Raw genomic sequence first — 66,369 nt, 5'->3', positions numbered from 1 at the left:
AGCTGCATATGTATCAAAAGATGGCCTAGTCGGCCATCACTGGAAAGAGAGGCCCATTGGACTTGCAAACTTTATATGCCCCAGTACAGGGGAACCCCAGGGCCAAAAAGGGGGAGTGAGTGGGTAGGGGAGTAGGTGGGTGGGTGGGTATGGGGGACTTTTGGGATAGCATTGGAAATGTAAACAAGGAAAATACCTAATATATTAAAAAAAAAGAAGTATAAAAAGTAAATAAATAAATTCATTTATGTTGCTTTAAAGTTACATTAAGTTAGTTATGTGAAGCATATTCTGATAACAACAAAAAAAATAAATTACTATAGGCAACTACAAACATCAACACATGTATATTAGAGGTGGTCGTAAATGGCTTATGAAATAATAAAACAAAGCATTGATATACCTAGACTTTATGCATAAAAGTACTAAGGAGACCAAAATAGTACATTGATGTTAAGCAACAAATAAAAAAGTAAATTACTTGGAACTTTCATAACCGAGTATCTGTTTCTTAAATGATAGCTAATGAGACTTAATGTAAATTAATTATGATGATTTTAGAGAACCATAGGACACACACACACACACACACACACACATATATATATATATATATATATATACATATATATATATATATATTCACATACACACATATACAAACACATACATATATATATATATTCACATACACACATATACAAACACATACATATATTATATAAAGAATAATTTTCATAGCTATTTTCTTCCACTGGTGTATGTTTTTTATTTATTTATTTATTTGGTATTTTCTTCATTTACATTTCCAATGCTATCCCAAAAGTCCCCCATACCTTCCCCCCCTCACCTACCCACCGACTCCCACTTTTTGGCCCTGGTGTTTCCCTGTACTGAGGCATATAAAGTTTGGAAGACCAATGGGCCTCTCTGTCCAATGATGGCTGAATAGGCCATCTTATCAAAGAATGAGAAAGAGATTTAAGAAGGGAGTCACAAAAGGAATTTGGAGATTTCAAGTCAAATAAAGTAAGGGACAGACTCTGCTTCCTAGCAGCAAAATGTGATCACAAGGAAAACAGAGGTTTCCATGTGTACAGTCTTCTCCTGAAGTGAGAAGTGCTCTTGCTTTGTGTTAAGCATGGCTGTTGGCATGGGTTAGCAAATAAGCTACAGTGACTTCCACAAAACAACTCAGTTGTTTTAAGAATAATAACACAAATGTATTGAAACATACTAGGGCAACAATAAGTAGCATATGTAATTAAAGTTAGAAGATAACACTTAACATCAATTTATTAAAAACTCCTAGGTATTAACCTTAACAGAAGTAATAGAAGCTATGCTTTGTATTTGCTTTTTGTTAATTTGTAGTACATATACATATAGATGTATATGTATATATGTGTGTGTGTGTGTGTATGTGTGTGTGTGTGTGTATGTATGAACATTTCCCTTCAAAACAACAATGAGTTAAGAATCATAGAAAAGTATCAGATACTATCTTAGAAAAGTGAATGTGTTTTTCTTTACTTATGTGGATATATATTAAAATGGGGGTTGGGTTTTGATATGTGTGATCTGTAGTTTTGGTCGAGATTTTTCTTTTCTCATTTATTGTTTTAGAAAATAAATATTTGATATACAATGACTTAAAGAAGCATACTATTTACTTAGAGATGTTTTTTAGTAGATTTTACTAAGAAGTAACCTGTTTTCTCATGGTAAACTCATTCAAAGATTGATTTATTTTTTCAAGGTATATAAGTAAAGGTATGCCAAGAGTGTTAAAGAAATATTTTTTTCTTGAAAAGGATCAGTTAGATGAGTGACCTTTAAGAGCTTCCTTTCAATTCTGTTTTAGACCTTAATTCTGTCCTCCCACTAGAAGATTAATGCATATTTAGGGAGTTAAATGCATGAAGTTGGTCCTTTTGGCTGAGACATAAAACTAAAATGCATTCAGGTATTAGCATAAAAAGAAAAGAAAGAGCAGAAAAATCCATTAACATTAACAGGAGAATTTTTACTAACGTTTAGGCATATGCTTCGATCCCAATGGACTCATTTTAGTCAAATGTCACCACAGTTTAATCACCCTAGCACAGTGCAGAGTGGAGGAGAGTGCCTTGGATCTGAAATTACTGAACTCTTCCACAGGTTCAGAGCTCTGGGCTTCTTTGTCAGAAAGGAGAATAATAGGATAAAACTAATCAGTCACTTAAAATGTAGCTTCTATAATTGGCTCTACACAGCAAATACACGTCTTCATTTTCTTCAATGAAATGCTATAAGTACAATCTTTGTCAATTTTACAATAATCTATATACTGAGAATACTAACAATAATTTATGTTTTCATATGACATGATTATTGCTCAAAATTTCAACATGGAATCTTATTCTAAATTGCCCAACATAATTTATGATGTTTAAAATGGCAATTAATGCCTACAAATGAACTTTGGCAAACATCTATTTGAGCAAGTCAAATTCTTAAGCATAAATAAATAATTAAATAGTAGAAAATGCAAATCTTATTCAAGGAATGAGATTAGACAATAAAAGATATATAAGGCAAGAAAGTACACTATTTCCTTGACAATATCATGGATACTGAATAAAGAAAATCATGAAATCTATCAGATTTTGCCAAACCAATTATGCAATGGACAGAAGGCTTAGTAAACACCAGGGGAGAAAGTGCTTTTTTGGTGAACTATGGTTTGGTCAGTCAGTTTTCTCTATTCACAGGATGATATAGAAGGCTGCAAAATTTAATACCATTTATATACATGGTTATAGATCTATATTAGAATTCCCATCAATATTAACAAGATGAAGAATATTGTTTTACATGGATCAGTTAAATGATAAGCCTAGGAGTTCATATCAAGAAATTATCACAAAAATACACCACCTATGTCCAACAATTCAGCCTAATAACTTCTATAATTGTTCATATTCTATTTGCTTTCTAACTCCTTAGTAAATTTGTATTCTGCTCAGTTTGTCAATTACTCTTTCTTAATATCAGACATTCTCCAAATGTGGTGTTTCTTAAATTAGCCAAAAATAAGCCTACTGGTATTTATTTCCAATTTACTATAGTATAAAACCAGAAACTAAAAATATCATTTTCTATATAACAATTGAATTAAAAGCATTCATCAAAAAATTAAAAGGGAAATATCTTCATAAAGCTTATGCAAAGATGACAATTTTTAATAAAACTGAGCCACTGTTGGGGGAGTTGAAAAATCTATGATTGATCTTTATGTGAAATGTCAGAAATATATTTTTAATGACTGGAAACATATGTTGTTTATATAAAACATTTTTGTGCAAAGTTGTAGAAACCTTTCTCTTTGTTAGTTTAGGAAGATATTTTGCTGTATTCTGCTCTCATTTATTTCGCCTTCTAATATCCTGCTGCATGGTGTGCTTGTTAGTGAGGAAGGATGTCTTTGTTAAACTCTTTCAGAGTTAGGAGGGTGAATCTGCCATTAAGACCCATATGTAAAGAGGCTTCTTGTCCATATGTGGTATGTAACATTGAGGAATCTTACAATTAGAACTCAGGGGAAGGGGACACTATAGTATTATTTTTTCAAACCATCTATACCTGTATTTTGGTTCTCTACTTTTAAACCTACTTTTATTATCATTGATAATATATGGCAAATGTATGGGCATTCTTACCCTCTAAGCCTTTGTTTTTGATCAGTTTTCTTTCATTACAAGCAGATCTCTCTGAACTATTTCATAGCCATCCTAAATTTGTTAAGAAAACAGTATTATTTCACTTCCAAGACTAAAGAGGAACTGGAATCCTCTACATATAATACTGATAGATTCTTGGGCATATTTCATATACATTAATGATATAATATTCATTCAGGTAACGTACTCACAGAATCCCTAAATGAAACATTTCTCTTTAAAAATGGTTTATATTAACTGTAGAGAAATTGAGAATTATGATGAAATTGTCCTTTAGGCAGCACTTTTCCAAGTGTAGGATTGTGAAGCTCTTTTACTTTTACATAAATTGCATGTGCAGCATTAACAGTTCAGTACTTGGAACTATTATCAGTCCTGGGATAAACGCTGTGAGGAGCAACAGGTAGGAGTAGACAGAAGAAAAACTATAATCAAGATTTATTGTGATTGAGACCTGCACGTCCATAGGCTATTGCTCTTATGAAGCTGTTGTTAGTTATTGGAGCTTTCAAAACACAGTGTTTATGAATTTCCATATTCACTTTCATCCCATGATTATTGATGTTGATTACTAATGCTTCCAGGATTAACACTTTTCTGAGTTAAATAGACAAAGATGAAGTCATCACTAATGTGTCTCTTACATGTGTGAAACCTTAGTTATTTACCTTGGATTTGTTCCTCATTTCTATGCTCTAGAACATGATACACTAAATGTCTAGGATAAATCACCAAAAGAATTATTTTTATCTACACTGCAAGATTTTTTTAATACTTTCTAGATATGGCTTACAGCAATCTTTACATATTTTGATTTTTTTTGTTGTTTTGTTTTAAGCATGTAAATTTTTTATTGGACATTTTCTTTGTTTACATTTCAAATGTTATCCCCTTTCCCGTTTCTTCCCCAGAACCCCCTATACCACCCTTTACCCCTGCTTTTATGAGGGTGCTCCCTCACCCACCCACCCATTCCTGCCTCCCTGCCCTCACATTCTCCACACTGTAGCATCAAGTCTTCACTGGACCAAGGGTCTATTCTTCCACTGATGTCCGACAAAGCCCTCCTCTGCTACATATGCAGCTGGAGCCATGTGTCTCTCCATGTATACTCTTTGGTTGGTGGTTTAGTCCCTGGAAGCTCCTTGGGTCATTTATCTAGCTCCACCATTGGGGACCTTGAGCTCAGTCCACTGGTTGGCGGCGAGCATCCACCTCTGTATTTGTCAGGCTCTGGCAGAGCCTCTCAGAAGACAGCTACATCAGGTCCTGTGAGCATGCACGTCTTGGAAACCACAATAGTGTCTGCTTTTGGTGACTGTTTGTGGGATGGTATGTGCTACACCTTCCACAACATTTATATGCAAGTCAGAGCACCTCTTTGCTGAGTTTGTTCTCTTAAGTCTACTTTCCATGTTCTTCTCATTTTATTTCTGTTCCTATGATATTGTGATAAAAACACAACTTAAGGAAGTTTATTTAGTATAAAATTTTAACTTGAAGCTCATCTTTTCACTGAATTTGTGTGTGTGTGTGTGTGTGTGTGTGTCTGTGTTGGTGTGTATTCCAGTATGGTGAAGGACTAAGTGGGCCCAAGCTCAGCTTCTCAATGCTAGTGCTTTACTCTATAGTAACCTATTTTTATTTTTACACAGATTGTAGTTTACTTGTGGAAAATGTAGGCGCTAACATCCCCCTATAAGAGAATATGTTCAGCATATGTCTTTCTGGCATTAGGTTACCTCACTTGAGATTTTTTCCCCTAAATCTATTTTTTTCACAGCAAGGTTAATGATTTTATATCTAAATGCCTGTATGATGCTCCATTGTGTAAATGTATCCTACTTTCTCTATCCATTCAATCATTCGGAGACATCTAGATGCTTTCCAATATCTGACTATGATATATTTAACAGTAAATTTCACTGCATAAAGCATGATTCCAAAAGATGGCAAGTTCTGGCAAAATTTACTATATTTTAAATACTATGCTCTTTTTTTTTTCAGGTACAAAGCATCTAAAGCTTACTTCCTATCACTCTTTCCATTTGTACCTTTACATGTTCAGCCATTTTCTGAAAAAGGAACACATTGATCAAGAAATGACTTGCTACTTCAGAGGCACTGGTGACAGACTGACCCAAAACAAAGTGCTGTCCAACTGCAGGCTCTAACATGCAGAAAATACCTGACTTGAAGTATTGTTGTGAGGATTAGAGCCAATACATAATAATATACTTAGCTCAACATTCAGCTGAGAGAAAGTGCACAAGATGTGCCTTTCTTGTACAGTTGTTTGTTTTCTCTATATGCTCCTTCACCTTGAAAATTGCTCACAGCATCATTGTCATTTGAAACTAATCTAATAATACATGTATATGTTAAGAGGATCCTCTTTAACAGCTGTCTCCATTTTAAGCACAACTAATTGGGAAAGATCATGAATAATGTTGCCAGTCAGAAAGCAGTCTGTTAACAGTGCTCCACATTGCCATGGTGCCAGATTGGTTTTATGTACTCAGTGTTGAGAAGACAGCTGTGAGGATTGCTGATTTTTTTTTTTTGAGTTAGTATTTCTTTTTAAGGAAAGTTAATTTTCCCAAGGCTTAAGTACCTTTAAAGTACAGTGTTCAAAAAGCATTTACTGTACTGAATGCAAGAGCAAATACACCCTGTGTTCTTTTATGTTCTTTTCGAAAGTTTTAAAGAAATTATTCTAGAATTCGACATATTGAAAAACATTATCTTGATTATTCGTTTAGTAAAGAATCAGACTTTACTATAGTTGTTCTTAATATAATGGAAAGGATAATACTATTATAAATAATAATAGTGTTACTTTTTAACAGTTTTTGAGATTATAACATTTCTCTCTCTCTCTCTCTCTCTCTCTCTCTCTCTCTCTCTCTCTCTCTCTGTCTGTCTAAACGTATAGCTGATGTCGGATGATAACATTGCTATCTACTTTGCTCCTGTATTATATTTTTTAATAATTGGTGTTTTTACTCAATAACATTGCATTTCTCTTAGTTCAAAATATTTAAAATAAGAAAAGAGAATTTGCACATATTTGGATATGCATTTCTTAGTGTTTCAAATTTTAATTGCTATAGAGGAATTTTAATCTAGTACCTGGATTCCCTGGCAGAAGATCACATCCAAAGACTGTCTAGGTCTATGTGATCCAATTGGAATGACACATCTTTAATTCATCTGACTGAGAAACAGACTTACCACTTAGTACATACCTTATTCCCAAAGAATGAACATAAAGTAAATTTGTAGAAGAAAGCAACCATGTTTGAAAGTAACTTCTAATTTATGGGAAGATAAAATAATATATCAAATAAAGATTTGACAGGATAGAATTTGATCTACTCTCACCTGAACAACACAGGAACAAAGCTATTTAAGGGATACATACACAAGGAGAGACTTGGGTCAATGAGGAGTCAGTATAGTGAGTGCAGTACGGTAGATCTGAGTTCATTTTTGGGATCATACAGTTCAATGAGAAACAGCAGAAGCAGCTGAAGCCAGAAAATAAGAAGCCAAAAGATTATGACAAATTGCAGGAGTTAGTTTGAGGCCAAGCAGAACAATATAGAAAGAAGCTGAGAGAAACCAGATTGAGTCATTCAGCTTGGAGAGCAGTTTGTGCCAGAACAACTGACTTGAACCAGTCAGGCAGAGATCAGAAAGAACTAGAAATGATGAGCCTATTCAGCAGTAAGCCTCAGAGGTGAGAATTACATTTGGCAAGTAAAAGATACCTTTACACATTGCTGTAATAAGAACAAGTTATTTCTATATTTACTTTCATTTCTAGTTGTTTATTACTGCAACTGGTTGTAATGTATAGAATATCTGTAATCAATTTTTAAGAGTTAATTTTTTACTTTTTTAATGTTTTTATGAAAAGTGGATATAAAGGTAATTTTTAAAGAACATATATTTTACAAATAAATACCTTATAGCATTTTAATTTCCCCATTTAATCTTAAAACACACAGCATACACAATGAATAAAGATAATGACAGATAAAATGTTACTTTTATTAATAGCACAAACGGATATGCTATCAATGTTGTTTTAGTCAGATTAGAAAATTTTTGTATTCTTGTCAATTCTTTATGTGTGTTATAGACTTACATTGTCCTTTTTTTACATTTGCAAAACATATTTAAACGTTTATTAACATATATCTTCTTGAAGTAGTAAGCATGCAATGCCATATAATTTGCATACAGCATGACATTGAACAGTGACATCTATTCATGATGCAAAATAGAAATGCTATAATTGTTGAACACCAAATTAACATTCTATTCTTCTGCTTTATCTCGCTGATCAACATTCTTCTTTCTACTTCTCTGAAGTTGACCCATTATCTTTGAGATAAGAAGGTTATTCACAGGCACTTGGATTTAGCTCCAAAGGAAAGGTAGTAGGTTGTAGAACCTTTGAGACACAGTACCTAGGAGGCAAAAATTAGATCCATCGATGAAAGTTCTCTAACATTATCCCTACCTCTGTTTATCCCATCTAACTCTCTGCTACCAGGTATATCTAGCACGGGATGAAATCTTTCACACATTCCTACTGGCACAAAAGTACTCCATCATGTTTTCTCTTCTACAATGGTCTGAACCCTTGTAAAATGTGAACCAAGAGAGAAGGTCTCTCTTTTAAATGTCTTCTACGAAGTACTTAATCTTAGGTATAAGAAAAGTAACTACTGCATTCTTATGTAACTGGGGCCCTGTGTTACCTGATGATTATTTGTTTCAGTTTCAACAGTACCTTCAAGTTTTATTCACATTACAACATACTGCAAAATATATATACTTTCTATGGTCATTTGATATTTAACCATGGATGTCTTATATACATTTTCTATCATTGCAATAATATACCCTGAGAAAAGCAACTTGAGAATAAAAGGTTTATTTTGCCTCACTGTGCAAGGATTTATCAAGTAATGACTAGGAAGTCATGGTAGCAGATGCTTATTATAGCATCTAGAAACAGGAAGCAGACAGCAGTGTGTACTCATGTACAACTCCTTTTACCTTGTAATTTTGTCTATGATCACAGCTCATGGAGTGCTCCTAACCATAAGTGACAGCTCTAGGCATCTCAGTTAATCAAACTAGATAATCTCCCATATGCATGGCACATGCAGAGCTGAGCGTTTTACATCTTCATCTGAAGGCTGCTAGCAGAATACTGACTTCTAGGTGGCTAGGAGTAGGGTGTTAAAGCCTACACCCATAGTGATACACCTACTCCAACAAGGTCACACCTCCAAATAGTGCCACTTTCTGGGCCAAGCATATACAAACCATCACAGTCAGAGTCTCATCTAAAATTCAACATGATCCCTTAACTGTAAGATTATTAATTTCTTATAATGCACAGTGGCATGGACAAATATTTATATTCCAAATAAAAATACTAGGATACCAAGGGATGATAAAATGATATAAAGCCTGAAATCCAGTGTGTAAAATGTGAAATTCATTCTCTCTATGTATATTATCTGTTTCCTATAATAAAGGCCTTTAATCACCAAAGTCTGAATATTTCACCCCATCCAGCCTTCCATGTATTGTATATGTAGTCTTTCACTTGGGTCAGTGGTGAGTTTTTTGTACACATTATCTATGTTTTACTAAGGCCATTTCCTTCAGGTTTAGACAGTCTCTCAAGGGCATATGTGTAAGTGGAGGAACATGGCAGGGTATAATTCACATCTTAATTAAAAACAAAGACAGATGTCAGCAGACTCATACATGATTATTCACAAGCAAAAAGTCAGCCAAAGTTAATTCTGCATGTACTCCTCACGTTTTCTTTTCTTTTCTTTTTTTTTTTTTTTTTTTTATCTGTACATGCCAAAGTTGTCTCAGCTTTTAGCACAGAAAGACTGTGCCTATCTTCAGGGTTCTCTTAGGATTTATGGACCTTACCTGTCATCAGTACATGAATCCTAACATTCCTGCCTTGTCTTAGGTTGACACACTTTTTTGTTGTTGTTTACATCAATAAAAGGCACTTTATCAGCCATGGAACAGAAAGTTGTGCCTGTCTTAGCTTGCCATCTGAAAACACAGCTCTTAACCATCATTGGTGTGTGAATAATCTTGTATTTGTGGCCTGTCTTAGGTTGAAAAGGTTTTCTAAAGGTTCTTACCCATCACTGACAACCAACTTCTGCTAAAGAAGATAGTGGAGCTTGAACTTAAGTAACTCTGTAAAATCTTTGACAATTACTTTCCAAAGAACAGGTAACAGACATGCCATAGAAAGGACCATAAAGCCAAGTCCTGCTATGCCCAGTAAGAGAGATGTAAATGGGGACCATGAAGGATAAATGGCATGTAACTTTTTCAGATTATCATTAGCTTTTCAGTGCTAGCAGTATCAAAAGCACAGAGGCTTTGTATTTCTTAAACTTAAAAACTTGGTATGCAGGGCTAACAAATCCAAAGAAGTAGTTTTATACCACACACCTGTAAGGTGCCATTTTACTCTGGTCCAATTATACTGCTTCTCATTATACATTTTTGGAACAATACAAATCCGTTGATCTTAAGCATAACATTCCAAATGGCTTCTGACTTTGATTTCTTGTACCTCATCTCCCATGATCTGCACTACGTTATTATAATGTGTCAATTCTTTGTCCTAGCTGTCTATCCAAATCCTCTTGTGTGTCCACGGCATGACATTGGTTACATTTTCTTCAAGACGATTAACAAAACTACCTGTTCATACTTATTGTGCCAAAGCTAATGGAAATGAAGAAGCACTGTCTATAGGTGTTGTGAAAGCAATAACACCAGCAATGATGTGCCCAACCATATGTATGCTCCTTGCCAGAGTGTGATTGAATTCTTTCAATGTTTGTAAGCCTTTTCCAGAATACTAGGGTTCAGATAAATTCACAGGAATCATAATAAAGGCTGGTTGATATATTACCATTACAGATTGACCACCACAGAGTGTAGAAACATAATTGGACAAAAGGCAGTTAAAACAAGGAACATTGAACTCATTATCAAAGCCAGTAACAAACATAACATTCCCAATTATTAAAAGATTGGGTGGAGTCAGACATGATGTTACTTTTACCTTAACCGCAGAATCTGTTCCAATTTTATCTACAGCAAATATATCAAACTAACTTCCAGTATTTAAGTGTGTCTCTGAAAATGTCCAGCACCAGCTCTCCAAATAACCACTGTCATTTCCTTTTGTCTCATATTGGATTGATTTCTTGTCCAGTCCATTTTTGAGTCAGAATAACTGGTCAATTTAAAGGAAAGAGGAGGGTCAGTATAACAACTTCTCCATTTGTTTGGTTTTTTGAAGGCAGGTTCCACATTCTCTTGTTTTCTGTCCTACAAGGTCTCAAAGCCTGAGGCAAGGCAGCTTTTCTAGTCTGGAATGTAGGCATTCCCATCTTAATGCTTTGCACTATAGTCTGAGAGATATTCTTCTTCCAAGTCTGAGGGGGCCACAGAAACACATCCAGCATTGCTACTATTTCTAATAAAACAAATAGATCTGACCTGTAGCAGTGTAATTCACCAATTTGGAATACTTTTTCTGCTATTAGTTATTTTCTTTATTTACATTTCAAATTTTATCCCCTTTCCTCATTTTCCTTCCAACCCCTCTATCCCATCCACCCTCCCCATGCTCACCAACCCACCCCCTCCTGCTTCTCTGTCCTGGCTTTCCCCTACACTGGGGCATCGAGCCTTCACAGGGCCGAGGGCTCTCCTATCATTGATGTCTCACAAGGCCATCCTCTACTACATATGGGGCTTGAGTCCCTCCTTGTGTACCCTTTGGTGAATTGAAATACTTTTTACTCTCAGAACAAGGTAGCAAAGGTGGGACAGAAATACATGCCTGTTGCAGTAAATTTCCAACCCAAATAAGCCCAGGCAATGCAAACATAACTCAATTAAGATGAATACATGCTGTGTGCCTAGATTGGGCAGATCTAGCACTACACTACATTCTTCCACATCTATGAAACCCATTATATCTTGTGGTTTCTCCAGGTCAGGTGCTTCTGCTCCACTTTCCTTCTTCCTCCTTCCCCATCATCCTCTCTTTCTCCTTTTGTCCCAAAACCTTCAGCTCCACCTTTCCCTTTTTCTCTACCCAATCACTGGCTCTAGACTCTATTTATAAATTAAGATCTGAAGAAGGTTTACAGGAAATCACCTGAGTGCTGACTCATTTTTGGTTTGCAGCCCCTCACAGAAGAACACAATTAATGTCAAATGCAATTAGCCCCAGAGCTATCCACAACACATGTTCAATACAACTTTCCCATCACCATTGTCAGAGCAAATAGCAAGATTACATTCAGCATCATTCTCTGTCCCAGCATCAGTGTGTCTCAACATTCACTCAGGCAGCCACCATGCTAGTTTAGCATCCAAAAAAACAAACATGTTCTTTTCCCCATATTAATACCAGATCTGGACTGTGCCATATGGAAGTAAGTGGATCCTTTCATTTCACCTGGTCATAGGTGTGGTAAGTTGTAGGATGTCATAGACACTCAGCAGCAGAGAGTCCCTTGGCATCTAAAGTCAAAACAACATTTTGTGGTAAAGGAAAATACAACTCCCCATTTTTAATATTTTGCAATTGATATTTTAGAGCTCCTTGAGCTCATTCCATAATTCCCCATAGATGAGAACATGAGAAATTATGTATATCATAGAGATTGCAACTTATATTTTATAGACTTAACTAATATTTAATTCATATTTTAAAAGAGACAATATTTAATATAATTTTATCTAAAGTATGTAATTAATATTTAAAGCATGCAATTAATTATTATGTACAATAAGTACATAAATGTATGTGTTATATATTACATGTATATAATTTTATTTAAAGTATATAATTAATCTTTAATGCATATGATTCATATTTACTTTATATAGTATTTATTAACATCATAGTCAATGTATATAAATTATAACTCTTATAATTTATATTTAATATGGATGATTTATATTTATATACATACATGTGCAAATATGTATGTAGCTATAACAGAAATGCTTCAATGTTTATAGTTTCTAACTTGTATAATATATGTTAGTTTATATAATTTAAATGTGGGGTCAACTGCTGGATTGGATCAAAACAAGCAGGTGTATTTATCTGGAGTCCATTTGACCTATGACAAACGGGTCCAAGTCTTAGAACTCTTGATTGCCTGAAGCTTATGTAAACTTTAGTTTACAAAAGGATGTAAATTAGTATTTACCATGATATTGAAATCCATATTTTTAGAAAATTTGTTGGCAGGTGTCAGTTAGACTACAGGAGTAAACTCATGCCTTTGAGACCTAGTAAAAGCTATAGGTTTACAGCTATAAATACACAGATTGAACAGAGATGTTTTTAGCATATTGGGAAGCACATTCAAGTTTATATTCAGAAAACAACCAAAGGAAAATTAAGATTTTTAGCCTGGCAACGAATTGTAAACTGCCAGTGTTCCATTAGCTTTCAGAACTTCACTGATCAATGTTAAAACCTGAACTTTGAAATACCAATAATGTGTGTATGTGTGTTGGGGGGGATATGAAACAATTCTTATTTTTAAAAAATCATTTCTTACATGTCTATAAATTGCATTTATATAACATAAAAGAACTTTGTAGTCCTTCCAACATTTATAACTTGTATTACCGACTCTGTGCATCTTTCCTTGCATTTAGTATCTTTAAACATTTTTCATATGAATCATTTCTCATTTCTGCATCATCATCTTCAAAGTACTTTTACATCATCTAGCCTTCATCACTTGTTTTTTCCATAAATATTTTTTCTTTAGATCTTAACCTGCTGCTTTGGAACATAATTCACCTGTGCTGGAGAAGATCTTTGCTCCCTCCACAGTTACCCAGTAAAGGAGGAGCATGGAAGGGGGACGGGAGACTACTGGCTGCTGCTTAGGCACTACTTTCTTTAGCTTTTGGCAAAGTGTCCTCTCCATGCAGTATATTTCAATGATGGTCTTTCCTCCTGTGTCTCCTGCCCACATCCCCACTTTCTCAGTACTGAGGATACAGGAGGATGCTGTTGTTTTCTGAGTTAGAACTGCTAAGGATATGAATCCCAGCTTTCATGCTTGTAATACACACACTAAAAAATTGTGCCGACTAAGAGATGTCCCCAGCCCTAGAGTTTTGTTAAAAGCACAAAGAAGAATTGGTAGTCATATTCCAAGAGAAGAATTATACTTTCTGGCTGAGTACTTCTTTCCCTCTAACTTTGTCAAATAGTGAATGAAAAGTAGTGGGAGATACTAGAATACCATGGTTGGATTTATCTCTCCTTCCCTGAGTGAGTAACTTTTCACACTCTGGCAGGCTGGAAAGCAAATGACCTACATTTTATAATTCCTGAGATTTTAAGTAGCAGGAAGCATCTTGAAATGATCTTAATTGGTTGGAAATTGGATTAACTTCACTTTTGGTATATTCTTAGAAAATAAGAAATCTTCATTCTCATGTTAGATTATGGATTGAATGAGCTGGGTTTTTTAACTTCAAACATCTACTAAGTTTAGTTACTTAAAAGTTAATTTTGACTATTTGAAGACATTAACACTATTTAGCAGGGATTATAAAAATATTTTAAAATTAAAAATAAAAAGATAGATAATAAAATCATGAGCAGGGGAAATAAACTGAAAAGACATTTTTCAAAAGAAATAGATTGCTCACTGATCATTTCAAAATGCTATATAATTTTTGTCTTTGAAAAAGCAAATAAAAACTATGTTAAGATTCCAACTTGCTTCATTCAGAGTGATTATCATCAAAACACTGACATAAACAAAAGAGGCCACTAATAGGGAAGGACAGGAGGAAAAGACATAACCTAGGTAAAGCAAATCTTTACCTAGGTTATGTGTGTAAATCTTACAGAATGTCCATCAGAGTGCTGCAGAGGAAGATGTAAATCAATTTTTACTGGGACACTGTTGATAGTATACACAATAAGGACGCTAAGAAGAAGTCTATGAACAGAGACAAAGTTTGGAGCTGAGACAAAAGGATGGACCATCTAAAGACTGTCATATCCAGGGATCCATCCCATAATTAGCCCCCAAACGATGACACCATTGCATACATTAGCAAGTGTTTGCTGAAAGGACCCAGATATAGCTGTCTCTTGTGAGACTAGGCTGGGGCCTAGCAAACACATAAGTGGATGCTCACAGTCAGCTATTGGATGGATCACAGGGCCTCCAATGGAAAAGCTAGAGAAAGCATCCAAGGAGCTAAAGAGATCTACAACCCTGTAGGTGCAACAACATTATGAACTAACCAGTACCCCGGAGCTCTTGACTCTAGCTGCATATGTATCAAAAGATGGCCTAGGTGGCCATCACTGGAAAGAGAGGCCCATTGGACTTGCAAAGTTTATATGCCCCAGTACAGGGGAACACCAGGGCCAAAAAGTGGGAATGGGTGGGTAGGGGAGTTGGGGGAGGGTATGGGGGACTTTTGGGATAGCATTGGAAATGTAATTGAGGAAAATACGTAATAAAAAATTATTTTAAAAAAAAGAAGTCTATCAACAGATTAACGTAAGGGAAACATAGTATATACATACCCAGTTTAGCCACAAGGTAGAACTAATGGATTTTCCATTTATTGAAGATGGATATAATCAGAGATTCTTATTTTAAACTAATTAAGTCAAACTGAGAAAAGCAGATACTGCAGTTTTGAACACATGAAGTCTTTTGGATTAAAAAAAATCAGTATATATATATTATATATATGCATATGTACATATATATTGAATACTTTTTATTCAATAGACATCATTTGAGCTGCAATATCTGTTTTCTGTATATACATAAATATATAAAACAGGAAAATGTTACCTCTTATGATAGTTACAACGTATTCTATGAGGCCAAACTATTCTCAACTTTTCAAAATTATGAATTAGCTTTCATTTCATTTTCCATAAAATAAGGCCATGAAGCATATATTGGCTAGTTACCTTGTTGGCATCTATGTGTTCAAGATATAGTGTTAGTGTGCTTTTAGTATGACAAATCTTGTCAACTCAATGTAGTTTTGATTTTCCAACTTTTAATTTCAGGACTATATTGCAATGAAATACATTATTTATTTTCCTAGTGATAAAAAATATGGTGTATTTTATGAAGAGTACAGGAGAAAAAGTCATAAAATTGTACAAAGATTTACATGTTCTATTTCATTTCTTAACTTGGTTATTTATTTAGTTTTTTACTTTTTGTTTAAAAGAACTTTTCTCATACCACATAAAGTATTTGAAATATGTAATCATTTAATACACACTGCAAATGTTATGTAAATCATTTGTATTCACATGATTTGTTAAAATGAATTGCAAATTAGTTTTATAAGAAACAAAATATTTAAATCTCCAGGCATATTTATTAACTACTTAAAAAATCTTTGATTTTCAATATAATTACTCATATACTTATATGAAATTGTCTTCTGTTTATATCTGATGTTATAACTAATTTTTAAAAATTTAACATAGGTCCATTTATAATTACAATATACATATATAAACTCCTAAAATTTGTACTATATCATAACCTATGAAATAAAACTATTACAGATAGATAGATAAACTAATAGATGTTCAACAATCAAAAGTATGAGTAAAGAAAATTCCTAAAATTAATTGACTTTCTTTTAAACTTCTATACCAAATTATATAAACATCTAAAAATATCATTTGATGAAACATTCTTCATTAATATATTAGAATACCGGGGAGTTAATTATACCATTATTAAAATATGTTGAAAAGGCCTATTATTTATACATTAAAAATCTTTTATATAACTTTGTTAACTTAGACTGAAAAAATTACATGATAGAATCATGAATAGCTTTATTCTGTTTAAGTGCCCTTCTAATTTCAATACAATATGTATTCTGACACATTAGAAGTTTTTTATCAGTCATTAATTTTAATCCATTGATTATAATTTGTGCTGCCCATATGGGCATGGATGTTGCTTCAACCATGGAGGCTTGAACCCCTCCTCTCTAGGAGATATTAATTGTAAAAATTCTTCAGCTACAAAAGATACCTCAATGTCCATTCTCTTAGCCAGTCTAGGCTACGTATAGATATACCAGGACAGTCACAACTCCTGTGTAATTGCAAGTTTATGTTCAGAATACCATAATTCATAGCACTCCTCTTCCTCATCTAGCCTATGAAGTTCCTTGAAGATGTCAATATGTGGTGAAGAAGGTTACATAGATGGCTTACTTGTGGCTGGGCACCAATAGTCACATATTCTTAATACTTTGAACAGTTACTGATTTCTGCATTAATTATCACTCCCTGCTTAAAAGACACATCTCTAACAATGGTTGAGGGTATCAGACATCTAGTCATAAAATCATAAATATTTGAAAGCAGCTTAATGTTACTGCTTAGCAAAATAATTTCTTTCTTTGAACTTTTGGTTTCCTTAACCATGATTTTTGAACATGCTTGTATTATAATACTATTTTTCAGAAAGTAAGAGTGACTAAATGATTATCTCAGGGTCAGGCACCAGTTACTTTCATATAATTTATTGGTTAGGGAAGCCACAGTGTCTCCCAATTCTGTATATCCTATTGCTTCTTTTTTTTATGATGAAAAAACTAGATGCTAATGTCCTATTGCAGAATATTCTGTAAACTGTAGTTTCAAGAGGTTGCAGGAACCTCTCTCCTGTTTATATTTCTTTTTATTTATTTTTTATCAAATAATTATTTTATTTATGTAAATCCCAAATGTTACCTTCTCTGATGCTCCATTCACAGAGTTCTTCCTCCCATTCCCCCTCCCATTTGCCTCTGAGAGAGTGGCCCCCATATCCACTCATATTTTGGGCATGACGTCTCTATAGGAATAGGCAGACCCTTTTCCACCGAGGCCAGACAAGGCAGCCCCCCTGCGACGTAATGTGCTTGGGGCCTCAGATAAGCCTGTGTATGTTGTTTAGTTGGTGGCTCAATCTCTGGGATTTCCCACGGGTCCAGAATACTTGACATTGTTGATCTTCCTATGGTGATCTCATCCTTCCCCTAATTCTTCAATAGGGGGCCCTACCTCAGTCCAAAGCTTTGCTGTGAGTATCTCTATCTGTATGTATAGAGCTCCTCAGAGGATAACCCCACCAGGCTACTATCTGAAACCACAACATACCATCAGTAATAGTGTCAGGGATTGGGTATCAGCCCATGGGATGGATACCAAGTTGGGCTGACCATTGCTCATTCAGTCTCTGTTCCATATTTGTACCTGAATTTCTTTTAAAGAGGACTAGGGGTCATGATTGACTACTGAAGTTAGTCTTCTCAGTTTCCATATCCCCACTGTTGGTCATTTTGGCTGAGATCACCCACGTTGTATTCTAGGATCCACTCCCATCCCAGTTCTCTGAGACTTCCTAGAGGTTCCCCAACCCACAGCAGCTGCATATTTCCATTCATTCTCCTGGCTCTCTGGGCATCTCTCCTGACTCCCCTCATACCTGATCCTGCCCCCCTTTCTCCTCCCCACTCTCCTACCCAGGTTCCTTTCTCCCACACTCTGCCTCCTGTGATTATTTTTTCTCCCTTATAAGTGAGATTAAACATCCTCACATGGCCGTCTTCTTGTTTAACTTCTTAAGGTCTATGGGCTGTATTATGGGCAATCTGTACTTTTGGGGTTATATTCACCAATCACTGAGTATATACAATACATGTCTTTTGGGGTCTGGATTATCTCACTCAGGATGACACTAGATACCTATTTCCATTCATTTGCCTGAAAAATTCCTGATGTCCTCATTTTAATAGCTGAATAGTGTTCCAATGCAAAAATGAATCACATTCTCGCTACTCACTCTTCAGTTGAGGGACATCTGTGTTGCTTCTAGATTCTGGCTATTATTAATAAGGCTTCTATGAACATAGTGAAGTTTTTTTTTTTTTTAATCGTAGCTAATCTGATTGGTTGTAATATCAGGATATTTTTGATTTGCATTTCCTTGATGACTAAAAATTTTAAACATTTTTTAAAAATGCTGTTCTGCAATCAGAGATTCCTCAGTTGAGATTTCTCTGTTTAGTTCTTTATACCATTTTTTAATAGGGTAATTTTTTTTGAGTCTAACTTCTTGAGTTCTTTTAGATGTTGGATATTAGCGTTCTGTCAGATGTAAGGTAAGTAAAGATCATTTCCCAAACAATAAAAAAAATATTCTGGAGGTATCACCATCCCTAATCATAATCTATGTTAAGACCAACAAGAATAAAAATGATATGGTATTGGTACAGAGACAGACAGGTTGATCAATGGGATAGCATAGAAGGCCCAGAAATAAACTAAAATACCTATCTATTTTTGACTGGATTTTTGTTAAGGGTGTCAAAACCATACATTGGAAAAAAACATACAGTGGAAAAAAGAAAAGATCTTTAGCAAATGATGCTGGTCATATTGGCAGTGTGCATGTAGAAGAATGAAAATAGATCCATATATTTATGTCTTTGTCATCTGCTGTGAGACAGTCTTTTAAATATGATGGAAAAATCTTCACTTATAAAACCTCAACCATATAACCTTCTAAATAGGTGAAATGTGATGGAGACATCAATTCACATACCAAAGCGAATGGGAGAAATCTCTTAAGTCCTATGCCAGATGAAGATGAATTATAAACAAGTATTGAGAGACAAAAGTCAAGGTAAGATCCTATGATGGTTTGCCCAATCACATAGTTTGTCCTAAATATGTGTCAACATCTAGTGTATTAATGGGGTCCCAAGAGAAGGTCAAATTATCCAGGTCACAGGGGTACACAGCCAAGTCAACCAATGTACACTTTATTCAAAGTTTCAACTACTTTTAAAGGCAAAGAAGAGTAAAGATTTCCCATAGTTTCTAGTTCTCACCAGCTGCTGTTTCTCTAGCAATAGCTTATCTTGGTTCAAAGTGACCCAAGGCTTCTTACAGACTGAGAAATCTGTCAGCAGTCCAACTCTTAGATGAATTGTCTAATTAAACTATACACAAAGTTACTTTCTCATGGGAAAAGGATCCTGAAGGCCACTTCCTCAGACATGCAAGTTGATTGGCAAAACACCAGAATTCTCTGCTTGAGAAAGTATGCCTCCTTGGTTTCTCAGTATGCTGAGGTTGACAGAAGCATCCCAGGGTTCCTCACAGCTAACAAGTGGAATCAGTGTCCTCATGGAAGGAGTCTTTTCATGCCATTTCTCTACATCTATGTGCATATAACAGTACCAGAAGGACCCAATAAATTTGATTTTCACACACACACACATATATATGTGTGTGTGTGTATGTGTATTGTGTGCACATATGTCTATTATAATTACATATAAAAAAGAAGCATTACATTTGATGAGTGAGGAAAAAAGAGAATGAGAGGGAGAGAAGGGGTTGAACTGAGGCAAACATCCTAACTTCAGTCACAATAGACATGTTTCTGATTTTATTGTATTTTGAGGTATTACTTTATTTTTATTAGGTGTGCATATGCATGTACATTATGCTCAGGATTAATGCACACCAAAGCCACATAATGACATTGGATCCACTGGAACTTGAGTTCTGGTTACTTGTGAGCTTCAGTGTAGGTTTTGGAAACTTGACCTGGATTTTTGGAAGAGCAACCAGTGCCTTTAACCTCTTACAAATCTCTCAGCTCAATTTTGTTATTTTTAAGTTGATATTTTATTTGCCATACTTTAGTTTTTGGAACTTAATAACTATGAAAAATTATTATTGTTGGTCAATTAATATCACGAGAAGTAGAAGTATTTAAAAATTCCACATTAAATATTACTATAAATTAGAATTTTAATTATAAATGTAATACTTAAATATCTTTCCAAAGAATATACTTTCTCTGTAGAAAATGGTTTAATTATAATAATGTTCCAACCTTTCTTACTTTCAGAGAGAAGAAATAGTTTCTCTACAAAGATATTTTGTTATGACATTTTCACCTCTGTTTTTACCATGGTAATTGCTTTTCACCTAATACCATAATTTACACTGAATACTCTGTCATTTCCTATAATGCAATTATGGCATACTTTATCTATGGTAATTTTTTTCATATGCTACCTCTAGCCTTTGTAACTATAGTGATTATGATATATATATATATGCGATATGATGTATATATATATATAATATTTTCTTGGAGTTATGGTGATGTTACTTCTAGTTAATAGTGATTATGCTTCCTTTCATAAACTTTTTCATATTATATAAAAATAGTTTTGTAATTCTTATGAATATGCAAAAATCAGTCTATCTCATTAAAGAACGTTTGATTGTGACATGTATTATATAAACGTTATTACTGTGTAATCACAACTTTTGTGTAGAAACATAATTTCCTACATATTAATTTATTATAGAGTTTGATGTACTGAATATATGCTAAAATTAGCTCAATCTTTACAATTATACTTCTATATATGTTTCAGGGCTGGCCATTTGGTATTAGACAACAACTTGGTATGCTTTTTCCTGTGAAAGATTAGTTCTTTTGCTATCAGTACTCTTTACTCATGTGTGGCTTTTTTGTTTGCTTGTTTAGGGTGGGAGCTTGAATAGGTATAATAAAAATTAATAAGACAAGCCATGAATTTTAAAGAGAGGTAGGAGATATATGGTAGCGTTTGGTGTTCGAAAGGAAGGGGAACATGATAGGTATCTATCAGGAAAATGCAAATAAAATTACTCTGAGATTTCATCTAATTCCTGTCAGACTGGCCAAGATCAATAGCACAAGCGACAGTCAGGCTGGTGAGGATGTGGAGCAAGTGTATCACTCACCCATTACTGATGAGAATGCAAACGTTGCGGGAGTGCATACAGCCATGTGAATCAATATGGCGGTTCCAACAGAAATAGAGGAGTTTATTTACCAGAAGAGCCAGCTAGACCACGTTTTGGCATATACCTAAAGGACGCTTCATTCTACCACAAGAACATGTTTTCAACCTTATTCACTAGAACTATGCTCATAAGAGCTAAAAATTGGAAACAAGCTAGTTGTTTACCTCAATGGTGAAATAGGTAAAGAATATGTGATACATTTACACAATGAAGTATTACAGCTGCTAAAAATAAAAATGACATCAGAAAACTTACACGTAAATGGATGGAACTAGAAAAGGAATCATTCTGAGTGAGGTAATCCAGACACAGATATATAATTATATTATTTATCCATTTATATGGGGAATTTAGCAGTCAAATCAGTATTAAACAAGGTATAATTCATAGAACCACAGAAGTTAAGTATAGACAAGTGCTTTGCTCAACCATCATTAGAGAAGTTACCTCCTGCAGTAGATAGAAACAAATCTAGGTCCTCAGATCAGGGAACTGGGCAGAGACAGAGGTGAAGAGTGTAAGAGTCTGAGAGGATAGAGGACACTGAAAGAAATATTTGCTCTAAATCAATAAAGAAAAGCTCTTATGTACTCAAAGACTGAAGCAACAAGAACAAGGCCTGCATGGATCTACACAAGATTGTGTATGCATATATGTGTGTGTGTGTATATATATGTATATGCATATATATATATGTGTGTGTGTGTGTGTGTGTGTGTGTATAACCCATATATATGTTGTAGCTTATTTTAGTATTTTTATGAGAATCCTGAGTGTATAAATGAGTGGGTTTACAATTCTTATGCCTTCTCTTGTGGCTTATTTCCTTCTGTTGGTTTGCCTTTTCTAAACTCAATGTGATGGCTTTTGTTCTATGTTATTTTACTTTATTATGTTCTGTTGTTATCTTTTAGAAGCCTATTATTTCTCAATGAGAGACAGAAAGAGAGTGGATGGCATTGGAGAGAAGGAAGAGAGGAACTGGGAAAAGTATAGGTAGGAGAAACTAATCCATATAAATTTCATGAGAAAATAAATCTATTCTTAATAAAAGAAAAGTAATCTCAAGAGTAAAAGGAATAATTCTTAAATATGTTACTTTTTCATATTGTTCATATTTGTCAGCACTTACATTACAGAGTAAACATCGACAAAACCATGTATACACAGATGGTATTTTTTTCCAAAGTGTAAATACCCCATGATCTTTTATTATTTTATATTAGTATGTTTTAATTTTAAAGTACAAAATGAAACATAAAAATATATTTTCCCCATCATAAAATAGTTTTTCAAAATTAACTATTTGTATTAAAACTAAATTTTGAATATTTTTCTTATAGGGATTTTTGCAAAATTTAAAACGGGTTACATCATTTCTTTTACAAAATGGGTAGTCTGCTATCTGTGTTCTACTTTTATTTAAAGTTAAATATCAGAAGAACAATTCTTAGTTGGTGATATGACTCAGTTGGTAAAGTACTTAGCAAGCATGAGGCCTTGAAGTCAAACCCAAGCAAGCATTCATGTAAATGGCAGGTGCTGTAGTGCCTATCTATAACTTCAGAGCAAGAAAGGTAGAGACAGTTGAATCTCAGGGGCATGGTAACCAGTCAGTCTAAGTGGGATTCAGACAAAAACTAGTTATCAATATCTGAGCCCCACAGCTACGCATGTGCACTAGCACACTCTGTAAACCTGTGTACATCCACATGCCCCACAAACACACACATTCTTTTTTTTTTACTATGTTTACTGTTGTTTTTGACTCAAAATTAGTTCTTAAATGATTGTACCAAAATTATAAATATTAGTAATGAAACTAGATTTGAATTTTAAAGATTCAATGTTATCAATATTAGAATTTAACCAAGGAATTCTACTGTCTTTTCTTGAAATTTTAGATATTCTTTTCAATTAAATTTATTTTAAGTTGGTTAAATATATATTAATGCATTTTGATAGTCAAAATCCTAAGGTGTTTTGTGGTTCATGTTTTTGATGGTGATGATATTGTTAATACGTTTTCTCAGAATACAAGTGAATGACATAGTTTGATTCTCTTTTCTGAGGAAATATATTTGAGGACCCTCAATGGAAAAAAATGAAGTGAAGAGAATTGTATTTCCAGTGCCAACTTCAGTTATTCCATATAACTCTTTCTCTTTGTTTTTCATACTCTGTTGCTGGCAATAATGGAATGCTCACAGTTCAATCTCTTTTTATGACTGAATATTTGAAGCTCTGAATCCTCCCTATTTTAATGGAAATGCCAAGTTTCCATGGAATCTATCCACTGCCTTTCAGGTGCTATCAACTATTTTTCTGTTTCCTAACTTTTGATATTCTGCTCTAAGCTGCTTTTTAATCTCCTATGAAAATGGTACAAAAATGCCTTCCAACCCTTTATCTTCTTCTCAAGGCAGTACTCCCTTAACAACAAAACATATGTTTTGACTTGGATTTACAGACAAGAATAAAAGACCATAACCAAAAGGAAAAAAAAGAGAATATAATAGTATAAAAGTGAATCTTAGCTGTGTAACTTTTATTCATATCATGCTATGCATTCTTGTGCTGTCTGAATATTAATAAATAGTATGATAAGCTTTGCAAGATTTAAAAAGTTACTTTAAATGCATGGATTTAGTTCTGTGTTATCCAGTGTGTTCACAGCATGATTCTGATACTGAGAAAAAATTCAGCATTTGTCTTTATTCAAATATCTTAAAGTATTCTCAGTACTCTGAGTTAATAGTATGCTATAATAGAGTAGAGTCGAGTAGAGTAGAGTAGAGTAGAGTAGAGTAGAGTAGAGTAGAATAGAGTAGAGTCGAGTAGAGTAGAGTAGAGTAGAGTAGATTCAAGTAGAGTAGAGTAGAGTAGAGTAGAGTAGAGTAGAATAGAGTAGAGTAGAGTAAAGTAGAGTAGAGTAGAGTAGATTCAAGTAGAGTAGAGTAGAGTAGAGTAGAGTAGAGTAGAATAGAGTAGAGTCGAGTCAAGTAGAGTAGAGTAGAGTAGAGTAGAGTCGAGTCAAGTAGAGTAGAGTAGAGTAGATTCAAGTAGAATGGAGTAGAGTAGAGTAGAGTAGAGTAGAATAGAGTAGAGTCAAGTCAAGTAGAGTAGAGTAGAGTAGAGTAGAGTAGAGTAGAGTAGAGTAGAGTAGATTCAAGTAGAGTAGAGTAGAGTAGAGTAGAGTAGAGTAGAGTAGAGTAGAGTAGGTACTAGTTTCATCGCATATGTAGAGTAAAACCCAAACCTAAGATGGATTAGGTGTCTTTAATGATATGAAAGAGGGATGACCCCCATTGGACTGGATAGCTTTTGCTCCTACTAGTTACAATCTGAGTAACAATTCCAAAACAAAGTACCTGCATTTAGGTGAACAAATCATACTTTTTCTTGGATGACTCTTCCTATTTTAATAATTTCCGCCTAGCGCCTAAAACAAAATAACCCAGGAGTACCAGAATCCTTTAGGATTTGCTTGTGGTAAAATAATAAAATAAAATTCTTTGTAGAGCTTTATTTTTATTCTCGCTTTATTTCCTATGCCTTCTGAAGTGTTTAAGCTATGCAAGATTTAGCCAAATGTACCTGATGTTTGCCTGATGAACACAATTTCCTTTAATTCAATTTAAACTCTTAGAGAATCTAATTAACAGAAACAGGTATTTAAGAGAAGTTACTTCCATGGACTGTGTAGGAAAAATGTCTGCATGTAATCCTCACAGCAATATTGAGGCAGAGTATATTCCTTGTTTACATCTGCTACTCAGAATCCTGTCAGCAGTCTGGTGTGGTCCCATGATTAGTGTTCTGAGCTTAAGATGTGCTCTATCTAAATGTGCTGCTGGCAAGTCTATTACTTGCTAATTGGGTTGCCTGTCCTGGTCTCTGAGACATATTATACTCTCATTATCTGACACCAGGCTTTCATCTTCTGCATAGAAAGAACACAAGGATCACATGAAAACTCCCCATAGCTGTTCTTCTATGACCCTTTTACAAAATCTGCATACAAAAACAGAACACATAGTTCAAACACCCCGGTATTCTCAAGGTTTTTTCTTTTTCCTTTTTCTTTTCCCCCTGACATTTTGTTTTATTGTTTTATTTTTAATGTTTCTTGCTTGCTTGCTCTCATCATCTTATCAGAAGAGCTCCTCTGCCAGATTTACTGAATGCTACATATGGTTATATTATGCTATTTATTCCATATCATATTCTTCCTTTTATGTAAGCAAACAGGTGTGTCTCTAGTTACCTAATAGTGACTGTGGGAATTTACATAATACACCAACCATGCTTTACTTATCAACTAATTTATGATTGCATATCCTAGACTTTTGTATTAAAAATCAAGTGGTATTACTTATTTGTAAATGATTCTACAGTATAATTTGTCCCACTAGAGCCATTCTTCTGCTCCAGGTGGTATCTAATGAGGCATCGTCAGCTACGAGCTGAACCATGTTGGAATGCTCAGCTTGACCTCTGCACATGGTTCTCAAATTATGTGTTATTGAGTGGCAACGTAGCTTGCATTGCTGAGCAGAGATAGTTTTTCTTCCAATAGGTACTCCATGTAGCATAAGAATTCTATGATTAAGGATGCTTTTCTACTGAATAACCACAGAAGTTAGGCAGCACGATTGCTCAAATTCTGTTACTCCACCGTAACACAGAGTGGGCAAATATTCTAGGAATAGGATAACAATTTTCACTTATGGGTAAGGAAGTAGAAATTTTGGTTTTGATCTGAACTCCCAAAACAACTTTATAAAATCAAGCTATAAAGTATAGTGAAGCACATTGGATCAGGCAGAGATCAGATTGTCCAGTCAACAAGTAGAAATAAATCTGGTTTCCAAAGGTTTTGGAGGGACTTTTTTTTTTTTTTTTGCTTCAGTGTATCTATATAAAATATTGGCTCAATAAAATATGCTTGCTTATCAGAATTATATCTAAGAGACAAAAAAAGCTAAAAATTACATTTGAAAATACATATTTTCTGATTTTTTTTCTAAGTTGGCACTTCCCTGTCATTATAAAAGGTTGTCTTTTATGGAATCTAACTGATAATCAGGTTTAATAACTTGGGTTGTTACTACTAATTTTGCACTCGGTGGGATGTTCTGTTAGCAAAATGATCCAACCTGTTTCCCATCTGTTCTTTGGAAACATTCACAGGCTTTCCTTTGCTGAAGTCCAAATCATGGGATCGATAGAATTAGAAAAGAAACTTGTAAATTTACTTTAAAACACCACTTCAGAAATGTTTTGATGTCATATTAAAATAAGAGTTTCATGTTTGTTCTATTCAATGAACATTACATTATAAAATGATGTGCAACTGTAATTAATATGGGTTTTAACCCCCCCAAACACATGGTTATTAATATAGTGAATTTAGCACTGTGAGCCACTTTGCTGTTACTACTGTCAGGACTACTTACTCTGCATCACTTAGCCCTCAGATATCCACAGGAAGAATGTGGAACCTTTTGCTAAAACAAAGTAGCTGAGTCTGGTGGCTCTCATCCATGATCTTAGTATATATGAGATCAAAGCAGAATTTCTGAGAATTTGATATCTAATTAGGATATGCAATAACTTCCAGTTAGATTGAGTTAAAGAATAAGAATGTCTCAAAACAAAACAACAAAATAGAAAAAAAAAAGGAAAATAAACAAACAAAAGAACAAAACAAAATAAGAGAAAGTAAGGTAGATACTTGGAAAGAAATCCTGAAAATAATTTCCCAAGTCTTAATTATTTATATAACAAATCAAAGAAATAAACAAACCACGCAAAATTGCTGAAGTGTCTGTAACATGTACAAGTTTGAGGGACTGATTTTTTTTTTCAGTCAGTGTAATCCTTTGGATTTGTATTGTACGTATATCTGTAGTCACCTTTTTGTTTCTCTCCTGAGAAATTACCAGGATTGTGAATATTTTACATTCTGCATCTATTCACCTGAGGAAGAAGTTCAGGCCATAGATAAATTACCTTTGTTAAATACTGAAAAGTTTTCCATGTGGTAGTGTTACATTCCTTTCATCCCAGTACTTGGGAGACGTAGACAGGCAGATATCTATTTTTAAGGTTAGCTTGGACTACAGAGTGAGTTCTAGGACAGCGAGTGCTACATGGAAATCCTGTCTCAAAACAAAACAAATGAAAATATTTAAAGTTGAAAGTCTGTGATACGTATGAGTTGTCTGATCTTTCAAAACAACCGAAGTGCTTTATAAGGTAAGTTTTTTTTTATATTAAACTATTTTCTAAAAACATGTTGGGGAAACTGGGAAAGGGGATAATATTTGAAATGTAAATAAATAAAATAACCAATAAAAACAAAAATAAAAAACTGCTTTAACTGGTTTTGGTAGGATATAAAAATAATGAAATGTGAGCTTATTTAATAACTTAGTCATTAACTTACAGTATAACATATTTTACTATATCATTTTTAGATAATTATTGTGTATGAATAAGACCTTGATGTACTCTAAGAAAAATAGGTCTGTGAAGATAATCTCCATTATTAAATTTCTCATTTGTAATTCCTTATAAAGTAACTAAAAAAAGATTACCAAAAATGATCTGGTGAATGTTAAGAAGTGAGTAGACACAATGTAATTAAGAAATGCAAGTACTGTGCATTACTAGAGCATATATTTTAGTGCCAGCTCTCACTGTGTTAAAGGACGATCTTTTGAAATAGCAATCCGATCCAAGACTACATACTAGACACTGCCACCCCCTAAAGTGATTATATATAAAATAATTTATCAAGCTATAATTATAATCAGTCCATTCAACAAAATAATCAGTAGTACCCTCAATATTATTGTCAAAATCTTTATCCCTATAGATCTAAAGACACATTAAGATGAATGAGAAAAATTATAAATTTAGATGTGGAATTGTCTTATTTAGGGTTTCTATTTCTGTAAAGAGACACCATAATCATCTTATGAAGGAAAACATTTAGGCTGGCTTACAGTTTCAGAGTTTACTCCAATTTCATCATGGCAGGAAAGGCACACAGACAAGGATGTTACTGTAGAAGATATGATAGTTCTCCATCTTGATTCACAGGCAGCAGAAAGGGACAGTGCCACTGCGTGTGGCTTGAACATGTATGACATCACAAAGCCCACCTCCTCAGTGACACACTTCTTCCAACAAGGTCATATACCTCCTAATACTGACACTTCTTATGAGGCAAGCATTCAAACATGTGAGGCTATGGGTCTTATATTTTCAAACTACCACAAAAATCATTATACTTATTCAACAAAATTCAATCAACAGAGTATGTTGTAGTATAGAATAAATTTTAATATTATTTTCTTTATAGATAACCTATATTTCTAATTTCCCTCTATTTTCAGCTTATATTAAATACTCAAAATCACTAAAATTATTAGAATTTATAATCTTGAGCTATGTAAAAATAATAGACAAGTTAAAGGATTCTTATAAGAATATTTTTAAAAATGTAATGAATAAAATAGTGTGTTGCATATGTGTGTGTATGCATGTGCATTTGTTCGTGCATGTGTGTGTGTCTCATTTATGTCTGTGCTGTATTAGTACATGTGTGCTTTGATGCATCCAACTGTGTGCAGATAGAGGGAAAAAGAGGGTACCAGTCTTTGGTTGGCCACTCCCACAAGTTCTATGTCACTATCAGCCCAGCACATCCTTCAGGGAGGAAATATTGTATGAGGAAGGTTTCATGGCTGTGTTGAGGTCCCAATCCTACTTCAGAGAGCCTTGCTGATTATAGAAGATGGCTAGCTCAGGCTCCATATACCCCATTACTAGAAGATGTTGCTATGGTCACTCTCGTAGATTCCAGGGAGTTTCCAGTGCAATAGGTTTCTCCATATCCTCCATTTTTGACCCTCAGTCCAATTCTAGTTGTCTCTCCAAGTATTCTTTTCCTCCTTCCCTTCAAACTCTTGCTTAGTCCTGTTCCCACAATCCCTAAGTGTTCCCTGTTCACTCCCAAAATATTCTATTTTCCCTTCACAGGGAAAACCATGTGTCCTCTTTTGAACCTTTGTTGTTACCCTCTCTGAGTATGTGATCTGTAACGTGATTATCTTTAATTTAAACAATAATTTTCACTTGTCAGTAAGTTCATATTGATTTTGTCTTTCCAAGTCTGGGTTACCTCACTCACAATGATCTTTTCTTTCCATTTCCCTGCTAATTTGAGAATGTCGTTTTTAACAGGTGATTGATGCCCCACTGTATAATTGTTTCCCATTTTCTTTTCCTGTTTTCCTAGGTTGATTCAATTTTCTGCCAATTATGACAAAAACTGCAATGACCATGGTTCAGCATGTGTCTTTCTGGTAGGATTGAGTGTCCTTTGTGTAAATGCCTGAGAATGCTATAGCTAGTTCCTGAGTTAGATAAATTTTCATTTTCTGAGTTACCTCCTAATTAAATTCTACAACAAATTAAAAGTACAAATATTAGTTTGGGCTTGTTTTAATTAAATTTTATGAGTTAAATGAGACATATACATTTCTATACCACTTCATACACATGCACTATACACATAAGCACAAATTTTCTCACACTTGTGTTATATTTTGTCTGAAATAAAGAATGCATCTTCTATGTATATGTGTGAGCTTTCTATTGAAGTACATTCTTATTTCATTAGATAGAGGACAGAATACCACTATATACTTTATTCTTCATACCAGTTAGGGATCTTTTCATAAATGCTCGGGGATTGTTCATAAAATATGTAGTTTGCTCACATATCTTTCAGGTTTCATATATATATATGTGTGTGTGTGTGTGTGTGTGTGTGTGTGTGTGTGTGTGTGTGTGTGTCTCCAGTTACATATGGGAATTTGTTAGAGTACCTTACTGGCTGTGGCAAACCTAATTAGGCAATGGCTTTCTCATAGTAGAAAAAAACAAGAATCTTAGGGTTATTCAGATTTTAAGGCTTGTGTCTTAGCTGGTCTTCAGTCTATGTCAGAATCTTGAATAGGTAGGTTATAATAGCATCTAAGGAATGCCTCAACAAAGGAATAGATTAGCTTACCTATACGCGTGAAAACAAGAAGTCCAAGAGCAAAAAGCTTACTTCTTCTATGTATTTTTGTGTGTGCAGCCACTGTAAGGTGTGTCCTAGATTTAAGGTTGGTTGTCCCACCTTAAATGAATTATCAAGTAATTATCTGAGTCATGCCCAGATGCTTGAGTTTTAGCTGATTCTGTAAGTAGGTGACAACAAAAATTAGCCATCACAAACACCTTATATTTGTACTTCTTTGATAAAAACAAATTTTTAAAATATATAGGAGAAAAATCTAATGTTTCAAGTCATATGTATGTATTGTGTGTTTACATAGTAGGTGAGTAGGCATATTATTATTCCTGTATAGAAGCTATTGGACAATTTGTATAGATATTGTTCTTTCCTTCCTTAATATAGACTCAGGGAACTGAACTCTAATCTTTGGGCATGGATGAATGTGCTTTTAACTGCTGAGCATTCTATCTGGCATAATTATTGTCTTCTAAAGCACTGAAACACAAGAAATGGTTTTAAGGAGAAAGTCAGAATACTTCCTTGATCTTTATCATATCTTGACTATTTTGCTAAGATTGCCTGAGAGATTTAAGAAATTGAAGAACCTGCATAAGAGTGGTATGAAAATTCTAAAATAAATATCAAAATGTTGCAAAAAGTGTTTTCATGTCTGTGATATGTGAATCTATTCATAAGCATGGATTAAATTTGCCTTTGGTTGTCTTATTTCAAGCCTACAGTTCTGGAATCATCATATTATTTTATCCTATGAGGTGAACAATATTTTCTTCCTGGGTCAAGACTATATCATTGGTTATTTTTTTAAAAAGAAACACATTTTATATTTAATTACTTTATAACTGAGTGACTAACCTTGCAGTTTAACACATACAGTAATGAGTTTCATGTCTCCTAAGGGGTTATACTGAGAAGTATTAAGTGGTTTAATCTTTGAGGTACACTGAGCTATCTAAGCTACATGATCTATTTTTAAGGTTTTAAAAATAATCTTCCTAACATTCAAAGTACAGGGTACTTTGTTGGGGTAGGAGTGGATAGAACAAGTTAATATCTGCCTTATACAAAGGAGTACAATTATAGTGCATACTTGGGGATGTTGAAAGTTATTTTCTGTAATCATCCCCTATGAAATTTAGATCGCATAGGCATAAGTCAATACACATCTGAATGTTCCTTATTCATATCATCAGGATACAAGCAGGCTGTAAAGTTTGCAGTTCTTTAGATTTTTCTAGTTAATGAAATCTGGTACTCATAGTCTAAAGAACTGTCAAAGAAGAATAATTCAATGTATATTACTTATTCAAAATGCAATTTATGTTTGAAAAAGAATAATTAATAGTGGACATAAGAACATCATCAAGAGTGGATATTAGCCCAGAATCTCAGAATACCCAAGATATAATTCACAAACCACATGAATCTTGAGAAGAAGGAAGACCAAAGTGTAGATACTTCGGTCCTTCTTAGAAGGGGGAACAGAATACCCATGGAAGTAGTTACAGTGACAAAGTGTGGAGCAGAGACTAACATTATGACCATCCAGAGATTACCTACCCTGACAATCTCTCCCATATATAATTACCAAATCCAGACACTATTGTGGATGCCAACAAGTGCTTGCTGACAAAAGCCTGTTACAGCGGTCTCTTGAGAGGCTCTGCCAGTGCCTGACAAAAACAAAGGTGGATGCTTGCAGCTAACCATTGCACTGAGCACAAAGTCCCCAATTGAGGAGTTAGAGGAAGGACCCAAGGAGCTGAAGGGGTTTGCAGTCTCATAGAAGGAGCAACAATATGAACTAACCAGTACTCCCAGAGCTCCCAGGGACTAAAATACCAACAAAAGAGTACACATGGTGGGACTCATGGCTCCAGCTGCATATATAGCAGAGGATGGCCTAGTAGGTCATCAATGGAGGAAAGGCACTTGGTCCTGTGAAGGCTCTGTGCCCCAGTGTAGGGGAATGCCAGGGCCAGGAATCAGGAGAGGGTGGGTTGGTGAACAAGGGAAGGAGGGATAGGGAATTTTCAAAGGGAGGAATGGGGATAATATTTGAAATGCAAATAAAGAAAATATCTAATAAAAAATTTAAAAAAGAACATCATCAATAAATAAATTCTGGAGGAGGGGATTGCTACTTGAGAGCTATCTCTCAAAGATGGAGATATTCAATGAAAAGTAAAATTCATAAGTCTTCAAACAATTCAAGAGAATTTGTATATCATCTCCTTTGTTAGTAATTTTCCAGTTATGGTTGTGAAAGGTAAAACTCATTAATTGATTCCTACTAATACTCAAATGATCTAAGCTCATTATTCCCAAGGTACAGAAGATATTTTCATTCCTGGATATGCATGAATGTTATTATTACCACATCAGTAACCATGTCTGTCTTTTCTATTGCTATTTGATCACTTCGGTCAGGAGAATTGAATACAAAAATTAAAAAGGTTTTATTCTATTTGTACGGAGTTAACTTTAAATCCCTCATCAGTTTCAGTCAAGTTCTTAAATAGTTGTCAATACATATTCTGCTAGTACAAAATTCTTGATCAAAAAAGCTAGAACTGGATCCTGAATTGTCATGTTTTCCTTTACAATTCTCTCTTCTAATAGCAGCATCATAACCAAATAAGCAAGATACTTTTTGAAAGCTGGCTCCTTTTAAAGTCAGAGTGTTTGGTTTGTTTAGTTGTTTTTCTTTTGCTGTATGTGTTTTTATCAGGAAAATAGAAGTGTATAGGTTGAAATAGGTTAGAGTCAAATATTGAACTGATATTTCAGTAAAAACACAGTCCTAAGGAACAGAATAAGAAGTCAAAAAAAAAAATCCAACATTACATTCAAATGACTGTTTATAAAGAAGCCACGAACACACATGGAAAAGAGCATTCTCTTAAGAATATGATGTGAAAAAAAATCTACATATACGTAGAACTTTGCTTAACAATCATTGAAATATTTATTATAAATGGAATAACTAATTCAATGTCATACCCAGAATTTAAAAGTTTTAAAAAGCATAAGAAAATTGTTCATTATAGTAACATAGGAATAAATTTTTGTTCAGGATTTTAGCATAGGATCAATGTTTAGTTATGACATTAAAACCATAAACAGAAAAGAACCTAGTAAACTAAAACTAAGGAAGACTGCATAATATTAAGACATTACTGTATAATAGAAAATAAAAGTGAAGTAGACAATAACTCAGAAAATGGAGTGATCAGTCTATAAAATATCACCTTAGACAAAGATAATTGCTGTTCAAGTCTGATTTCCTGAGCTCATTCCCTAGACTTCATAATAAATGGAGATAATTGATTACTAAATGTTGTCTTCTTACAACTGTCATGTGCTCATCATACACAGGTATAAACACAGCAGCAATAATATAAACATTTTAATAAGGGGAAGTTATGTTGAAATATAGTTATTTAACACATGATTAATATCTCGAATATATAGAAAACTAAGCAACTCATAGTATGCTGGATTTTGTTCTCTTTTTCTCTATTCATTTTTATGTGGAATGTGTGTATATAAACACATATAAAAATAGGTAAATATCATGAGTACATGTATTTCCAGAGAATGGTTACAATCATCCCATATTAATTTTACATATAATAAAACTCAGCCACACTAATTGTGGGAAATTGAAGGTCAAGGGAAAAAGAGGAGTTATTAAGAAGATAAATTGCAGATTTGGTTTCTTTTGTTTTTCTGATGTGAAGCTCTGCAGGTTATAGTGTGCACTGCACTACAATAGTCTCTATAAATCTATACATGTATTCATACAGTTATACCTGAAAGACATTTTCTTGGTGCCATCCACAATTTCTGGATCTTACAAGAGTTCTCCTTCCTATTCTGTATAAATCCCTGAGCCTTGAGGAGAGTAGTTTGATAAAATACATTAAATTCACCCCATTAAGGGCTGAGTGCTCCAAAGCCTACCACTCTTTGCACACTGTGCAGCTGTGGTCTCTCCATTACCATTTATTTCAAGAGTAAGGTTCTGTGATGAGGGTTAGGCAATGATCTGATCTATTAGTATAACATTATGCCATTATTATTTTATTTTTTCTTATTTGGCAGGTTATTTTACAAATAATAGTAATAAGCTTTTCTTTCAGTCTCATGACTAATACACCCAGTCTTACAATCTAAACCAGTTTAACTGTGTCAGATATGGGTTGCAGTTCATGAAGTGAAACTATTTTTATTGATGCCTGCTAGGAAATATAATATCACTTTACTCTAATGGAGTGTCATTGAGAATATCAAACATATTCCAGAGATGACTCCATGCCCAAGAGTAGCCAGACATCACAAAAATGTACATTTTTGTTTGTTTCATTGAGGTCTTTTGCTGTTGTTCTGCTATTCTTTTTTTTTTTTTTTTTCTCAGAGAGAGAGAATATATAAGGTTGGTGGGTAAGGAAGTGGATAATACCAAGGCTCTGGGAGTTGGTAGAAGAGGAAAGGTTATGACAACCATATATTGAATAAAATTTAAATAGAAAATTAAAATGAGATGGCTGTGGTGGTGCATGCCTTTAATCCCAGCACTTGGGAGGCAAAGGCTGCCGGATTTCTGAGTTCAAGGCCAGCCTGGTCTACAGAGTGAGTTCCAGGACAGCAGGGGCTACATAGAGAAACCCTGTCTCAAAAAACCAAAAGAAAAAAAAAAGAAAGAAAAGAAAAAAGAAAATTAAAACGAAATAAAATGATAAAATATTTAAAAAATTGTTAAAGTAGTATAAATTAGTTCCATTGTTAACATCAATAGTGTACATTTTCCTTAGGAAACTACAAATGAGTTACACTTGGATTTACCCAAGTTAATACTCTTTACAACCAGCAAAAGTGAAATCAGACATAAATACTCCAGGTTTATTGAATCACTTTTCATAAAGGACAAACCAAGGAATCAACCCTGAGCTTAATCAGTAATGAATGGGTAATGCCAGTGGGAAAGAAATTTTCTGGCTCTGTCCCTGTCAGTCTTGCTTTTATAAACACATAGACACACACACACACACACACACACATACATGCACAAGTGCACAGGCATGCATGCACATAACTCCTAGATTATAACCCCTTTGATTATCACAAGGTCTTTTACTAATATCACTCTCTGGAATTCTTAGCTGATTCCCAAATGCTAACTGCAACTGCTGCTTCTACTTCAGCTTTCAGGACCAGAAAACACATGATTTTGTCCTGTTTTCATATACCATCGTAGCATGCTGCAATTGTGATAAAGTTCACATGTATCCAAAAATATCTATTTGTGCCTAGATTTTCAAACACAAACATGTTATACAGGGGAGATGATTTTTAGCCTACTCTGAAATAAGTAGGGGATAGTTTTCTTAGATAGACAGAGGAAGCATGTGACATATTTATTTATAACTTTATTTGCCATAGAAATTCATTAGTCACAAGCATTCCATAAGAGATTATAACATTAGAAGCCCCTTTATTGAGTCTGTAAATAGTACCCCACCTTCTTACTGAGAATGGCTGCAGAGTTACCAGAATTAATTTGAGATTCAGCATATTTGACTAAGGTGTAATTTTATTGGAGTTAAGAAAACAAACAAACAAACAAACAAAACAACCTTTCATAACAATCTTGCCAGTCAGAAAAACAGGGCACACAATCCATAGCTCATTATTTAATATACCCAGGCAAGGGAATATTATAACTACTATCAGCCAAGGATCAAATTTTCCAGCTCCCAAACAGCTTGCTTAATTTAAAAGTCAGCAGACATTAGCTGATGGTAACAATTGAGGTGTACTAGCAATAGTATTCTTGGCAGTTTTAGCAATGATAACCCTTAGGGATGGCAAATCATACTGTGTACTGGTGTCTGAGTTCTGACCACTTCTGAAAATAACCAATTCTTACTCGTATCTGAACTTAGAGGATGACATACCTATAAATTTAGACAAACCCTCACTGGTTTTATTTATGCTTCAAACCCTTAATGATATCCCAGGTGTAATGGTTAATTTTTATTTAATTAGATTAAAAAAAACAGTAAATTAGCAAAACACACATTTTGGTGGTGTTGTAAGGATGTTTTAAGACACAGTTTAACTGTGTTTTGAAGAGGTGCTTTGAACATATGTGGCACTATCTCATAGCTGACAACCAGGGCAGAATAAAAGGGGGAAAGAAGCCTGTTAAACCACACATTCTTTTCCCTTTACCAACTCTATGTAAACTACATGAGGAAAAGAAGTCTCAGGCTTGACCTTATAGCTATAGCACAGAGCTTACATCTTTATTCCTTCCCTATGTTGATAGACTATATACTCTATGATCCCTAAAAGTCCCTTATTTCCATAAGTGATTAATTTTCACATATCGTTTCACTACTATATGAAATGTCACTATCATATCATGTTATTTAAGATATTACCCATGAATTGAGGACTTTATTGCTTACTAATCAGTTTTCCAGCTGTGGAATTAGGAGTTGACAGCTTATTACCTGAACATCTAATATTCTTACTTGGAAGTTCAAGCCATATTCCATAACAACTCCCTGTTAATCCATGTTCATATCACAAATGGGATATTTGGAGGTCTGCCTTCCTTGTTGACTAAAATTGTTTCATATAAAATAATCTCCAAATAACAATAACTTCGAGATTTAAGCATCATATCTCAATGAGTGCTCATTAGTCATCAAGGAACTAGAAAATATCATCCTGAGTGATGTAACCCAATCACAAAAGAACACACATGATATGCACTCACTGATAAGTGGATATTAGCCCAGAAGTTCAGAATACTCAGGATACAATTCACAGACCACATGAAGCTCAAGAAGAAGGAAGACCAAAGTGTGGATACTTAAGTCCATCATAGAAGGGGGAACAAAATACCCATGGGAGGATAAACAGTCTGGAGCAGAAACTGAAGGAAAGTCTGTCCAGTGACTGTTCCACCTGGGGATTCATCCCAAACCCAGACACTATTGTGGATAAGACAAGAGCTTGCTGACAGGAGCCTGATATAGCTATTTCATGAGAGGGTCTGCCAGTGCCTGACTAATACAGAAGTTAATGATCACAGCCATCCACTGTCATGAGCACAGGGTCCCCAATGGAGGAGCTAGAGAAAGGACCCAAGGAGCTGAAGGGGTTAGCAGCCACATAGGAGGAACAACAATATGAACCAACCAGTACACCCAGAGCTCCCAGGGACTAAACCACCAAGGAAAGAGTACATATGGAGGGACTCATGGCGCTGGTCACATGGATGGAGGATGCCTTGTCTGACATCAATGAGAGGAGGGGCCCTTGGTCCCATGATGGTTCTGTTCCCCAGTGCAGGGGAATGCCAAGACAGGGAAGCAAAACTGGGTGGGTTAATGACCAGGGGGAGGAAGGATGGGATAGGGGGTATTTCCCAGGGGAATTGAGGAAAGGGAAAAAACATTTGAAATGTAAATAAAGAAAATATCTACTAGCCTCCCTCAGCCCTGAAGCAGGCTACTCCAGACTTTGACCTTGCTGCTACTAAGAAGGAGATTACCTAGGTTGGAGCCTTCCGACCTAGATGGCTCTTTTGTTAGGTCACTTGCCACTGCTCTCTCCAAGACACTGATACCTGCTGAGAAGCCCCTGAGATACTCTGGAGGAACATCCTATCCTGCACATTGCCTACAGGCTGGCTCCAGACACCAAGAACGGACTGGCAGGGGATGGGCCTTTCCCCTGATAAGCACACTCTCTTAGTAAAGTGGCAGGCCTTGAACAGAATCCTGTCTTGGTCTCCATTAACCTCTCACCATCTAAATCTCTTTCAGCCCCAGCCTGCCTCCCAAGTGTACCCGGTTCAAGTAGGCCGCAGGCTGGCATACAACAATAGCTAACCACAAAAGAGAGCTATGTTAAAAAAGTAATGAGTTAGTCATGAGATCAAAACTATGTTACAAAACTAAAAGATCTTAAGATAAAAGGATTCCATTTTTAGCATAGACTTAAATCGATGAATGTGATCACCATTTAAAGATAATTTGAATTTATATCTAAACCTAAAAAAATGTACAATGATATTTTTAGCCTGCCTACTTAGAAATAATAAAATGGTGTATTTCCTCAGTGACTTAGGACAATCGCCCCAGGTATACACCCTCAGTTTTTTGTTTTTTCCATATTTCAATCAAGGGTCCTGTTGGATAAAAGATAGCATAAAAGCTGCAAATGGGAAGGATAGATCAAGGCAGCATGGAAATCTTGCCAAAAATTCTAAACATTGAATCTACACTAATCTAGCATCACGGAAGTATTATGGCAGAATTTGGTTTTGTATTCAAGCAATCTCATCCTAGGCTTTGCTCCCTAGAGCTTACAAAGTCATTCTACCAAACTAACTCTGCTTTACTCTCTGTACTTATTCTTGGAAAACAGGTCCCAGGGTCTCTATTGAAGTTTTGGGCCTCATCTCAGTGATTACTTCATGAAGTAACATGTTTAAGAGCATTTTTACATGATATGCACTTTATATTAGTAAAACTTTCTTTGCTAAATGAAAAGAAAGAAAAAATTGATCTATAACATGTCTCAAAACAGTTTTTTTTTATTTTAGAGTTAAAATATTTTATGCAGTATAATTTCTCTTTAAGAAGTAATTTGTTACTAGGTGATCCAATAGTTATTTTGAATTATCTGCTGAATGCAAAATCAATGTTTATGTAATAGGTACTATCAGAAGAAGATATATGAATAATACTGAGATAGTTATGTTAAAACTGAAGAATATTATCCCCTAAGTTTCAAAAGGAGCTTTCTAACTTTTAGCAATAGTTAATTATAGCTGTGGAAAGTGTTCACTATAATTCATTGTTACCGATAAAGGCATGTCAGTTGCACAATGAAAGAACAAAAAGCCAGGTCACAGTGTTCTACCTTGCCATTTTCTTGACTATAAGTATGTACTATAGATCCACACCCTCACATTGAACTTCGTGTTTCTCATTTTTATGCTTAAACCTTTTTAACCTACATTGTTCCAGTAGATTTCATCAGGTATGACTTTTCTATCTTGTGATTTATTTAACATAATATAATAGAGGAATGTAATTTTGTTGACATTTCAACTGTTCCTTCAAATTGTTGTGACCCACGGGTCTTTAAAGATAATTTCCTTTAATGGCACACCCATTAAAGTAAGCTAGGTTTCCTTTACTTTGTTACCATTGAAGAAGGCCAACACTTCACCTCTCATGCTTAAAAATGATATATTACTCAAAATGTTATGGATTTTAGAACCCTTTTTCTGACTTGGTTTAAAGTTAGTTAAACATTAATAAAGACATTAGTGGAACCATTATACCAATGTAGACAGATTTGCTAAAAGGATACTTCAGTTCTTCACAGCATTAAAATCTATAGACAGATTCATCTAAGAATTTTTCACAAGCAATATTAGTGCAATTATGTTTAAAATTATATGTGGCTTTCCCTTTCTGAAATGTTCTCTGCACATGAGTTATAAGGTAAATGTCCATTTTTAAAAGAACCAGGTCATTTATTAGAAACACAAAAACTTTCCCTAATATACAATATATCTGTTCCTTTTTCTCTCCTGTTCTCCGACTTCAGATCTGTCACATTCATAATTATGTCCCAAGGTCACTATTATTGAAAGAAAACAAATATTAGTCTACAAATGGAGTAAATGGAATAACTCTTGTTCTTTGCAAAGCATTTTACTATATGTGAAAATTTCAATGGAAATATTTTTTAAAAAAATCTTTAACGTTTAAGAAAAGTCATTGAATTTGAGAAATGAACATTTAATAATATAACATAAATGCCAAAACAGAAAGAAGATGGGAAAATTTACACTGCTGAATACTCATTTTAAGATCTGTTAACTTTTGGCTCATATTTTATATTCTAATGTATTATACAGCATTTTGTTTCAATTTTCTCATTTTTAAATTTCTAAATCACTAAACTACCAGACACTTGGAATTTATGATTTTTGCATTTTATTTTCACCAGGTTTCTTCATATTTCATACACTTAATGCTGAGCAATTGAAAGGATACATTGATACCTGAAAATTGCTTATTGCTATCCTTGGGGTAATATACTTGGCGATAATATTCATGATAATATTCATAATCACAATGTAAGGTTATTTATTGAACTTCTCATTTTAAAAGGATTAGAACTCAAAATTCAGAAAAATCACAACATATATATCTCTATATATCTAGACATGGATATAGATGTAGATACAAATATAGATTTAGATTTAGATATAGATATAAATAAAGTTTTTCCTATATTTCATTTCATTTCATTTCATTTCATTTCATTTCATTTCATTTCATTTCATTTCATGTCATTTCATTTAGATAACATGTTCTTTGGGTGCCTAAACCCATCAGAGTGGTTTCACTCAGAAACTGATGGAAACAGATGCAGAGACCCACAGCCAAACGTTAAGTGAGGCTTCAGGTTTCCTGCAGAAGATGGGGAGGAAGGATTTTATAAGCCAGAAGGTCAAGAGTAACACAAGAAAACCTACAGAATCAACTAACCTGGGCTCATAGAGGCTCACAGAGACTGAAGTACCAACGAGAGATATTGCATCGGTCTGACATAATATATTACAGTTATGTAGCTTGATCTTCTAATGGGACTCCTAACAGTGGAAAAAGGGCAGTCTCTGACAATGTTGCTTATTTCAGGGACTCTTTCCTCCTACTGGTTTGCCTTGTTCAGACTAAATAGGAGAGGATGTGCCATGGTTGAAATCTTTGGGAGGCCTGCCCTTTTCTGAAGAGAAGTAAATTGGTAGGGGAGGCTGAAGGAGAGGAGGAAAGGAAGGGAAAACTACAGTCCAGATATATAAATAAATAAATAAATAAATAAATAAATAAATTGAAAAGAACTTATAATTCATTAAAACTTTTACCTGAATGCAAGCATATAAATGCATAGATTTTCTTCCACTAACCCTATTTCTCATAATTATTAAATTGTTCATCAGGGTCAGGTAAGATCATGCAGAAAACTGGTGTAATGCTAAGAATGAGAATTGGCTCACTACTCCCACATTCTATAGAAATATGCCAGCTGATAACTTATGCAGGATACTTTATCCTTTCACATGGTAATCTTTCCTATTTGGTTTATATAAAATACTTCCTGCTTCCTCCTCTAGTTTTATAATTCACACATCTCTTGTGGCAAATTTGAGACAATGCCAAGGTCCAAGCTTAGATTTTAACTCTGCCATAACCCATTTACCTTGCCAGATATCATAAAACTCTATGCCTTCACCCATGCTTAATCTACTCAGTCATCTGATGCAGACATCTGTATTTTTGCACATGCATTAAGACTGATTTAAGGAGATTCTAAAATTCTGCAAAAATTATGTATACAGTGCTGCCTCATCATTTTGTGATTATTTATGCTCATCGCAAGCAGCTTTCTATATGACTTTATTATTGGAAGATTGACTAGCAAAGTAACTCAGTGTACATATGGAAACATAAAGTGAAATGTAGCTTCCATTGGTTTTGTGTCTTAACATTTATTCATTACACTATAAAAGTCTATATTTTATTATATTCATATAAGCACAGCATAAGATTGTAACTATTAAATAATAATCCTATTGAATATTTCTGCACTATTTTTCTTATAGAATAATTCTGTTAGCACTATATTGGTAGCCTTCATGCTGAAGCAGCACATACAAATGAGTAATTTTCTAAAGTAAATTACATTATAAATGAAATGGATATATTCCCTTGTAGAGTGCTAAGATTTATAAAATGAATTATGGATTTTCTCTCAGGTGACTCTCTAAGGTGGGTCCACTCGAGAAATCAGTTGGGACAGGGTCCTACAGGCCTACATCTGCACCCAGGGGGTGGGGCTGTTCTACAGCCCTCTGTGCACTGGTCCTGCGAGGGGAGAGCTTGCCTCCAGGGAGTGCTGACAGAGGCTTATAGACTCAAAGAAGGAACATGCTCCAGTCAGAGACAGCAAGAACATCTAACAGCAGAGATTACCAGATGGCTAAAGGCAAACATAAGAATCTTACCAACAGAAACCAAGACCACTCGACATCATCAGAACACAGTACTCCCAACACAACAAGTACTGCATAACTCAACACACAAGAAAAGCAAGATTTGGATTTAAATCATATCTCATGCTGCTGATAGAGGACATAAATAACTCCCTGAAAGAAATACAGTAGAACACAGATAAACAGGTAGAACCCCTTAAAGAGGAAACACAAAAATCCCTTAAAAAATTATAAGAAAACACAACCAAACAGGTGAAAAAATTGAACAAAATCATCCAGGATCTAAAAATGGAAGTACAAACAATAGAGAAATCACAAAGGGAGACAACTCTTGAGATAGAAATCCTAAGAAAGAAATTAGGAGCCATATATGCAAGTATCACCACCAAAATATAAAAGATAGAAGAGAGAATCTCAGGTGTAAAAGATTCTATAGATAACACAACAATCAAATATAATGTAAAATTAAAAAAGATCCTAACCCAAAACACCCAGGATATCCAGGACACAAAGAGAAGACCAAACCTATGGATAATAGGTAAAGGTGAGAAGAAAGATTTACACCTTAAATGGCCAATAAATATCGTTAACAAATTAAAGAAGAAAACTTCCCTAACCAAAAAAAAAAAAAAGAGAGAGATGTGAATGAATATATAAGAAGCCTACAGAACTCTAAATAATCTGGACCAGAAAAGAAATTCCTCTTGTCGCATGATAATCAAAATACTAAATGCACAAAATAAAAAAAGAATATCAAAAGCTGTGAAAAGCGGGTGTGGCAGCAGTCCCAAGATGGCGCCCGGGACTGCAGCTAAGTCTTATGACTTGCACCTGACTTCCTCATACACCTGAAAATAAGCCACAACCATCGTGAGAGCTGTGCAGGTGCACCATGATGCTGGCTGTGTAAACAAGTCCATATTGGTGGAGACATGCCCCTGCAGCCCTGATTGGCTGAAGCTGTGTGCCTGGTGAGGTGACGTGGCCTGCCAGTGGATGGGGGCTGAGAACATATAAGCAGACCTTCCTGGGTTCCCTGGGTCACCATAGCAGCATGGAGGCATTCCTGCAATAAAGGCTGTTGAGAAGAATTCAATCGTGTTGTGTCTTCCTTGCTGGCCAAGGTGGGCACAACATCTGGTGGCCCATACAGGGACCTGAGGATGATCTTGTGGATTCAGAACTCTTCAGCTGAGGAATGGTGGTACTGGTAAGTTTCCCAAATTAATCCCCAGGTTTAAGGGCGATATGTTTTTCTCGCCCATAGACCCAGTGTGGGTAGAAAAAGGGCGGCAGGGGCATGTCTCCACCAAATATGGACTTGTTTACACCACCAGCATCATAGTGCACCTGTGCAGCTCTCATGGTGGCCATGGCTTATTTTCAGGTGTATGAGGAAGTCAGGAGCAAGTCATAAGACTTAGCTGCAGTTCCGGACGCCATCTTGGGACTGCTGCCACCAGGTCCTCACAAAAAGCTGTCTTAGTCAGGGTTTCTATTCCTGCACAAACATCATGACCAAGAAGCACTTGGGGAGGAAAGGGTTTATTTGGCTTACACTTCCCTATTGCTGTTCATCACCAAGGAAGTCAGGACTGGAACTCAAGCAGGTCAGGAAGCAGGAGCTGATGCAGAGGCCATGGAGGGATGTTCCTTACTGGTTTGCCTTCCCTAGCTTGCTCAGCTTGCTCTCTTATAGAACCAAGACTACCAGCCCAGAGATGGTCCCACCCACAAGGGGCCTTTCCCCCTTGATCACTAATTGAGAAAATGCCTTACAGTTGGATCTCATGGAGGCATTTCCTCAACTGAAGCTCCTTTCTCTGTGATAACTCCAGCTGTGTCAAGTTGACACAAAACTAGCCAGTAAAAAAGCAGTAAGGGAAAAGTCAGCTTACATATAAAGGCAGACCTATTAGAATTACACCTGACTTCTTACCAGAGACTATGAAAGCCAGAAGAACCTGAACAGATGTCAGACCCTAAGAGAACGCAATACAAGGAGGGAAACTATACCCTAGGAAAAGCAAGAAAATAATCTATCAACAAATCTAAAAGAAGAAAGCCACATGAACAGAGTCCAAACTCTAACAACAAATATAACAGGAAGCAACAATTACTTTTCCTTAATATCTCTTAATAGCAATGGACTTAATTCCCCAATAAAAAAGATATAGAATAGCAGCCTGGTTTCGTAAACAGGGCCCAACATTTTGCTGCATACAGGGAACCCACCTCAGTGACAAAGACACATACTACCTCAGAGTAAAAGTCTGGAAAACAATTTTCTAAGCAAATGTTCCCAAGAAACAAGCTGGAATAGCCATTCTAATATTGAATAAAATTGACTTTCAACCTAAAGTTATCAAAAAAACAAAAAAAACAACAAAAACAAAACAAAACACAAGGAGCAACACTTCATATTTACCAAAGGTAAAAATATACCAAGATAAACTCTCAATTATGAACATGTATGATTCAAATGCAAAGGTATCCACATTCATAAAAGAAACTTTAATAAAGCTCAAAGCATACATTGTACCACACACAATAATAGTAGCAGACTTCAACACCCCACTTACATCAATGGACAGATCATAGACACAAAACCTGAACAGAGACACAATGAAACTGACAGAAGTTATGAAACAAATGAATTTAGCAGATATCTATAGAACATTTTAACTTAAAACAAAAGGATATACCTTCTTCTCAGCACCTCATGTTACCGTCTCCAAAACTGACCATATATAGTTTGTCATAAAACAGGGCCTCAATAGATAAAAGGAGATTTAAATAATCCCATGCATCCTATCAGATCACAACAGACTAAGGCTGATCTTCAATAACAACATTAATATTAGGAAGTCCACATATACATAGATGCTGAGTAACACTCTACTCAATAATAACTTGGTCAAGGAAGAAATAAAGAAGGAAATTAAAGATTTTTAGAATTTAATGAAAATGAACCTACAACATACAATGAAAGCAGTCCTAAGAGAAAAACTCATAGTTCTGAGTGAATCCAAGAAGAAACTGGTGAGAGCTTATACTAGCAGCTTAACAGCATATCTGAAAGCTCTAGAAAAGAAAAGAAAAAAAAAAGATGATGAAGAAGAAGAAGCAAATTCACCCAAGAGGAGTAGACAACAAGAAATAATCAAACTCAGGGCAGAAATCAACCAATGGAAACAAAAAGAACTATACAAAGAATCAACCAAACTAGGAGTTGGTTCTTTGAGAAATTTAACAAAATAGAAATATACTTAGCTAGATGAACTAGAGGGCACAGAGACAACATACTAATTAATAAAATCAGAAATAAAAAGAGAGACAAAACAACATAATTTGAGGTAATCCAAAAAATCATCAGATCCTACTACAAAATCCTATACTCAATAAAACTGGAAAGCCTTAATGAAATGGACAATTATCTAGACAGATACCAGGTGCCAAAGTTAAATTAAGATAAAATTAACAGTTTAAACTGTCCTGCATCCCCTAAAGAAATAGAAAAAAAGTTATTAATAGTCTCCCAACCAAAAAATGTTCAGAACCAGATGGGTTTAGTGTAGAGTTCTATCAGACCTCAAAGAAGAATTAATACCAATATTCCTCAAATTTTCCACAAAAGAGAAACAGAAGGTACTTTTCCCCATTCATTCTATGAAGTCAAAAGGCCTCTGCTACCTACACAACACAAAGGCCCAACAAAGAAAGAGAACTTCAGAACAATTTTCCTTATGAATATTGATGCAAAAATATTCAATAAAATTCTTGACAACCAAATTCAAGAACACAGCAAAATGATGATCCATCATGATCAAGTAGGCTTCATCCCAGTGATTCAGGGATGGTTCAACATATGGAAATCCATCCATGTGATCCATTATATAGAAAAACTCAAAGAAAAAACACATAACCATATCATTAGATGCTGAGAAAGCATTAGATAAAATCCAACACCCCTTCATAATAAAAATCTTGGAAAGATGAGGAATTCAAGGCCCATACCTACACATAGTAAAAGCAGTATACAGCAAACCAGTAGCCAACATCAAACTAATGGAGAGAAGTTGGAAGCAATCCCACTAAAATCAGGGACTAGACAAGGCTGCCCACTCTTTCCCTACCTATTCAATATAGTACTTGAAATCCTAGCTAGAGCAATTAGACAACAGAAGAAGATCAAAGGAATACAAATTAGAAAGGAAGATGTCAAAATATTACCATTTGCAGATGATATAATAGTATACACAGTGGCCCTGAAAATTCCACCAGAGAACTCCTAAAACTGATAAACTGGATATAAAATTCATTCAAACAAATCAGTGGCATTTCTTTACAGAAAGGATGAACAGGCTGAGAAAGAAATTAGGGAAACAGCACCCTTCACAATAGTCACAAATAATAAAATATCTAGGTATGACTCTAAGCAATTGAAAGATCTGTATGATAAGAACTTCAAGTTTCTGAAGAAATAATTTGAAGAAGACCTTAGAAGATGGAAAGATCTCCCATGCTCATGGATTGGCAGGATTAATATAGTAAAAATGGCTATCTTGCCAGAAGCAATCTACAGACTCCATGCAATCTTCATCAGAATTCCAACTCTTCACAGATTTAGAAAGAGCAATTTGCAAATTCATCTGGAATAACAAAAAACCTAGGGATAAAATTACCTATTTTTAACAATAAAAGAATTTTGGTGGAATCACCATCCCTGACCTCAAGCTGTACTACAGAGCAATTGTGATAAAAACTGCATAGTTCTGGTACAGTGCCAGATAGGTAGATAAATGCAATAGAATTGAAGACCTAGAAATGAACCCACACATCTATGGTCACTTGATCTTTGACAAAGGAGCTAAAACCATCCAGTGGTTAAAAAAAAAAAAAAAAAAAAAAAAGACGGCATTTTCAACAAATGGTGCTGGCTCAACTGGCGATTAGCATGTAGAAGAATGTGAATCGATCCATTCTTATCTCCTTGTACAAAGCTCAATCTAAGTGGATCAAGGACCTCCACATATTACCAGAGACACTCAAACTTATAGAGGAGAAATTAGGGAAGAGCCTTGAACATATGGGCATAGGGGAAAAAAAATCTTGAACAGAACACCAATGGCTTGTGTTGTAAAATCAAGAATTGACAAACAGGAACTCACAAAATTGCAAAACTCCTGTAAGACAAAGGACACTATCGATAAGATAAAAGGCAACCAAGAGATTGGTAAAATATCATTTCCAGTCCTTCATCCAACAGAAGTCAAATATGCACTATATACAAATAACAAGAAGTTAGACTCCAGAGGAAGAAATAACTCTTTTAAAAATGGGGAACTGTGTTTAAAAGAGAATTCCCAACTGAGGAAACTCAAATGGACAAGAAGCACCTAAAGAAATGTTCAATAGTCTTAGTTATCAGGGAAATTCAAATCTAAACAACCCTGAGATTCCACCTCACCCCAGTCAGAATGGCTAAGATCAAAAACTCAGGGGACAGCAGATGCTGATGAGGATGTGGTGAAAGAGGAATACTCCTCCATTGCTGGTGGTATTGCAAGCTAGTACAGCCACTCTGGAAATCAATCTGGCAATTTCTCAGAAAGCTGGACATAGTACTACCCAAGGACCCAGCACTACCCTTCGTGGGCATGTATCCAGAAAATGTGCCAACATGCAATAAGTACAAATGCTTCACTATATTCACAGCAGCCTTATTTATAATAGCCAGAAGCTGGAAAGAACTCAGATGTTGTCTCTCAACAGATGAATGGATACAGAAAATATGGTATATTTACAAAATAGAGTACTACACAGCTATTAAAAACAATGAATTCATGAAATTCTTAGACAAATGAATGTATCTGGAGGATATCATCCTGAGTGAAGTATCCCAATCACAAAAGAACACACATGATATGCACTCACTGATAAGTGGGTATTAGCCCAGAAGCTTGGGATATTCAAGATACAATTCACAAAACACATGAAACTCTAGAAGAAAGAAGACCAAAGTGTGAGTATTTTGATCTTTCTCAGAAGAGGAACAAAATACCCATGAAAGGAGTTACAGAGAAAAAGTGTGGAGCAGATCCTGAAACAATGATCATGCAGAGACTGCCTCACCTCGGATCCATCCCATATACAACCACCAAGTCCAGATGCTATTGTGGATACCAACAAGAACTTGCTGACAGGAGCCTGATATAGATGTTTCCTGAGAGGCTCTTCCAGTGCCTAACAAATACAGAAGTGGTTTCTCAAAGTCATATATTGGATGGAGCACAGGGTCCCCAGTGAAGGAGTTACAGAAGGTACCTAAGGAGCTGAAGGGGTTTGCAGCCCCATTGAAAGAACAACAATATGAACTAAACAGTACCCCCAGAGCTTCCTGGGACTAAACCACCAACCAAATAAAACACATGGTGGGACTCATGGCTTTAGCTTCCTATGTAGCAGAGGATGGCCTAGTTGCTCATCAATGGAAGGAGAGGCCCTTGGTCCTGTGAAGGTTCTATGCCCCAATATAGGGTAATGCCAGGTCCAGGAAAAGGGAGTGGGTGGTTTGGTGAGCACGGTGAGGTGGGAGGTTATAGGGGGTTTTTGTTGGGAAACCAAGAAAGGGAAACTTTTGAAATGTAAATAAAATACCTAATAATAAAAAGAAAGCTTTCCCATTTTTGTTCACATATTGCAATATTTTTGTATGCATATAAATATGACTAATTTTAAATTGTTTACATCATTTTAAATTTATTTTTGTTAGCTATTTTCTTTATATACATTTCAAATGCTATTGTTTACATCATGTTTGAGATATTTATTTTTAATACATGGAATGTGAACATGAATAAAATAATGATATTGAGAAAAAATAAAATGAATTAGGACCTTATGATTATTTGTTTACAATGGATGAATTCCGATCATGACACCAGTGATCAATACCTGAATTCTTATGGCATATGTGTTCAGTCCCTCATATATTTCTTCCAAGGCATCATCATCATCATCAATATCAAACTCTCTACAATATGAAAGTTTACCATCCATTTAGCAGCTCATAGTTCCTAACAATTTTAAGTAGCCATATGAAGACTAAGTTTTTCTTCCTGCAACAAAGCAAGAACTTTTGGCCATCACAAGAGATAGTAACAAGCAGCATTGTCATGTAAGTTGAGAGTTGAAAATGTTCTTTGACTTATTTTGCTAGTGAATTGACACTGTGTAACTTAAGATTGCTCCAATATAGAAAATATAATTTATACTTCTATTTGATTGTTATTTTTATTTGCCATTTTATTTTTTTACATTTCAATTGTTATCCCTCTTCCTGATTTCCCCTCCACAAACTCCTTATCCCATCACCCATCCCCACTGATTCTATGAGGGTGATCCCCCACCCACCCACTCCTGACTCACCGCTCTAGCATTCTCCTATGTTGGGGCATTGAATCTTGACATGACCAACATCTGGGCTAATTAAATGAAAGGATGGACAATCTAGAGACTGTCATACCCGGGGATCCATCCCATAATTAGCCTCCAAACTCTGACACCATTGTATACACTAGCAAGATTTTGCTGAAAGGACCCAGATATAGCTGTCTCTTGTGAGGCTATGCCGGGGCCTGGCAAACACAGAAGTGAATGCTCACAGTCAGCTATTGGATGGATCACAGGGCCCCCAATGGAGGAGATAAAGTACCCAAGGAGCTGAGGGTATCTGCAACCTTATAGGTGGAACAACAATATGAACTAACTGGTACACCCCTCCCCCCCCAGCTCGTGTTTCTAGCTGCATACGTATCAGAAGATGGCCTAGTCGGAGACCCATCAGTCTTGCAAACTTTATATGCCTCAGTACAGGGGAACACTAGGGCCAAGAAGTGGGAGTGGATGGGGGGGATTGGGGGGGAGGGTATGGGAGGACTTTTGCGATAGCATTGGAAATGTAAATGAAGAAAATACCTAAATAAAAAAATTAACTGCATAGTGCCCAAAGAACTAGGAACCCTGACAGCAAAGTTATTTGACTACAGCTTTCCAGGCAGGTGGAGTGCCTTTTAGACATTAGGGCAGTGATGGTTCCTTAATCCTATCACATTATATTAGATTTACCCAGCTCACATAATTTAAGACAGACATTAAGCATTCTTAAATGGAGGTGCCTGCATTAGCAATGTTCTGAGAGAATTTTCTAAAGTGAATACACAGTACCAGGGGGAATTAAACTTAAAACTATCAGATCAAAATGTCATATATATTTTAAAAATCATCTTGCCCAATTTTCTTGAAATGACATTCTAGTGCACTCCCATGTCTATCTTCTATAATTTTAATACTTGTATCAAATATTATACAAATTTTGAGATACTAAGGACAGTATGCCAGAATAGTTCGCTGTGGAATCATTGACTTAAAAACCACATAATCATTTCCTTTGTGGAAATAGAGGATGAGTAGGTAGGTACACATGCATTGTTGGGTATCATTTATGACATTAAGTATAAAATTCTTGTGGAATATCATATGGATCATTTTAAACTTACATACTTCTATACTAGATATAACTTTGAAATATACTAATATCATGCAATTTATTTATAGCTCCACTGCTGTCTTCCAAAATTGAAATGTCTCAACCAATTAAATCGAAAAGGCTACAGACTAGGATAATGGACTATATTCATATAAGATTCTATTTAGAAAATTTTCCAAAAATACAACATAGCACATAACTCACCATGGCTCAATCCTACGGAAAAATGAAAATGTTTCATTCAGGTATTATTGCCACATCCAGAAGGAGGAGAACAGTTTGAGAATAGGTATTAGTAGCTGATGAATTAGAAGAGTAGAGTAAGAAAACTCCATTCATAATACATTTTCTCTAATATGTTACATTTTATTTTTTGTACATTTATTTTGCCTACATGAATGTTTGTATACTGTGTGAATACCCAGTGCCCTGGGAGATAAGAAGAGGGTGTCAGATGCACTGTCTATGGAGTTACAGAGAAATATTAACCACCACGTGAATGTCAGGACTTACGTAGGATCCTCTGGAAGACCAGCTAGTCTTTTAATGAAGGAACCACCTCTCAGGTTCCATGTCATTACTTTTATTTATTTTTCTATATGTTGCTGGTTTTAATTCGAAAAGTGATAGGAAAGGAGCATCTGAATTTCATAATATTTTGCTAGACACCAAGCCTGTGCTTAAATTTAATGAAATTGGCGTTGCATTCCTAGGCATGAGGTGCAAATGTTTTGTCAATTTTCCTAATTTCCCACTTGCATGTGAGACTTCTTTGTTTGGTCAGGAGACTTCCAAAGGCTCCTAAAAGAATAGAGCCACTGCGCTGAGTCATCCAACATAACTAGATATAGAGATTCACTTAGGCATCTCAGATGCAGGAATGAAATCAATCACGCTGGAACTGAGGTGGGAGTGTCTACCTGATGGCTAGTTTTTGCTTTGCTGAGAAAAATTATGCAGTTTTCTGGGGACCAAAAGGCACCAACAGTCAGAATTGACTCAGTGCCAGCTGCAAACCCTAGGTATTTCCATCATGACATTCTGCAGTATCACAAACAGTATCACAGTCTGCTCTCTGGTATCACAGCAGCATTATTATTTAAGGGTTAGCCATTGCTTTCTGATTGAATGTAAGTCAAACTTCATGAGTAATCAAAGAGTGTCACTACTGATTGCCTTATCTGGCATCTGTGGAAGGGGAGGGCCTTGTTTTAATGAAGGCTTGATGCCTCTGCTAGGGGAATGCTAGGGCGGTGAGATGGGAGTGGATGGGTGGATAGGGGAGCACCCTCATAGAAGCAGTGTGAGGGAGGGGAGATGGGACAGGAGGTTTGTGAAGGAGAAACCAGGAATGGGAATAACATGGGAAATGTAAATCAATAAAATAATAATTAAAAAATAATCGTGGCTGGGAGATCATAGGTTCTACAAGAAAACTTACTACTGGTACCATCTGAAGAAGTCATGTAGTGCAAAGGATTTCTGTATGCTTACATTTGTAATTGTTTTTATATTTATATTTATAATTTTAGAAGAGTGTGGCTTTCTCCATTAGATCTTCTTTTTTTTTTTTTTTTTTTTCAGTAGATGACAGTGAACATAGAGACTTCTAACTACTCAAGGTGCTGATGGTCAGAGGTGATGGAGGCTTTACCATAAAATAAGACATTATCTCTATTATCTGCCCCAAGGCCCAGGAACCACTGTGGAAGAAAAAATAAACAAAATATAAGAACTGAATGGTCAAGAGGAGTGGTATCAAACTCTGTGTTCTGAACATGATATGGCATATGTAACCCGGCACACACAGCAGTTGTTGGCTACACACCCTGAAAAGTGTGCATATGACTGTCGTTGAAGAGAAGACAGCAAAACTTTAAAAAAAGAAAAGAAAGAAAAATGAGGAAGGAAGGCAGTGATGCTGAGTGTGGTAAACATCAGACATTAAATAAACGTGCGAACTTGTCCAGAAAGATAAAAAGATATAGATATGTCACTGCAAATTCTGTTAATACCTGAAACTCATAGACCTCTTTTAATTTAAACAGAAAGAAGATTGTATAACTAGTTCTGATCAAAAAGCATGAGCAAACACTCTGTATTTAAAGAGTACTGGTTTTTGTGAAGTTACTCTCTATCACATTTAGAATATATCAGAAGAGAATCATTAACATACGTTTGAATAGGAGTGGGATGATGGTCCATCACTGCAGGACACTTGCTGCTCTTGAAGAGACCTTGAGTTCAATTCCAAACACCCACTTAACAGCTCAATACTGTCTGTAATGGCAATTCGGTGATCATCAAGCCTTCCTCTGACCTCTGTGGACACTGTGCCCACACAGTACACATAAACACAGGTCAAACACCCATATAAAAATTTAAAATATTTTCTTCCCCCTACTAAGGGGGGTTGAAGCATCCTCACTTGACCTTTCTGCTTGTTAAATTATTAAATTCTGTGGGTTATATCCTAGGTATTCCACACTTTTGGGCTAATATCCACTTATTAGTGAGTGTATATTATACATGTCATTTTGAGTCTGAGTTACCTCACTCAGGATGATATTTTCTAGTTCCATCCATTTGCCTGCAAAATTAGTGCAGTCATTGTTTTTAATAACTGAGTCACATTCCACTGTGTAAATGAGCCACAATTTAGGAAGGTGACCCTAGAGGCAGACCAGCAGTCTCACCGGGATACGTGGGAGCTTCCAGGCATTCAGCCACCAACCGGGCAGCACATACAAGCTGATACAAGGCCCCCAACCCATATATAGCCAAGGTCTGCCTGGACTGGCCTCAGTGGGAGAAGATATGCCTAGTTCTTGAGAGACTTGAATCCCCAAGGAAGTGGGAGGCATGGTGGTGAGGAGCATCCTCTCTTGGAAGGGGCGGGGGGAGGAGGAAAGGAGGAATTCTGGGAGGGGGGCCGGGAGCTGGGCAATGGCTGGATTGTATATAAATTGATTTTTAAAATTAAAACATTTTAAAATAATTTGGAGGAGACACACAGATGGTTAAAATTCTTTTCTTCCAGTAGGCATGTAAAAGGTGAAAATTAAAGCTCTATTGTCTGTAGTAATTATGTAGGTTTCTTATAGCATAATTTGAAGTGAATGAAGCAAAATTAAGATACCTTTATACTGGACCACGTATATGAAGACAGAGTAAAATATCTAATAATAGATGCTTAAAATCAGGACTATCAAATGCAAATAAGATCTGAATTATTAAATTAAAAATAACATAATATCTACTTTCATAATGCACTGAGAAAAAGAATTGGTTAAAATTTCTCCAATGAAAATACTACATTTTGCTAAAATAATTACAAGTTAAAAAAGGGAAAATCAAAATATATGTGTGTATTTAATTATCATTTATGTAGTCTGACTCCATGAAAAATATATTCCATAGAGTAAAGTCATTAAAGGTTATATTAGCTAATTCATTCTACATTAGGCCTATTAAGTAGGTTAATATATGGATGGTTGGATTTAGCTTATGATTAATTTGATTAGTGTAACATGGCCTTTGGAGTATATAATAATAAAATAATAATAACTAATGGGCCTTTTTCACCATACGAATTACTTTGTTGTATTAAAACCTATATGTGGATAATGCTTCAGTAAAATAATGACATTACTAGAAACAATAAAATAATATAAAATTGTGCAGTACTTTCTATCTTATAGTTAGTGTTCTAAGATCCCAGGAGAAAATTATTGAATATCAACATTTAGTATGATAGAAAACTGGTCATAATTCACATTGATTATTAATAGAGTTTTTCACATTTTGTGGTGCCAAGATTAAGTGTCTCTGTGCTTTTGGTTGAGTTTGATTTAGTTCATAATCTCTTCATTCTTTTTCCTTATGTTAACAACAAAATGAGATAAAAACTGATGCCTCTAAATTCATCTAGGTGCAGTTTCCTCCATTTTCTGTAGATCATTGTTCTCAGTTTTAGGATGTTGAATTATTTAAAACAAAATTCAAACAGAACAGATTCTAGGATCTACTAAAACCATGTCCTTTGTATTAAATGATTATTTAAACATTTAATTATTTTATAGGATTATTGTCTTCAAAACTCATTTAACAAGTAATAAATTTTGGTTATACTAAGAAGTCATATTAAAGTCTTTTCAAGGATAGTCTCAGCTAATTACTCCACCTACAGCATCAATTTACTGACAAAGACTTTAGAGGACTCTAACTTCTGACTGACCTTTAATGTTCCTACCTCCTGTGGTGGATCAATGATTGACCAAGCCCCCGTGAGTTCTAGCAAATTAGCCTATTTGGGGTGAAAAAAAAATACATTACTTCCTTTGAACTACTAAATTATCGTGTTCCTATATTAATGGAGTAATCAGACAATATCCAACATGGAGACGTAAAAAATAAATAAATAAATAAATAAATAAAAATCCTCAGTCTTTTCTCTAAGTCAACAACTACTGATAAATTCCAAAGAAACACTGATGTCCCATTAAGTTAAGAGTTTTTGAATGACTAGTTATTGTTGAGAAATAATCTTTATTTGCTGTGAAATTTTTCCCAGTACAAATACTGAAACATTTTACTATTTTTCAGGAAACCATCAATGAATCACTTACCACTTACTCAGCAAGATGGAACAAATTGCCTAGGAAATTTAGTTTCCTTATGGTGACTTACTGAGCAGAGTCCTGGGGCTTAAACATTTAAAAAGGGAAACTTCATGCTTTATAGAAGATATGTTTCTAAAATTTAAAAAGATTTTCTCCAATGGGCAATTTTTCTACCTTATTTTTTTTTATGGTTTAAATTTGTAAGTCTGTACATTGTGAGTATGTAGGGTAGTTCTAAAACTAAATAATCCTATCTCCTCTCCAAATAGAGCTAGTTCCTCACAGAATGAATGTATCACTGAATAATAGTCCACTAACCTAATGGAATCACATCAGGAAAGCCATCTGCACATAAATATTTAGCTTACTCTTTCCATGATGGCATAGAGTTAAATAAATTATACTTTACATTAATTATTCAATGTAAATAGAGTTACAATGTAAATTCACTGTGAAATTTTATGCAAAAACAAAATTGACCAAGGCTGAGACGAGATACTACTGATCAACCCTGAAGATACTTCTCAGTACTGAAGGTTTTCCAAGTACTATTCTATGCACTCTCTACCCAGGTAGAGCTTCTAGTCCTTGTTTATCAATCATGAGACAAGTAGGTAGTGGTCAAATGTAACAATCATGGATGACTACTTCAAGAGCATACTCAAGGCCATTTTGCTGAAAATGGCAATGTTGAAATATGTGCCAAGTTTTCCTATGCTGCATTCTATTATCTCAGTTACATTATGAGGATTTGGTAATGTGTCTGCATCTATATTATGGTTTATGTGTATACATACAATATTTATCAATTTTTATTTAAAATTTACTTAAGTGACTGAGACATATTTTATAGATAATCATTATTCTTTATGAAATGAAGTTGAAACTGACACTGAAGATTTCATGACACTGAATGGTTGATCATGTTTCCACACAGCTCCTGCCCAGTCACTATGTTTCTCTTTTCATATTTTCAAATACAAGAGGTGTCTACATCTTTATCAGTGTATTCAGGCATTGTTTATCACCTTTAAGTCACAGATGCCAGGAAATCAAGAGACTCCCAGGACCCAGTGGGCATAACATTAGACAAAATTCACAACACAGGGGAGATAGAACTTGTAGAGACCATATCTGATGGATAGGCACATCCTCTGGTTAAGGAATGGGAACCACCCACCTGTCTCAAAAATTGTATCCCAAAATTGTTCTTATCTAAAGAAAATACAGGAACTGAGTGGAACAGAGGCTAAAAGAAATGCCATCCAGAGACTGCCTTGCCTAAGGATCCATCTCATTATGCAAACTCCAAACCCAGACACTATGGCTGATGCCAAGGAACTGTCAGAGCCTGACCAATACAGATGCAGATGCTCACAGCCAACCATCAGACTAAACACAGGAACCCCAAGGGAAGAGTTAGGCAAAAGATTGAAGGAGCTGAAAGAGATTGCAACCCCATTGGAAGAACAACAATATCAACTAACCAGAATCTCCCTAATCCCCCAGAGCTCCCAGGAACTAAACCACCAATCACAAATACACATGGGAGGTACCCATGGCTCCAGTTGTATATGTAGCAGAGAATGGCCTTATCCGACATCAATAGAAGGAGAGGCCCTTGATCTTGTGGAGGCTCAATACCCCAGCATATTAGGGTGGTAAGGCAGAAGTGGTTTGTTTGAGGGAGCACCATTATAGAGACAGTGGGAGGGAGGATGGGATAGGGGTCTTTCAGAGGAGAAACCAGGAAAGGGGGACAACATGTGAAATGTAAACAACAACAACAACAAAAATAACCAATAAAGAAAAAAGAATTACAATCTAAAAAAAAAAAAAAATGTTGCCCCATTGTGGGGAGGGTAAGGTGGGAGTGAGTGGGTGAGTCGGGAAGCACCCTCTTAGAGTCAAAAGTGAGAAGAGATGGAATGGGGGATGTGTGGAGGGTAGACTGGGAAGGGGGACATTTGAATGTAAACAAATAAAATAACCAATTTAAAAATGCTAACACTTCACTGATAAAATTAACACAACTCACACATGTATTCTGACTGCTTAATCAATTTAATTATAACTTTACAGGATATCAGATTATACATTGATGGTTTTAGCAACATCCTTATTGATGCTGACATGTATAGTCTGCAATCTATACAAACCATAAGAATGAATCAAAAGTTTTCTCTTATGGGACTAGCAATAAGAAAGCTGTGCAGACCTAAGAATGTGGGTATTAACCCTGAAATTCATGGGGAATGGGAAAAGTAACTTCTAAATGTTGTTTTGTATTTCCAATAATGCACTATAATAATCCTGTACCCACAAATATCAAATATTTATAATCACACGTGGATGAACATGAATCTACACACACACACACACACACACACACACACACACACTCACATACACACACAAACATAGTAGACTATTTTTTTTATATATATAAAATTAAATTCCCAGAGCTTGGCTTATTTGAAACCTAAAGGTCTATGGAAACACTCTGGGAAAAAAAGCTATCACTAGACCTCTAAGCTGTGAGGCTTATGACTCTTTAGCTTGAACTTAAGGTGTGCGGAATAGAAGATAAGTCATCCTCTGTACTGTAGACCTAGGACCTATCCTAGTAGAGTCATAGATGTCATAAGAGACAATACTCCTGTCCCTTTAATATGCCAGTATAAATTCTACCACATTCTAAATATCGACACTTAAATTCACACACACACACTCACACACATGCATGTGTGTCCCTTCATTAAGAAACCTTCTTTTTAAAGCAGACAGAGGCTTCTGAAGAAAACACTACCTAGCTTGTAAGGTAGCAAAACCAGGTGATACATCACTCATGTGTAAGTCTCAGGGAACATTGGAAGAAGGCAAAGAAAATATTTTAAGGAAGAAATAATGGGGTAGTCTGCTGTAAAACTATGGTTTCTAGATATCACAGAAGAGATACATCCATGAAATATAGTTTTTAAAACAAGACATGAATAAGCCCCACATCAATTTAGGCAAAAATAGAACAGTGAAATTGCACAAAGCTTACCCTTAGGTGAAGGGTGGTATGCAATACACATTACTGTGAGAACAGTAGTTTAGTATTTCCCAGAGACTTGTACTCTAAATAGTTATCCAATTCCAAACTGTCAGCCTTAAAAATTATATGTACAAGTAATATCAAAGGGATAGACTAAATCTATGTATTTTCTCAGTTTAAGTATATACTGATAATAATATAAAAATAACTAGACATAGATTTAGACGCATGGGAGATGGAAGACGTTGCAGGAAAAGAAGCTGAAATGATGTAATTTTATTTTAAAAAGTAATTTAAATAATATGAATATAACTTACTTTATGTACATTTACTAGAATGGGACAAACATATACCATTGATCAAGGGGTTGTGAGTAATCAGAGTCAAGTTAATTATAGTTCCTAGACAAAAATTAATTTTAGTCAAATAACCAAACTGAACTATATTGGTAGTTATCATATAATATGACCTAGTCATCTACTACAATTTTTTCTTCATAAAATGTGATAGATATAAATTGTATCTTATGGAATTACTTTATTGGCTAAACATTTGTAATTCCAAGAATTGATACCATATTTTCACTGATTATATGATTATGAAAATTTTATGTAATTCAAGTTGAGCTTGTTTCAATTTTATATATGATTAAGAATATTGATTGAATATTTCATTTTCTTTCAATTGAAAATATATTCTTCTTTCATACAGTGCATCCCAACCACAGAATTTCCTCTCTCTTCCTTCCTCCCAGCTTCCAACTCGCTATTTTTGTTCTCCCCATTCACACTTCCTTTTGTTTTCCTGAATTAAAAGAGCAATTCTTTATGGGAAAACAACCAAATGTGGCAAAACAAGATATAATAAGACAAGGGAAAACACCTCTTATTAAAGCTCGGCAAAGTAACCCAATAGGAGGAAAAATGTTGCCAAAAGAGTCAGAATTATAACTGCTACTATAGTTAGAAGAACCATAAACATACCAGGCTAATAACCATAACACATAGGCAGAGGACTTATGCAAGCCATTGCTGGTCCTGTACTTGCTGTTGAGATCTCTGTACCCATGTGCGACCTACTTAAGTTGATTCAGTGGGCTATGTTCTCATAGTGTCCTTCATCCAATCTTTAGCAACACAATCTATTTCATCTTTATTCCTTAAACATACTACATACATAACTCTATGTACATTCATGCCTAACTTTCATTTTATATAACAAGATCTAACTGACATCCCCTGGAAGAGTGAAAATACAAAATTATCTTCAATAATGTAGGCATGTTCTAAAATATATGTAGGATTTTCTTAATATCATATGATGCTGATGTGGTCAAGGCATGAATATTCTCTTGTTCTGATTCATCAGTTTAAGTCTTTATCAGTCATAGTGAAATCTTGTATAAGATTTCATAACTAGATTTCTAGGAGATATGCCAAGTTCATTCTGACTTACAGCTGATATGTCAAGTTCACAGTTGCCTTACATTCATCATCTTCAAAATAAATTAAGCTGCATTTCTAGTGTTCCAATAGTACAGTATAGTGCTCACCTGTCATATATTCACAATAATCTAAGAATTACCTGAAATTAATAGTAAGGCATAGTGCTATTGCAGTTATAGCAGCATAGTCACTATGGCAAAGAATCGATTATAACAATGCAAATTAAGACATGTAACAAGAGTAGCATTCTATGACCCGTTATTGAAGGCTACATGTTAGGACATAACCATTAAAATTAGTTTAAAGGAAGCTATCAATTACCCCCCGATTCCTCTATGCCATCCATCATTAATGTAGATATAATGAATATACAATACAGAAATAATTTCAGTATTGGAAGGTAGAGAAAATAAAATCCTATTATCTGTATATGAAATTGTCATTATAGTGATCAATATAGTATGTGCTGATACTTTTAAATGACTTTGTACCTTACCTTTGATTCACGAATTCAGAATGTGCCAATGACCACCCATCTCCTCCTCAAAGCATGGTAATGATTCCTAGAAGATGTGGGGTCATGTTTCTCACTGTGTTGGTACTATAAAACTAGAGAAGGGAATTGGAAGGGAAAGAGAAGGAAGGCTCTAAGAGGGTAAAGGAATGAATGTAATCACAACACATTTTATATGAAGCATATTATCTATGTGGATAGAGATTCATGTTTTACTGACGTTTCCTTCCTTCTAAAATTCCATAGGAAAAATACTTTTAAAGAATGATTACTTTAATCTGAGATCAATTACACACATTCATTCATTCATTGTTCATCATTTCTTAGAACTTTTCCTTCATCATGTTTTTTTTTAAATTAAATTGAACTATTCTATCACTTATTTAAGTTAAAGGATATATTTTAAGAAAACTTTTGGCTCCCTGGAAATATGAATATATAGTGCTCATGGCTCCTATAATCATTTAAAGAGTTTTGAAAGAACATTAATATAGATTGTGGACAAATTTATTAAAATAAATAAATTTCATTTTTATGCATTAAATTGATACCTCCTACATTAACACAATCAACATGAAATTAGATTTCAGAAAACTTTTTGAAAACAAATTATGTGCAAATAATTTCAAAGCATATTTAATAGCTGACTAGATACAATTGCATTGTACTTACATTTGTAAAAATCAATTATTAATTAAAATAAAATATTGCACAGATCTGTCAAATCCACAATAATAGAAAGTTATTCAATATTTATTCTACAAATTATGGAAATTGAAAAGGAATTGTCTGTAATGAATAATGATTTTTATATCTGTGTGCCTTTATTTTCATCCACTTTAATATAAGTAAAATAATATTATTTAATTTTCATTTGGAGATTTTACTTTATGTTGTTAAGTGTATTTTTTGTTTGATTGACATTTTATGGTAAGTTCTCCCTATGTATTTTTACCTGTCTACAGTTTACTATGTAACCTAAGCTAGCCTTGAAATTACAATGACCTTTTGTTCTCTGCATTGTGACTTCTGACATATAGACATTATTCACTACTATTGATATCAATCTAAATGTTTTAGTAATTAATATATCCTATATAATGCTGTTTTTATTTTCAATGTTAATAGTTAAAAGGTATAATTCACTTTATTTGCAGTATTTGTTTTGGCCCATTTGACTAATTATTATTGAAACAAACAGAGATCCATAAAATGTGTTTATATCCAAGCTGTTGGTGAGCATATATAAACATGCTAAATCACATAAATGGTATTTATTTACACAAACTTTTACACTGAATAAGTAAATTTGAAATTATTATTCTTTTATCACTTTGCATGAATTTAGCCACTCTAAACATTGAAAATAGCTCTTCAATTGAATGTATTTTCTTTCTTCAATAAAACTCTTATGAAAAAAACATTTATATAATTATGGACTTGCATATTTCTTTTGTAATATCCATCGTCCTCATTAGGATATGTACCTTTGGGTTACGATGTATAGAGGGCTTTATATCATAAAGTAGCCCCAGTGTCAAGTCAAACAAGGAGAAATATCTTAGGATCTGTGAGTTGGACTATCATTGCCTTAATGTGCTAGATGAACAGGTTGTAGCGTGGCACCAAACTTCTTATCCTTACACTTACCCTTGAGGTTTTAGTAGAAAAATTACAGCAAGCAAAAGCATTTTTTTTCTGTTGGGGTAGGTGTAAATATTTGCATTTATTTCCACGGATGATAGGATGAGATGGGAGCTGCACCCAAATTGTGTGAATATCCAGCTTGGGCGAGCCCATAGTGTCTTTCTCTGTTCTAAATCTCCTTGGGCCATGCCTGGTAGGTTCTAGCCTCCATACAATCTAATCTTCCAGCCAGACTGATTCAGTCTGGTCTCTCTCAGTTTCTGACTGAATTGTTCTGCCTGCCTCATACTAAGTTTGGCAATCTGTTCTAATCTTCTGGCTCCTTCTCATTCTTTGGCTTATTCTGTCTTTACCAGTGTAGCTTGTTCTATCTCCAATCTGTCTCTATAATACTGTCCCAGCTGAATCGTCTCTATAAAATGCCACACAGCACATAACACCTGTGTCTAACCTCTTCTCTTTTCCCTTCTTGTCCTGCTCTTAAGTTTCCTGTTTCCTGTGCTGTTCTCATGAGAGTTGGGCATATCCTATTTCATATCTCATTCTGTCAAATCTTTCGTTATTTTCTCACCTTGTCTGCCTCTTATTTAGAGGTCATTTTCAAACAAGACTGCTTCCTTCTACCAATTATCCTTACCTTCATTAGTTAGAGATTAAAGGTGTGTACTAAGTGCATGTTTATATTCCAGCCAGATCATACTGTAATCCAGGGCATGTCTATATTCTGGCTAGATCATATGGAACTAGAATGTTTTTGGATATAATCTCTTCTTGTCAGAGTCGCATTTTGATAGGTAAAAATTCCTTTCCAGATGTATGCCATGAGAAACAGAAAGAAAGATTGACTCTGTAAACGTAACAGATTATATGATAAATGGTTAAAACTGTATAGGATGGAAATCCTGTTACCTTATTTCACAGAACCAGTAGGTAGAGGGAACCATGGTGTCCATATGTATCACTGGCATTTAAAACTTAGAGACTATAGAGGGAAAAAAAAGAGCTGATACTCCAAATTCTGTATCAGGAAAGAAATTCGTTTTGGCATCAGACTGAATTAGCTTGAAAGTGGGTTATTTAACCTTCTACGTGAGTCGATATTCTACCCAGGTCATCAATTAAACCTTTGTTAGATGCTGAGGTGAGCAATTAGCCAAATCATTCCTAGAGTTTTATTATATACAAGAAGATTAAATAGCCACATGTGTACTCAGGTTATTGGGGAAGTGGTGAGGGGGAAGCCATAATCAAAATATATTGAAAACAATCAATTTTTAATTAAGAATAAATAAATATATAAATATGCATGTCTGCATTGAATCACATGTTAGTACCTTTTATACAATAATAGCCTAATAAAGAAATACTTTCAATGAAACCCTTGTACCATTTTTGATTTTTATATTTCCTAATTTTTACTTTTAACATCTCATTTAAGAAGTTAATTTTTATTTTTTCAATTTATTATTTTATTTATTTACATTTCAAATGTTGCCACGTTTCCTGTACATCCTCCATGAACCACCCACCCCATTCCCCCTCCCCTTTGCCTCTAATAGGGTGTTCTCTCCCCTCCCACTCCCATCATTACTCATTACTCCCACTCCCATCCCACTTTTATTATGAAGGGGTTTTGGATTTTGTCAAATGATTTCTCAGCATCTAATAGGATGATCATATGATTTTTTTTCTTTGAGGTTGTTTATATAGTGGATTACGTTGTTGGAATTTTGTATATTAAACCATCCCTGCATCCCTGGAATGAAGTCTACTTGATCACGATGGATGATTGTTTTAATGTGTTCTTGGATGCAGTTTGCAAGGATTTTGTTGTGTATTTTTTGCATTGATATTTGTAAGGGATATTGATCTGAAGTCGTATTTGTTGGATTTTTGTGTGGTTTAGGTATCAGAGTAATTGTGGCTTCATATAACTAATTGAGTAGAGTACCTTTTGTTTCTCTTTGGTGGAATAGTTTGAAGAGTATTAGTATTAGGTCTTCTTTGAAGTTGTGTTAGAAATCTGCATTAAACCCATCTTGTCCTAGGCTTCTTTTGGTTGGGAGACTATTAATAACTGTTTCAATTTCTTTAGGGGATATGGAACAGTTTAGATTATTAATCTGATCTTGATTTAACTTTGGTACCGGGTATCAGTCTATCAAGTGCCCATTTCATCCAGGTTTTCCAGTTTTGTTGAGTATAGGTTTTTGTAGTAGAATCTGATGGGGGTTTTTTTTTGGATTTCCTAAGTTCTCTTCTTATATCTCCCTTTTCATTTTTGATTTTCATAATTAGGAAACTGTCTCTGTGCCCTCTAGTTAGTCTGGCTAAGGGTTTATCTATTTTGTTGATTTTCTCAAAGAACCAGCTCATGGTTTGGTTGATTCTTTGTATAGTTCTTTTTGTTTCCATTTTATTTCAGCCCTGAGTTTTAATATTTCTGGCCCTCTACTCCTTTTGTGTGAAATTGCTTCTTTTTGATCGAGAGCTTTCAGCTGTGCTGTCAAGCTGCTAGTGTATGCTCTCTCCAGTTTCTTTTTGTAGACACTCAAAGCTATGAGTTTTCCTCTTAGGACTGCTTTCATTGTGTCCCATGAGTTTGGGTATGTTGTGGCTTTATTTTTATTAAACTCTAAAACATCTTAATTTCTTTCTTTAGTTCTTCTTAGCCCAAGTTATCATTGAGTAGAGTGTTGTTAATCTTCCATGTATTTGTGGGCCTTCAATTATTTATTTTGTTATTGAAAATCAGCCTTAGTCTGTGTTGATCTGATAGGATGCATGGGATTATTTCAATCTTTTTGTAGCTGTTGAGGCCTGTTTTGTGACCAATTATGTGGTCAATTTTGGAGAAGGTGCTGAAAAGAAGGTATATCCCTTTGTTTTAGGTTAAAATCTTCTATTAAATCCATTTGATCCATTTGTTTTATAACTTCTGTTAGTGTAACTGTGTCTCTTTTAGTTTCTTTTTTTTAAATTTTTTATTAGGTATTTTCTTCATTTACATTTCAATGCTATCCCCTTTTCTAGTTTCCTCTCTGAAAGTCCCCTATACCCTCAGCCTGCCCTGCTCCCCAACCCACCCACTCCTGCTCCTGGCCTTGGCCTGTACTGGGGCATATAGTATTTGCAAGGTCAAAGTCCTCTCCTCTCACTGATGGCTGACTAGGCCATCCTCTGCTACATATGCAACTAGAGACAGAAGCTCTGGAGGTGTACTGGTTTTCTGTTTCCATGATCTTTCCATTGATGAGAGTGTGGTGTTAAAGTCTGCCTCTATTATTGTGTACAGGGCAATGTGTGCTTTGAGCTTTAGTAAAGTTTCTTTTATGAATACAGTTGCCCTTGTATTTAGATCATAGATGTTCAGAATTGAGAGTTCATCTTGGTAGATTTACCTTTGATGAGTATGAAGTGTCCTTTATCTTTTTGATAACTTTAGGTTGAAAGTCGATTTTATTTCATATTGGAATGGCTACTCCAGCTTGTTTTTTCTGATCGTTTGCTTAGAAAATTCTTTTCTAGACTTTTACTCTGAGGTAGTGTCTGTCTTTGTCACTGAGTTGGGTTCCCTGTATGCAGCAAAATGTTGGGTCCTGTTTTGTAACCAGTCTGTTTTTCTATGTC

At 34.9% G+C, this 66,369-nt stretch overlaps 1 long non-coding RNA gene across 1 annotated transcript; it reads right to left on the bottom strand.

The window, feature by feature from the left end:
- Positions 1–7,824: 7,824 nt before the first annotated feature.
- Positions 7,825–28,823, bottom strand: LOC110309926. The gene is made up of 3 exons (XR_002379766.1): positions 28,740–28,823; positions 12,271–12,335; positions 7,825–8,200 (listed from the first exon to the last, which is right to left on the bottom strand). It is a non-coding gene; the product is annotated as an uncharacterized LOC110309926 (long non-coding RNA).
- Between the last annotated feature and the right edge of the window lie 37,546 nt (positions 28,824–66,369).

This window comes from Mus caroli, chromosome 14 (assembly GCF_900094665.2).
Source record: "Mus caroli chromosome 14, CAROLI_EIJ_v1.1, whole genome shotgun sequence".
Lineage (NCBI taxonomy): Eukaryota > Metazoa > Chordata > Mammalia > Rodentia > Muridae > Mus > Mus caroli.
This window is presented reverse-complemented; position numbering and strand designations above follow the sequence as displayed.